General features: G+C 44.1%; 5 protein-coding genes and 1 long non-coding RNA gene across 9 annotated transcripts; 4 read left to right on the top strand and 2 right to left on the bottom strand.

Annotated features, from left to right (window-relative positions):
- The first annotated feature begins 320 nt into the window (after window positions 1-320).
- On the top strand, window positions 321-3994 carry LOC311141183. Of its 2 annotated transcripts, XR_014614203.1 has the most exons (6): window positions 321-384; window positions 1139-1213; window positions 1306-1483; window positions 2071-2281; window positions 2591-2928; window positions 3022-3994. It is a non-coding gene; the product is annotated as an uncharacterized lncRNA (long non-coding RNA). The 2 variants fall into 2 exon arrangements; XR_014614204.1 differs by lacking the exon at window positions 321-384 and having other exon boundaries at window positions 403-1213.
- Window positions 3995-4002: 8 nt separating this feature from the next.
- Window positions 4003-5112, bottom strand: LOC311141182 (polyubiquitin-like). Its single transcript, XM_084176442.1, has 2 exons — window positions 5024-5112; window positions 4003-4573 (listed from the first exon to the last, which is right to left on the bottom strand). Exon 2 carries the CDS (start codon window positions 4566-4568, stop codon window positions 4098-4100), a length of 471 nt encoding a protein of 156 aa, XP_084032568.1. The 5' UTR covers window positions 4569-4573; window positions 5024-5112; the 3' UTR covers window positions 4003-4097.
- A 2402-nt stretch (window positions 5113-7514) lies between these two features.
- LOC311141444 (serine/arginine-rich splicing factor 9-like) lies at window positions 7515-31640 on the top strand. Of its 3 annotated transcripts, none has more exons than XM_084176778.1 (5): window positions 7515-7751; window positions 10458-10634; window positions 30284-30489; window positions 30633-30805; window positions 30894-31640. In XM_084176778.1, the coding sequence occupies exons 2-5, from the start codon at window positions 10477-10479 to the stop codon at window positions 31152-31154; spliced, it is 798 nt and encodes a 265-aa protein (XP_084032904.1). In that variant the 5' UTR covers window positions 7515-7751; window positions 10458-10476; the 3' UTR covers window positions 31155-31640. The 3 variants fall into 3 exon arrangements, with proteins under 3 accessions (XP_084032904.1, XP_084032906.1, XP_084032905.1); XM_084176780.1 differs by having other exon boundaries at window positions 7575-8605; XM_084176779.1 differs by having other exon boundaries at window positions 7579-7755.
- Window positions 31641-31643: 3 nt separating this feature from the next.
- gatc (glutamyl-tRNA amidotransferase subunit C) lies at window positions 31644-34184 on the bottom strand. The gene is made up of 5 exons (XM_084176782.1): window positions 33203-34184; window positions 33042-33092; window positions 32735-32904; window positions 32350-32453; window positions 31644-32225 (listed from the first exon to the last, which is right to left on the bottom strand). Exons 1-5 carry the CDS (start codon window positions 33398-33400, stop codon window positions 32164-32166), a joined length of 585 nt encoding a protein of 194 aa, XP_084032908.1. The 5' UTR covers window positions 33401-34184; the 3' UTR covers window positions 31644-32163.
- A 904-nt stretch (window positions 34185-35088) lies between these two features.
- Window positions 35089-36084, top strand: LOC311141022 (putative RNA-binding protein 19). The gene is made up of 3 exons (XM_084176301.1): window positions 35089-35322; window positions 35407-35638; window positions 35869-36084. Exons 1-2 carry the CDS (start codon window positions 35110-35112, stop codon window positions 35425-35427), a joined length of 234 nt encoding a protein of 77 aa, XP_084032427.1. The 5' UTR covers window positions 35089-35109; the 3' UTR covers window positions 35428-35638; window positions 35869-36084.
- Window positions 36085-46669: 10585 nt separating this feature from the next.
- LOC311141891 (putative phospholipase B-like 2) lies at window positions 46670-48889 on the top strand. The gene is made up of 3 exons (XM_084177389.1): window positions 46670-46816; window positions 48460-48622; window positions 48742-48889. The coding sequence occupies exons 1-3, from the start codon at window positions 46740-46742 to the stop codon at window positions 48799-48801; spliced, it is 300 nt and encodes a 99-aa protein (XP_084033515.1). The 5' UTR covers window positions 46670-46739; the 3' UTR covers window positions 48802-48889.
- The last annotated feature ends 1897 nt before the right edge of the window (window positions 48890-50786 follow it).

Below are 50786 nucleotides of genomic sequence, written 5' to 3' on the forward strand. Positions count from 1 at the left end.
TAAAAAATACTAAGTACCTCCACCAGAGTGTCTCTTTTGGGTCACTTTTGCCGGTCCCAAGCCCGGATAAAGGAGGTGGGTTGGAATTGTGACCTAAAAACAAAAACAAGAATCGACAGAAGAAAGTTAATTTGTAGTTCTAAACATATTTAGGGTGTTTTTTTACTCACTTTTTGTCTCTCCCACGACGTTATTCCTCTCTCCTACAGCATCCATCACAATTATATGCACATGGCCAATTATGCAAATTCGTGTTGCCATCATTTGGCGACTTTTAGGACAGCCAATAGCTACTTTCCTTACTGAGGAGTTGGCAACACTGCAAAGCCAACTGGATCCTTTCATGTGGAATAGGTGGTTGGAGTACGTTGTTCCCCAGTGGTGGTGAGTATACCGGTAGCTAGACCATAGACTGCTGGTTATGTATATTTTGATAATCATTATCATCGCAAGCATAGCTGACGTTCAAACCTAGCTAGCTAACATTTGCCTACTTCAATACAACTCGGATTTGGCTTGGAAACACGCTAACATTTCAAGGGAAATAATTAGTAGGACAACCTTTTGTAATTTGATGCAGTATAACTTTAGCCAGCTAAGATTGAGGGGACCATAAAATTGTAGCTAGCTAACGTTAGCATTGCTAGCTATTTTTGACAAACTTTGCTAGTAAAACATTAATGGCAACATTGCCATCTCGCAAACGTAAATTTGACAACATCATAATATAGCAAAGTTGTTTCCTACTAATGATTTGCCTACTTTAGCAATGTCATCGTATTTCCATGCCACTAAATTTAGTGTAATTTAGACGAAACAGTCACATTAGCTTCCGAGGTGCAACCCATGTCTAGGGCACAAATACATATTGGATGCAGCTATAGTGGTACTAGCTAACTCATGTCTGACTACAACAGTGTACTAACTAGCAGGAACAAACTCAAACCAACCCAGGGCCATAGCAAAACATGTCACAGTTGGTTGCATAGTGTCACCAGCCTGAATCTAATCCAATCTGGAGCCAGTCAGTCTACATTTGTAAAGCATAGAATTAGCTTCCAAACGAGATTACGTTATTTCTTGAACAATGTTTATAATTGAGGGATGATGGCAATCGTTGACCCTGTTTTTCTGTTAGACAAAGTGCACAGTTGGGTGCCAGACTGATCCCCTGGTCATGAACGGACACCAGGACCTACCAGAAGGAGCAAAGGTGGATATCATAACATGTCCAGCAATGCGATTGCAATGGTTTAGCAACCTCCACAAATAATTTAATTCACTGTTCACTTGCTATTTTCACAGTTTGTCAGACAAGACCTCAGAATAATATTGTGTCATGCGACTCAAGTACCGTTGTGACACCTCTGTCGTTGCCAGAGTCTCCCTTGACTCCTATTAAAAAGACACGCCATCATGAGGCCTCTGATAGTGACCTGAGTTACTGCCCTGATGACACAGACTGCTTCATTAACAATGACAGGTAATGTGTGCAGGGTTGGGGAGTAACTGATTACATGTAATCGGCCACATGTAATCTGATTACAAAATAACTAACAAATCAGTTACGTTACTAGAATAAATATTGTAATCAGAATGAAGATACTTTTGAAAAACTAGATGATTACTTTTTAAATTCAGAAAGGATGTTTGTGGAAAGAATACATTGACGACTTTGTTTTCTCAATGACATTCAATTAAGCATTGAAAAAAGGCGCACCTGAGCACAAAAAAGGCGCACCTTGTTCCGTCTGACCAGACGTCAGAGACCACTATGATGACACACCAAATGCGTTTGATGGATCCTTTTTGTCTTCTTCTAATGCCTCTTAAAGGAAAAGTAATCCAGATTACGTTACTGAGTTTGGGTAATCCAAAAGTTACGTTACTCATTACAATTTGTGAAAAGTTGTATTAAAAAATACCCGGCTTGATAAACTAGTAGGCTAATTCCCAAGTAGATGCAACTAATAGTCATTTTGGTTGTGAAGTGCATTATCAAAAGGCTTTGTCCTTTCTTTGGAGCAAAATGCAATTTACCACTTGGCTGTCTATTTCACTGTGTCACAGGCCCTCCCAGTCAACACCACCTCATAAGATTGCCTGCTGCAGTTGTTTGCAGCATAGAAAAGACCAGCAAAGGGGTCCCTCATCAGCATCATAGAAACATGCCCTCGCAGTGAGCATTCCTATGAATGGAACAGTCAGCCACATGTTGGCAAGTATCCAGCCAGCAACCTTCTTCACCTGTCAGCGGCAACAGCTTTCACAGGCTTTCAAGGTAACCCACTTCATTACTTTGATACATTTGATAACCCAATTGTGAAACATAATTTATGTAAACTCACATTATTTGTTGCTTATTTTCTAATTAGATGCATATAATGTCCAAGGCATAACTAGTCTGTTGGAACCAGCCTGATCACTGTGTTCACCATTCTATTTCACTTCACATTTTATGATATCTGAAGTGAAAAAGGTGAACGCAGCGATCAGGTAGGTTCCACCAGGCTAATCATAACCACCATTGACAATGTAATCAGAGCTCTGTGTGTGTGTGTGTGTGTGACTGACCAATATCTTTGATAAGGGGCCAGGAGCTGATCTACACTGCTATGCCCATCAATGGAGCGCTGGCAAAGACCTCACCTCCAGCCTCACCTCGTGCCTTCTCACCGACGGTCGTCGATGGAGAGAACAGAATTAGTCTGACCTGTTCAAACTTCAACATAGTATATGTTTGTGTGTCAAATATCACCTATCCCTAACTGTCATTGGTAATAGAACAGTATGTGTTCACAGAAACGTGTATGGAGCCAGCCATGGACACTTGCAAGATGATATGATGAAGTCCAGACTGCCTTGAAGATTAACTGGAAAGTGTGGACCCCCTTCCAGTTCATCAACATCAACTATGTGCCTGTACAGGTGAGCAATTCTCATTGGCTTTTCTTTTAAGGATGCATACATTTAGAATGTACCGTGATGCTCTGTTGCCAATCTGTGTTTTTGTGTTTTCAGTTTCGAGTGCTGTTTGCCAAATTGGTGGCATTATTTTGGAATACTTAACTTGCGTCTGTGAGGAAGTGAAGCCTCCCAAGATCTTCTCCCAGATGACTGAATGAAGAGGGCACAGGGTGTGTGTGCCTCAGGAGCTACATCATGTTACAAGGGCTGGCCTGTGAATGCCAGTGCAGCAAGCTGGTACAACCAGGCAAATTAACTGGGGTGGTGTTTATGACTTCGGTCAAACGCTACACACACTACACAAGGTGCTACACTAATGAAATCCTAACACATTCAATGTGTTGCTCACATGCAAAATAATTTATAAGTGAAATGTTCAGTCTTAATTGTTACTACTGATATTTAAAATATTGAAATACTTGAGTATGCTTCCTTTATGCCAAGGTGTATTTTGGTTTGAGCAATGGTAAATACATGTTACCTATTCTTGATAGATATAAATCTATATTTGTATAATTTAAGATGAAGCAAAGCAAATGTGCTGTAGGAAATGAATAATAGTAACTGTTTCAACCTTGAATCCAACTCATTTAACACCATCTGAATATGCAGTGTTTAAGATTTATCAGACCATGAGACATTGTATATTGCTGACAAGGCCAGCCTGTAGTTTCCTCATGTGGACTGCCTTGTCTTAGTTTGAGTCAACTCAACTGCAAATGTTACTGCTCTGTCTCTATCAGGTCAAATAAGGGAGCAATAGCACAATGTACAGGAAACTGCCAAATTATTTTAAATTACTATTACCTGATGTATATGATTTAACCCTGTTTTATAAATGACATCTAGAACCAGTCCAGTACCTTATGTTGGTTTATCTTTTCTTTTGAGTTGATGCCATGACAATGATGGTTGACAGTTTTAGTTTTATACATGTTTATTACTTGATAACAATCTCATTAATATATGCCTATATCAGCCATGCTTAATTTAAAGTTTACAATTGAATACAAATGTAGAACAATTATCATTTTTGTACAAGATTGATTGCTTTTTCTCTATAGACATGGAATGCATAATAAGTTAAGGGCTTCATGTGACAGGTGGTTTCAGGTCGATACTGGGTTTCTTCAGCCTCCCCTTAGACGGAGCGTCAGTTGGATGTTGCTTTGATTTCTGATGCCGTAGTACTCCAGCGTCTGGCCATCATCGAGCTGCTTACCCTCATGAATCAGCCTCTGTTGGTTGGCAGGGACTCCCTCCTTGTTTTGTACCTTGGCTTTGAACTGGGTTACGGTCTCATCAGGCACCACATCATATGTGTGTGTCTGGCCCTTTTCGTTTTTCAGAAACACCTGGATATAAGCGGGCTCCGTAATCAGCACCATCACTTTGGATCCTGAATGCAGGCCATAGTCGCTCAAAGTTTTTGAATCATCGCTGAGATTGATGTTGTTCCCATTCACACCTAACAGCCTCTGCTTTGTCATGGCCACTCCAAAGTGTTGTTTAATCAAACTCTTGAGAGACCCCACGGTGGTGTGTGGCTCAACTGTCAGGGGACGTGAGTTCCCGTTCAAAAGTGTTATAGTGAGTTCCATGATATCTGAAAGAGGATTTAATGTATTATTTATTTGACCCTACATTAGCATAGCTCAATTGAATGTTTTGAATGAATTATTTTACTTAAAGCCTACAGGTGTAATGCTTTATAACTTGTTAAAAGCATGTATGATCCTTATAATAAGTCTAACAATATGTAACGTTTCGTCTCTATCCAACATTTCAGCTGACTCAAATGGCTGGTATTTACTGAGAATCATTATGAGATGATTGAAAGACATAAGGGAGTGATACACACTCATGACAAGTTATACTGTACAATGCATTATAACTTTTATATTTACCTACAGGCTTTAAGCGTTACGATTTATTCAGCCCATTGTAATAACTAACAAATTATAAAATCATTTGCTTTATATGCTGATAAGCTTTTTTTCTCCAGTACATTTCTGTAAGGTAGGCTGTTGTACCTTAATAATGAAAAATTACTTACATGTTCAGTAGATATTGTTGAGAAATTATTGTGAAGTCTTGCAAGTTTATTTTAAGAAATACTGTTGGTAAATCCGTATGCTCACAAATAAAACTTCACCGATGAAAGAAGATGATAGCTCTGTCACAGTGTACAGCTGAGCCGTCTATATAACAGCTGATCTGCCCCGCCCCTCAAATTAAGAATCGTTTTTCCCCTCTCTGCCTCGCCACTTTCAGTTTCTGTTATCGGAAAATGTCTGTTGCTGTTTGCAGAAAGTTGAGTACAATAAATTGTTTCTTTGTTATAGCCCAATGACAACTTGCCCCCATTCAAAGTATGTCCAATTTTGATTTAATTGGTGCAAGTGTTTCTACATATCACACTGAAATTCACAAAGATCACTCTTGCTCAGTGTGGCCCTCCAGACCTCGACGAAGACCGAATTCGTCGGGGTAAAATGAGTTTGACACCCCTGCTCTAGATCATCCCATATCCTTCATAATTCTAGATCAGGAGTAGGCAACTATATAGATTCAGCCATGGTCCGATTTTTGTCGGAGCTGACGTTCGGGATGCCAGACCATAATTCTAATAAAATGTACACTGCAAATTGACCACAACAAAGCCCGAAATTAGATTGTATTTGACCCAAAAAATAATTTCATACTTTGATTACATTGAAACATGATCACATCTCGTTTTTTATTCGTGGGAATACTCGGTGAACAGATTTCTGCATAATTCCTGGTGATTGTAGTATTTTTTGACCAAAAACTTTGGGGGGCCCAAAACATTTATTGTGGCCTGGTTTTGGCCCATAGTCTGCCTTTTGCCGAACCCTGTTCTAGATCATTCCCTATAATTCTAGACAATTCCCTATCTTTCACACAGATATGTCAGACACCAGAAAGGAAAGAGAAACCTAATGTCATTATTAATGAAACCTAACCTCCTTGGGAAAACCCAGACCCAGATGATACTGACAATGATGAGGAATTGCAGGTATCTTGTGATACGTCAGACATACACCGTTGTGAGCGCAGAGGGAATTTTAACAGCAATACAAATAAAGACTATACCCTGCCTCACCATCCCCAAAATGATAACAACACATGTTTATATTGTCAGTAGTTCAATCATGTCTTTCGGACTACACATCTTACTCAGACTGTACCCAAAGTTATTCACCCTTATGTTCTCTAGTACAAACAGTAACCAGTGGAAGTACAGTAACTTCTATGTTCTCCAGTATAGCCTCTTATTTCTACATCTATGGATATCTCCAGGGGTCAATGACCTCTGTGCATTTGACTGATGTAATTCTAATGAGTCAGAACTGATGTCTGCCATGTCAGCTGAGGTAAGTGGTGTTGAAAGCCGTTAAATCAGGTGTAGACTTCTGAGAAGTAGGTGTTTAGTGTTAGTTGTTGTTTCCTGTGCCAACCCATGAAGCTTTGCCTATTCTCTCACTAAGTCTGTGAGGACATCTTTCACCTCTGATGTCCTGTTAGTAAAATACAAAGTCATTTTACATTACAGATGTGCCTTGAGGCAGAATTCTTGGTCATTCTAATTTCAACTGAAGTTGAGGATCCCGATGTCTGTGATGCACGCCGTTTGGTGCGACGCAGACCCGGTGGCGAGCGCGAGACTGAGGAGACCCTGTCTGTCCTTCTGAGTTTTGATGCAGAGTGTTTGCCGGATAAAGTCATGCTAGGGTATATAAGTTATCCTGTGAGAGCTTTTGTTACGAACCCACTACGGTGTTTCAGGTGCCAAGTTTATGGTCATGTTGCAGCAGTATGTAGGAGGGAGATTCCGAGGTGTGAGAATTGTGCAGGAGAGCATGGGACAAAGGAGTGTGTAGTTTCGGTGGAAAAAGCAGAGTGTTTACATTTTTAGGGCGGCCATGTTGCTGGGGATCCTAAATGTCCTGTGCGAGTGAGACAGGTTGAAGTTTCCAGGGTGAGAGCAGTGCAGAAAGTGTCATATGCTGAGGCAGTGAGGAAAGCAAAGGGTGAGGGAGCCTGAAAGGATCCCTATGAGTAGTAGGCCAGTACAGAGTGACCCGAACAGTTTGTGCTTTGGTAAGGTTGGCTTCTTGCCGTTTATTGCTATGGTCATTAATTGTACCGCACAGATGGAAAGGAAATCCCAGAAGATTGAATAGGTAGTAGCAGCAGCAGAGAAGTTTTGGGGTGTCAGATTTTAGTGCAAAAGAACTACAGGGGGTTTTGAGAGAAGGGGTTCCAGCCACTGTAGGATCTATTAGTGCCAAAGTACTGGTAAAGGGTGGTGGGGTGTGTTGGGGATAGAGGAATATATATATAGGGTTAGATGGTGGTGCAGTTTCCTTTTTTCCCCATTTCCCTTTTTTGTGAACAAATGTGCAATGCACTTTCCGAACTGTGAAATGCACCAATAAGCAACAAAGCGTCTAGTCTGACGGAAAACGACAAGAAGAAGAAAACATGCAGCCAAAAACACAGTGCAATTTGTGTGCAGGGGCGCACAAATTGGTGGATATGGTAGGAGGTGGATATGGTAGGAGGTTTTTGACGGAACCGGAAGTCAATGGAGGGAACTGGCTAACCTAGCCTAACTAGCTTAAAGAAGCGCAGAGATCCTCCGAGAGAGGTTTGAGGCTACCATTCTCCGGAGATAAGCGATAAATAACATTAAACGAGCTTTATAAAAGAATCATAGCAACCACAAGGGTTGCAGGTCTGATCAGCGACACAGGAAGGTAGGTGAGCTATCATGTACTCTCTGCAAACCCAAAACATGGCACACGAGTCAGCAAGGCTAACTTGTGAGCGAGCTAGGTGCTAACTAGCGACTGAAGCTAACGTTACTTTAGCTACTAGCTATTTGTTGTCGACAACTTGCTGGCTAGGTACTGAATGAATGGGCTAACCTGGGCTTTGCATGTGAGTAGAGTTTGGGAATCCAGGAAGGTAGCAACCACGAGGCGATATGCAACGTGTTTTTATATTTGAAATATAAAAACTAGCTACTGTTAGCTAACCGCTGTGTCCCGCCCCTTGCCAGGTTATCCTTTTTGAAAGGAAACATTACATGAATAGCTAGTTTTAGCGTAACTAGCTACCTGAGTCGAGAAGGGTGTAATTTCGGGCCGCAATTCGGGGCGTTTCTGTATTTTTAGGAACCCATCTTTATACTTCTATTGGTCAATTTTACAACTAGGATTCCGGTACACTAGGTGGCGGTAGCCCATTCATATACACTCACATTACCTTTAGCGCCTATATTGACGATAGTATTTTCTGGCCAGGGGTTTTTAAGAGCCTCACGCTTGCTGTAAACGTTACCACACATCGCTTGCGGTACGGTTTTGGAAACATAAGGAACATATCTTTCATAACAGCGATAAATCATTTACGGTTTAATTACTATATGTTTTTATAGAGTTAGGGTTCCCACACAGCCATAATTCCATGTTACAGTGCTTGTTTATGGAAGACGGGCGTACTGGTACTCGGAACACTTGTGTGTAAACGGAAGACAGACGCCACAAACGTGTTGTCACTGAAAAATACTGTCGGCTGCAACCGTGTTAACGTATTAAAACAGTGTACAGTAAGTGTATATTTTGCATTTGTTAAATTATTTTGATGTGGTATGAAAGCAGAGGGATTGATGTTTCTAGAACCGTACCGCAATTGAAAATCGATCCACGTTTAAATGGAGTGTTTGGCTGACAGACAATTATCTTCTAAACAGAACATGTAAGTTAGTCCATTATTGGGCTAGGACACCGGTAGACAGTCCTTCACCCCCGCCTTTTGGGCAATGCTTTCCCGCAGTTTCACAGCAGGCAGGAGGCCGGGACGACACCGGTAGCTAGCTAGGTCACCAGTAGCCAGCATAGACAACCAGAAATATAAAAAGTGTCACACAGGCATGAAGATGGCGTGCTCGAAGGAGGCGGGCGTTCAAGCAGGAACCAATGGGATGCTAGAGTGGGGCGCGTTCCTGCAGATGAAGGAATGCCCACATCCAGGAACGCCCAGAATTGCGGGCCGCAATCACACACTATTGACTGAGTCTGGCTGGGATTTCGTCTCACCAGGGCCCGGTTTCCTAATAGCGATGGAATTTAGGCTTAACGTTGCATAATTTCTACAACAGCCAAAGATGTAACATGCTTTTCCCAAAACACCACGCAGAGAGAATGGTCGCTAAGTGCGTCGGAGCATTTGTTGATATTGATAGGATCGAAAGAAAGTGAGTGCTGCTCTCAGATCAGCTTTCTCCATTCAAATCTTTCTTTAAAATTATAATTAATTTACAATACTGACGACGGATCCGCTCCTAGAGAGATATTGCCTCCCTAGTGTCGCAGTGGTCTAGGGCACTGCATCGCAGTGCTACTGTGCCACTAGAGATCCTGGTTCGAATCCAGGCTCTGTCGTAGCCGGCCGCGACCGGGAGACCCATGGGGCGGCGCGCAATTGGCCCAGCGTCGTCCAGGGATGTAGCTCAGTTTGATAGAGCATGGCGTTTGCAACGCCAGGGTTGTGGGTTCGATTCCCACAGGGGGTATGAAAAAATAAAAATGTATGCACTCACTAACTGTAAGTCACTTTGGATAAGAGTGTCTGCTAAATGACTAAAATGTATAATGTAATTACCACCTACGGCTGCAAAAATTAAGGCGGCTTATTGTAATGCTTACTAAATAAAAATGACCAAAATCACTGATTTGGTGGCACATTGCACACGTTAGGCTACACATCATTAAATATATTGTGACAAATTAGACAGCAGCCTACATGTAGAAAAATATAACTCAATTGATTGAACATGAAATGCATTTCAAAATGATTGAAACACCTATAGCCTACTGTTTATATTTTAATGCAGTCATCTCTGGTTTTCATTTGAAGCATCTTTTTATACTTTGCTTGTTTGTATCAATTGCAAAGACATTGGCAACTTCGTATTTGTAGTCAGCTTTTGTTCTGAAGTTATCGGCGGTCACAGAGACGGGTCAACCATGTGATTTGATGTTTACGCGGAAGGGCAAAAAAGCATTTAACAACGCACTTAGCGTTTCTTCAAGTGGTCTGAGGCAGGCTTTAGATTACGAGCGTTTTCAAGTGCAACGTTAATAATGATGGTTTTGGGGAAACTTCGATATTTAACGATGCTCCTACGAAGGTTCTAACGGTTAACTTAGCCTTTAAGATGCTTTTGGGAAACCGGAACCTTGTGGTTGAACCATTGGGCGTGCGTTGGGGTTTGATTAATAGCTAGCTCGGTATTTGAGTTGTGTCTATGTTAGTCTTAATAAAATTGACTTGTAGGGGTTGTTTGCAATGGTAATCTATTTTTGAACATTTATGAATGGCAGAAATTAGGGGTCAAAGCATACATTCTTTGAGTTCAGGGAGTGTTCGGTATTGATAACGTTCTCTTTTCCCGTCAGGATCAGTTCTGGTAACATCATGGCAGATGGCAGGATCTACGTGGGGAACCTTCCGGCTGATGTGCAAGAGAGGGACATTGAGGATATATTCTTCAAATATGGCAAAATCAGAGACATTGAGTTGAAGAACAACAGAGGCACTATTCCCTTTGCCTTTGTGCGCTTTGAAGATCCACGGTAAGATAAACGTCCATGAATGGCATTCTTAATTGTTGACCAATAGCAGACGCTCTTATCCAGAGCGACTTGAATTAGTGCATTCACCTTAAGATAGCTAGATGAGACAACCACATACAGTGGGGGGAAAAAGTATTTAGTCAGCCACCAATTGTGCAAGTTCTCCCACTTAAAAAGATGAGAGGCCTGTAATTTTCCTCATAGGTACACGTCAACTATGACAGACAAAATGAGGGAAAAAAATCCAGAAAATCACATTGTAGGATTTTTAATGAATTTATTTGCAAATTATGGTGGAAAATAAGTATTTGGTCAATAACAAAAGTTTCTCAATACTTTGTTATATACCCTTTGTTGGCAATGACACAGGTCAAACGTTTTCTGTAAGTCTTCACAAGGTTTTCACACACTGTTGCTGGTATTTTGGCCCATTCCTCCATGCAGATCTCCTCTAGAGCAGTGATGTTTTGGGGCTGTCGCTGGGCAACACAGACTTTCAACTCCCTCCAAAGATTTTCTATGGGGTTGAGATCTGGAGACTGGCTAGGCCACTCCAGGACCTTGAAATGCTTCTTACGAAGCCACTCCTTCGTTGCCCGGGCGGTGTGTTTGGGATCATTGTCATGCTGAAAGACCCAGCCACGTTTCATCTTCAATGCCCTTGCTGATGGAAGGAGGTTTTCACTCAAAATCTCACGATACATGGCCCCATTCATTCTTTCCTTTACACGGATCAGTCGTCCTGGTCCCTTTGCAGAAAAACAGCCCCAAAGCATGATGTTTCCACCCCCATGCTTCACAGTAGGTATGGTGTTATTTGGATGCAACTCAGCATTCTTTGTCCTCCAAACACGACGAGTTGAGTTTTTACCAAAAAGTTATATTTTGGTTTCATCTGACCATATGACATTCTCCCAATCCTCTTCTGGATCATCCAAATGCACTAGCAAACTTCAGACGGGCCTGGACATGTACTGGCTTAAGCAGGGGGACACGTCTCGCACTGCAGGATTTGAGTCCCTGGCGGCGTAGTGTGTTACTGATGGTAGGCGTTGTTACTTTGGTCCCAGCTCTCTGCAGGTCATTCACTCGGTCCCCCCGTGTGGTTCTGGGATTTTTGCTCACCGTTCTTGTGATCATTTTGACCCCACGGGGTGAGCTCTTGCGTGGAGCCCCAGATCAAGGGAGATTATCAGTGGTCTTGTATGTCTTCCATTTCCTAATAATTGTTCCCACAGTTGATTTCTTCAAACCAAGTTGCGTACCTATTGCAGATTCAGTCTTCCCAGCCTGGTGCAGGTCTACAATTTTGTTTCTGGTGTCCTTTGACAGCTCTTTGGTCTTTGCCATAATGGAGTTTGGAGTGTGACTGTTTGAGGTTGTGGACAGGTGTCTTTTATACTGATAACAAGTTCAAACAGGTGCCATTAATACAGGTAACGAGTGGAGGACTTTTGAACATCTGATCGGTAGTTACTCACCCCAATTCCGGCTTCATCTACCCTGGGCTCTTTCTGCAATTCCGACCCAATTTTCGGGGTATGCTAGAGGGAATGGCAGCATTACAGAGGCAGTTTTAGGTGGACTGGATATTTGTATTGGCCGCCTGGGTCCTGTTTCAGTAATAGTGAAATCAGACCTTCTTGCTGAGTATCTGATAGTCTACCATTTTTATAGGAGCGGTTAAAACATGTTAATAATGGACCTTTTGAGTACATAAAAAAAATATTTGATTTTGGTAGCGTTCTATATTGATGATAAAAAAATTATTTAGTGAATTTTCCCCCCATATTCCATCCAGTTTGCTTTATTTTTTATAATATATTACACTTGATCTTTCTTGAATAAGTTCCTGCATTTCTTTTTGTCTTTCCTCTAACTTATTCTGTGCCTCTGTTTGTTTTTATTGCTATCTGTACTGTTAGGTCCTCTATTTCCTTTGTAAATATGAACTCTTTTGACCTAAATTGTTTTTGTTTTAAAGATGATTATTGAATTGCATGGCTTCTAAAGGCACATTTAAGTGTCCCATACAATAAAGGGGATCTGCTGTACCTATGTTATGTAGAAAAAGAGTCAGTTATAAATTCTTGGTTAAAAACAGTTGTCATCCAGTAGGCTTACATTTCCAATATCCTTGCCCTCGTGGATATTCTGTAAGAGTAATGTGTATACCAGGGGTACTCAACTACTATTTGAGAAGGTCCAGTGATATTTTCCTTTATCATTTTACATTTTACATTTTAGTCATTTAGCAGACGCTCTTATCCAGAGCGACTTACAGTTAGTGAATACATATATATATTTTTTAGTCTTTTTTTTCCAAACTGGTCCCCCGTGGGAATCGAACCCACAACCCTGCCGTTGCAAACGCCATGCTCTATCAACTGAGCTACATCCCTGCCGGCCATTCCCTCCCCTACCCTGGACAACGCTAGGCCAATTGTGCGCCGCCCATGAGTCTCCCAGTCGCGGCCAGTGCTGTGGTACAGTGCAGTAACAAACATAGTCGTCTACAACTTAGGAAACATGTTATATAAAATGTACATTAAATGAGACTAAGAATTTGAATTAATTAACTTATTCAAATCAATTTATTTGTCACATACCCGTGTTTAGCAGATGTTATAGCGGGTGTAGCGAAATGCTTGTGCTTCTAGCTCCGACAGTGCAGTAATATCTAACAATTTCGCAACATATACCCAATACACACAAAAAAGTAAGGAATGGGATTTAAGAATATATACATATATGGACAAGCAATGACAGAGCGGCATGGACTAAGATACAGAAGGATGTTATAGAATAGAATGCAGTATATACATATGAGATGAGTAGTGCAAGATATTATTAAAGTGACTAGTGTTCCATTTCTTAAAGTGGCCAGTGATTTCAATAGGCAGCAGCAGCCTCTAATGTGCTAGTGATGGCTATTTAACAGTCTGATGGCCTTGAGATAGAAGCTGTTTTTCATTCTCTCGGTCCCAGCTTTGATGCACCTGTACTGACCTCGCCTTCTGGATGATAGCGGGGTGAACAGGCAGTGGCTCGGGTGGTTGATGTCCTTGATGATCTTTTTGGCCTTCCTGTGACATCGGGTGCTGTATGTGTCTTGGAGGGCGGGTAGTTTGCCCCCAGTAATGCGTTCGGCAGACCGCACCACCCTCTGGAGAGCCCTGCGGTTGTGGGCGGTGCAGTTGCCGTACCAGGCGGTGATACAGCCCGACAGGATGCTCTCAATTGTGCATCTGTAAAAGTTTGTGAGGGTTTTAGGTCATAAGCCAAATTTCTCTCTGTTGCTCTGTTGCGCCTTCTTCACCACACTGTCTGCGTGGGTGGACCATTTCAGTTTGTCGGTGATGTGTACGCCAAGGAACTTGAAGCTTTCCACCTTCTCCACTGCGGTCCCGTCGATGTGGATTGGGTGGTGCACCCTCTGCTGTTTCCTGAAGTCCACGATCATCTCCTTTGCTTTGTTGATGTTGAGTGAGAGGTTATTTTCCTGGCACCACACTCCCAGAGCCCTCACCTTCTTCCTGTAGGCGGTCTCGTCATTGTTGGTAATCAAGCCTACTACTGTTGTGTCATCTGCAAACTTGATGATTTGAGTTGGAGGCGTGCTTGGCCACGCAGTCATGGGTGAACAGGGAGTACAGGAGGGGGCTGAGCACGCACCCTTGTGGGGCCCCAGTGTTGAGGATCAGCGAAGTGGGGATGTTGTTTCCTACCTTCACCACCTGGGGGTGGCCTGTCAGGAAGTCCAGGACCCAGTTGCACAGGGCGGGGTTCAGACCCAGGGCCTCGAGCTTAATGATGAGCTTGGAGGGTACTATGGTGTTGAATGCTGAGCTATAGTCAATGAACAGCATTCTTACATAGGTATTCCTCTTGTCCAGATGGGATAGGGCAGTATGCAGTGTGATGGCAATTGCATCGTCTGTGGATCTATTGGGGCGATAAGCAAATTGAAGTGGGTCTAGGGTGACAGGTAAGGTAGAGGTGATATGATCCTTGACTAGTCTCTCAAAGCACTTCATGATGACAGAGGTGAGTGCTACAGGGCGATAGTCATTTAGTTCAGTTACCTTTGCTTTCTTGGGTACAGGAACAATGGTGGCCATCTTGCTGTATGTGGGAACAGCAGACTGGGATAGGAAGAGATTGAATATGTCCATGAACAGCTGGTCTGCGCATGCTCTGAGGATGTGGCTAGGGATGCCGTCTGGGCCGGCAGCCTTGCGGGGGTTAACATGCTAAAATGTCTTAATCACGTCGGCCATGGAGAAGGAGAGGCCACAGTCAGTGTAGGCCTCGTCAGTGGCACTGTGTTATCCTCAAAGCGGGCGAAAAAGGTGGTTAGCTTGTCTGGAAGCGAGACGTCGGTGTCGGCGACGTGGCTGGTTGTCTGTAGACCCTGCCACATACGTCTCGTGTCTGAGCCGTTGAATTGCGACTCCACTTTGTCTCTATACTAATGTTTTGCCAGTTTAATTGCCTTGCGGAGTGAGTAGCTACACTGTTTGTATTCTGACATATTCCCAGTCACCTTGCCATGGTTGAATGCGGTGGTTCGCGCTTTCAGATTTGCGCGAATGCTACCGTCTATCCACGGTTTCTGGTTAGGGTAGGTTTTAATAGTCACAGTGGGCACAACATCACCTATACACTTCCTGATAAACTCTGTCACCGTTTCAGTGTATATGTCTAAATTATTTTCGGAAGCTACCCGGAACATATCCCAGTCCGCGTGATCAAAACAATCTTGAAGCATGGATTCCAATTGGTCAGACCAGCGTTGAATAGTCCTTAGCACGGGTACTTCCTGTTTTGAGTTTCTGCCTATAGGAAGGGAGAAGCAAAATGGAGTCTTGGTCAGATTTGCCTAAAGGAGGGCGGGGGAGGGCCTTATAACCATCTCGGAAGTTTGAATAGCAATGGTCGAGGATTTTAGCAGCGCGAGTACAACAGTCGATATGTTGATAGAACTTCGGCAGCCTAGTCCTCATTTGCTTTGTTAAAATCCCTGGCTACAATTAGGAGTGGGCGATATACCGGTTTGATAGTAAAAACCGGTATTGTGCCGCGCCATGATATGGATTTAGCAATATCATGGATACCGCGATTTATTCAGAATTCATAAATTCGAATTTTGCATCAATATCCAACCTTTCTTGGTTCTTACGAATAAAAGAATGTATGTTAATATGTTGACCTATTTTTATGAGCGCACGTCGCATGCACTTGTTGCACGCATGTAGTGCTAGCAACAAAGAAGTGTGCAGGCAGCTGCAGTTAGGAGGCAGGTTAACTATTGGGGGAAAACTTTACAATCCAGGATGAGCGAAAACACAGAAATTGATGTTGCTCAAGAGCAGGAGGATAAATTGGTTAAGAAGAAAGGGGGCACCTCTGTTGTTTGGAACTGGTTTGGCTTTAAAATCTCCGACCCCGACCAAAACACTACCCTATGCAAGTTGTGTCGTCGTGTTGTCTTAGCAAAAGGTGGAAACACGACCAACCTGTTCAATCACTTAAAAAACATACATGTCCGTGAGTATGAACAATGCACCAGAATGCGTGAGACAGTAAGCCCAGGAGCTCGCCCGAAGACAAGCCAGACTCGCACTCAACAATCAATTATATCATCATTTGCTGCCGGTACTTGCTATGAGAAGACGAGCAAAAAATGGATAGACATCACAGCTGCGATTACAAATCACATAGCGAAGGACATGGTACCGATTCAAACTGTGGAGAAAGAGGGGTTCAGAAAGTTGATTCAAACTCTGGACCCAAGATATGAGATCCCGAGCCGCAAATATTTTAGCCAAAAATGCCTGCCACAGCTTTACACAGAATGCTGGGACAGAGTTTACAGTGAGATAAATAACATTCCATTCTTCTCCACTACTGCCGATCTATGGTCAAGTCGTACCACAGAACCTTATATAAGCCTCACAATCCATTACATAGACGGTGACTGGAAACTGAAAAGTAAGTGCCTACAGACGTCTTATTTCCCAGACGACCACACCGGGGAAATAATTGCAGGTGGGCTGAGGGACATACTGTCGTCCTGGGGATTAAAAGAGTCGCGTCAAGTTTGTATGACGACCGACAGCGGATCGAACATGATCAAGGCATTGCAGCTGAACAAGTGGGCAAACCTTGGATGTTTCGGACACAGGCTGCACAATGCTATTGGTAAGTTTCAGGACTGTAGCCTAGGCCTACCCTGTATGATGCTTATTATTAAGAAAAAATACAGCTCACATCAGCCATGTACCGTAGGCTAAATCTAAGCACATCAGATTTGTAAAATGTGTAACAGTTGAATGTAAATGCCGTAAATCCTCAAACAAAGATTAAAAGTTATATTGTATTGTGATTTCTATATAAAAATGCATTATTATTAATTATTATTGTATTGTGATTCGATTATTTTTCACCCTATTATTTTGATTTCTTATTCCCAATTTCCAGAGAGGAGTGTCCAAAACGCTCCCGGGCCACAGGGGTGTGCGATTTCCCGGGCCACAGGGGTTTGCAAAAAGGTGGTTAGCACGTTCTCATACAGCTGGAAAAAGCAGAAGGCCCTGATGACAGCACAGAATGAACTAAGCCTGCCCCTGCACAAGCTCATCACAGAATCTCCGACAAGGTGGGGATCTCGTCTGAAAATGATGGAAAGAGTCCTGGAGCAGGAAAAGGCCATTACACAGGTCCTGGCAGGGGACAAAAAGACACGGCACCTTGTACCTACCTGGCAAGACATCCAGGTCTTGGAATCAGTCACAGCAGCACTGAAGCCACTCCAGGACTTTACAGATGCCCTGTCAGGAGAAGCGTATGTGAGCGTGTCCTATTTGAAGCCTGTCATCAATCTGTTAAATGCAGAGGTTCTAAATCTGAGCAAGGACGATACAGAACTGACCAAAGAGATCAAGATCAAGGTTCTTGATTACTTGAATAACAAGTACACTGACCCTGCAACAGATGAGCTGCTCTCCATGGCTACCTTTCTAGATCCAAGGTTCAAGACCAGGTACATGTCCGCTGAGAAACTGGAGGACATTAAGGTATTTATTCATTTGTTCTTGTTTTATTGCTTCAAATGTAAAGCACTTTGGGCTGCATTTTATGTATGAAAGGTGCTATACAAATAAAGTTTAATTATTTTCATTTTTTAAGGTGAGAGCTGCCTCAGAGACCGAAGCCCTCCTGGTGGAGAACACAGCCCTGGGAAAATCGTCTCTTGCAGAGGATCACACTGACAGGGAGAAAGAAGCTTCCACTGCTCATCAATCAGGCAAGAAGCCCAAGAAGAGCCTTGGGAGCTTCTTTAAGCAGACCAGCAGTGCACCTGCCTCATGTTCAGAGAGGCAGATCATTGAGCAAGAGCTGAATAGCTACATTCTGGCAACGGCAGCAGACAGCGAGTCTGATCCTTTGGAGTGGTGGCGATTTCACGGATCTAATTTTCCACGTGTGAGTTGTCTGGCAAAGAAATACTTATGCATCCCTGCCACAAGTGCCCCCTCTGAGAGGGCATTCAGCACTGGGGGCAATGTGGTGACATGTCACAGGGCAGCACTAAAGCCAGAAACAGTCAACATGCTGGTATTCCTGGCACGGAACTTGTGAAGAAAGTTCTAGTGAAGATTTGTTGATATTGTTGATAATTGATGGTTGAGGCTTGAAAGGTTTAGTTTCAAACGGTTAGTTTTTTACATATCTACGGACCGTAGCCAAAACAAACACACGTATTTGAATTTGTAATTACCTTATTTTCTTTATCTCCTGTTATTTTTTATTTAATTTTACTTAATATCTAATTTATATATATATATATATATATATATATAGGCCTACCTACCTCATGTTTACGGAATGCATGTTTGCACAATACAAATAAAAACTTTTCAGGTCCATACGGTCCAATGCCTCACTCTTTCTGGTTATATAAGGTTCAAATACATATTTTTCCTTAACTAATATAATTTAACCAAGAAGGGATATTAAAATGTGATTCATATTTTTTTACGTCATATATCGTGATATCATATCGATATCGTCTGGACAGTGGAAAATATCGTGATATGAATTTTAGCTCATATCGCCCACCCCTAGCTACAATAAATGCAGCCTCAGGATTTGTGGTTTCCAGTTTGTATAAGGTCCAGTGAAGTTCTTTGAGGGCCGTCGTGGTATCGGCTTGAGGGGGGGATATACACGGCCGTGACTATAACTGAAGAGAATTCTCTTGGGAGATAATAGGGTCGGCATTTGATTGTGAGATATTCTAGGTCGGGTGAACGGAAGGACTCGAGTTCCTCTGTTACTACAATTACACCATGAATCATTAATCATGAAACACACACCTCCGCCCTTCTGCTTCCCGGAGAGATATTTATTCCTGTCTGCGCGATGAACTGAGAACCCATCTGCCTGGACCGATTCTGACAGAATATCCCAAGAGAGCCATGTGTCCGTGAAACAGAGTATTTTACAGGCCTTGATGTCTCTCTGGAAAGAAATCCTTGCCTGTAGTTCGTCGACTTTGTTAACTAAAGATTGAGCATTAGCGAGTAGAATACTTGGAAGCGGTTGGTGGTGTGCGCGCCTCCAAATCGGACCAGCAGGCCGCTCCGAGTGCCCCTCCTCCGCCGGCGATGTTTTGGGTCAGCCGCTGGAATCAGTTCAGTTTCCCTGGGGAGAGCAAACAAAGGATCTGCTTCGAGAAAGTCGTATTCCTGGTCGTAATGCTGGTGAGTTACCGCCGCTCTGATATGGTCCTCTGTAGCTCAATTGGTAGAGCATGGCACTTGTAACGCCAGGGTAGTGGGTTTGATCCCCGGGACCACCCATACGTAAAAATGTATGCACACATGACTAAGTCGCTTTGGATAAAAGCGTCTGCTAAATGGCATATTATTATTATATTATTATATCCAATAGTTTTCCCGGCTGTATGTAATGATGCAAAACACTTTCTGAGCTAATAATGTAAAAAATAATACATAAAAAAACAATACTGCAGAGTTTCCTAAGAGCTAGTCTCGAGGCCGCCATCTTCGTCGGCGCCAGAGTCTATCCAAATATAAATGTGCAACATTTCTGAAGAACATTAGTGGTTGCATAATTGTCTATGTAAAAAGTGCACTGTGAACCATTGTACATGGGCATTGAATAAAAAATAATTTTTAAATAAAATGAAGTGCATGTTTTCTGGAGAACAAAGGAGAGTTGAACAAAAATAATCTGAATGTCACTGTGGGCCATGCCCTGCATTAATGAGAGAAATTACACTTTCTGTCTCCTGCCAATGCTTTGAACTTTGGCACAAATGATGTGAGAGCAACTCTGAGACACTGGTGCAGGTGTTCATTGGTGAGCCTGGTGCGGTAGTTGTTTTTAATAAAGTTAATTGTGGAGAAGGCTGATTCACAGCTGTATGTGGAGCCAAACATGGTCAGGATGTCTAGTGCCAGTTCTTTGAGAACAGGGACATCAGCTACAGGCACCATCTTTCCCCAGAAAGTGACAGGGTCACCATCACCAGCCTGCTCCTTCAAAGCCACATTTTCCTGCAGCTCAATCAACTCCATTTGCAGTGATGCAACATCTACCCATCTGAAGATCTGTTTTGCTTCTTCTGACAAGTTTGTCACATTTGTGACCAAGAAGGGGTTCTGGATGAGCAGCAGCAGTTCTCTTCCAACAGTGAAGTCAACAAGCGATCCTTAAGTTCTCCATCAGCTTCTGGATGAAATCAGCATGGTTGGGAACATCTGTCTCCCTGCATTTGCACCAGAAGATTGGGGAAGTGGACAAGTTCTCCCTGTAGATCATTCTTGAAAAGCTCAAATTTCTTCTGGAAAGCCTGGACTGCTGTTATCATAACACACACTGTGTTGTCCCATTCCTGCAGCTTAACAGTCAGTTGATTTAAGGTGTGATGTAATGTCTGTCAAAAATGCAACTGTTTCCATCTTCTCATCTTCCAAAAACTCAGAAAACTGAATTGCCTTGTCACTCTCTTGCTCTGATATGAAAGCTTTGATTTCCTCCAAAAGTGTTCCAAAACCCTGCCTTTGCTGAGCCATCTGACATGGTTGTGCAGTAGTAAGTCATCAAAACTGGCATTGGCCTCTGTCAGAATGCCTCGTAGCAGGCGGTGTTGTAGGAATGATGTTGCTCTCAAAAAGTTGATCAGTTTCATCATCGTTGTCATGACCTCAGAATACTCTCTTCCCAGACTGGCACACAAGACAGATTGATGGATGATGCAGTGATATGATGTCAGGTCAGGCTGGTCGTCTTTCAAACTTGCAATCAGTCCCCTCCCAGTTCCTATCATGGCTGGAGCTCCATCTGTGGTGATGGAGACCACTGACTTCAGATCTATCCCCCTTTTTGTCAGCATCCCTTTGATGGCCTCATGGATATCCTCTCCCCGTGTGTGTGCTTCTAGATTTGTTAAGCCCAACAGCTCCTCACAGAATTCCTTCTTTGTTTCGTTATAAAATCTGACCAACACCAGAAGCTGGGCATTATCAGTGTTATCTGTTGATTCATCCACTGCTAATGAAATGCATGGTGCATTCTGAATGGCCTCATCAAGTTATGAAGTTAAATCTTCAGCTAATATTTCCGTTCTCCTCATTGCTGTGGAATCTGACAGTGGGATCTGTTTGATCTTTTCCCTGAGCTCATCTTTTTGTTTACCTTCAAACAAGGTGTCTGCAACTTCACACATTCATTATTTTACCATCTCAGTGTCTGAAAATGTTTTTTTGTTTTCACAAAACCCTAGCTATCCTCAGTGAACACTCCATTGCACTTTGTTGGGCTGTCAGGGAATTGACAAGGACTTTGGTGGACATCAAATATTGGGATTTGAGTTGGGTAATCTTGTTTGTTCTCACCTCCGTGTTCAGGGGATACGTCTGATCGAATTTACTATGCCTGGTGTCATTGGCACTTTTCACGAGAGCTATGGACTAGCTGCATATCAGGCACATTGGTTTTGTGCTAGTTGCAGGGAGAATGAATAAATACTGTTCCGTCCACTCGTCTTTGAATATACGGTTTTTCCGAGTCAGCTTTTTTATATATATATATTTTTTTACAAGCCATATTAACAAAGATACTGGTAACTAAGCTCCTATCTGTGATATTTACAGTTGAACCGCGGTCAAATCATTCTGTTTCTTTCTGCATGCTTGTCCCAAGGTTCCGCGGAGGAATTTGGATTAATGTGATTGGGTAAGACATGGCTTCTTGTATTTGCATATAACCACGCGATTGGATTAGACGGGGCACTAGTAGAGGTGGGCGTTGCTTCGAGAGGAGTGAGAAAGAGAGATTGCTGAGTTAGAGGCTGCTGCGCCCGGTATAATTTTTTTAAAGCTGTCTAAAAAATAATGTATTGACTTTTCTATAACAAAATGCGATGTTGTCCGGTCCAGATTGACCCTTCTCTGGCTCCAGACCGCGGTCCGCCAGTTGAGTTTGGCTGGTGTATATCAACTATTTGATGGTCTAACCGCATTCTGTCCCCATCAACACTTTTTAAAACTTTTAGTGCCAGCGAAAATGACAAAGTAGTCAAGATGACTAACTTGATTGAGCCTCTGGCATGTATATCTCACTAGGTCAGGATATTTAAGCCTCCATATATCCATTGTTCCAATATATCCATAATATTTAATTTCATTAAGTGCATGAGGGGGATAATTTGTAGTGTGATTACCTTTATGGTCCATTGAGGTACTTAAAACCGTATTTTAATCTCCCACCATAATAACTGAGTCGTATTGCTTGTAAACTTGATAAATTATTACATATTTTCAAAGAAAACATATAGATTAATGAGATTAATGAGCCAAATATATTGGAACATATAGATTAATGAGCCAAATATGTTTATGGTCCAAAAACATATTTAAAAGGAGCCACCTTCCTTGCGGATCTGTTTGAACAGTTTGCACATTCTGATCGAAATTATTTTTAATCAATATCATCACCCCTTTTGAATTTATTTTCCCATGGGAGAAATATATATCCCCCCCCCCCAGTCCTTTTTCCATACAACTTAATCTAAAGGTGTAGAATTAGTTTCCTGTAAACAATATATTATATTCCTTCTCTTTTAACCAGATAAATAGTGATTGTATTATCTGCTAAGCCATTAATTATAACTAGCTATACTTATTTCACCACTTACCATAATGAGATACAAGTTTTGATTATACTTGCCATAATAATGTTTGTAAACTTACCATTTAAGAAGTACCATGATAATTGAGCGTCCAAATGGCTGTACCATGATATTTGCACTGTTAAGCATACTGTAGCTGCGACTAAGTATGCCTCTAATTGTCCTCCAATACTCCACCCGCTAAAACCTCCCCCATCCCAAGTTGTGTTGTCATCCCAGTGACCGGCTAACCACCCCTGTACACATGGATCCTAGGGCCTTTAAGAGCTAGGGGCCCATCCTTTAAAAAGAGCACATGGTGCCACCTACAGTACAGAACCAGATTCGCAGCTAACAGCATTTCTAACGCCTTCGCCTCGGTTGTACTGCATCTAGTTATTTAAAACATATATACTGAACAAAAATATAAATGCAACAATTTCTAAGATTTTACTTGGTTACAGTTCATAAACTCAGCAAAAAAAGAAACGTCCCTTTTTCAGGACCCTGTCTTTCAAGGATAATATGTAAAAATCCAAATAACTTCACAGATCTTTATTGTAAAGGGTTTAAACACTGTTTCCCATGCTTGTTCAATGAACCGTAAACAATTAATGAACATGCACCTGTGGAACGGTCGTTAAGACACTAACAGCTTACAGACGGTAGGCAATTAAGGTCACAGTTATGAAAACTTAGGACACTAAAGAGGCCTTTCTACTGACTCCAAAAGAAAGATGCTGAGGGTCCCTGCTCATCTGCGTGAACGTGCTTTAGGCATGCTGCAAGGAGGCATGAGGACTGCAGATGTGGCCAGGGCAATAAATTGCAATGTCCGTACTTTGAGACGCCTAAGACAGCGCTACAGGGAGACAGGACGGACAGCTGATCGTCCTCGCAGTGGCAGACCACGTATAACAACACCTGCACAGGAACGGTACATCCGAACATCCCACCTGCGGGACAGGTACAGGATGGCAACAACAACTGCCCAAGTTACACCAGGAACGAACAATCCCTCCATCAGTGCTCAGACTGTCCGCAATAGGCTGAGAGAGGCTGGACCGAGGGCTTGTAGGCCTGTTGTAAGGCAGGTCCTCACCAGACATCACCGGCAACAACGTCGCCTATGGGCACAGACCCACCGTCGCTGGACCAGACAGGACTGGCAAAAAGTACTCTTCGCTGACGAGTCGCGGTTTTGTCTCACCAGGGGTGATGGTCGGATTTGCGTTTATCGTCGAAGGAATGAGCGTTACACTGAGGCCTGTACTCTGGAGCGGGATCGATTTGGAGGTGGAGGGTCCGTCATGGTCTGGGGCGGTGTGTCACAGCATTGCAGGCAATCTCAACGCTGTGTGTTACAGGGAAGACGACCTCCTCCATCATGTGGTACCCTTCCTGCAGGCTCATCCTGACATGACCCTCCAGCATGACAATGCCACCAGCCATACTGCTCGTTCTGTGTGTGATTTCCTGCAAGACAGGAATGTCAGTGTTCTGCCATGGCCAGCGAAGAGCCCGGATCTCAATCCCATTGAGTACGTCTGGGACCTGTTGGATCGGAGGGTGAGGGCTAGGTCCATTCCCCCCCAGAAATGTCTGGGAACTTGCAGGGGAACTTGACCCCCCCCCCCTTTGTTCAGGGACACATTATTCAATTTCTGTTAGTCACATGTCTGTGGAACTTGTTCAGTTTATGTCTCAGTTGTTGAATCCTATGTTCATACAAATATTTACACATGTTAAGTTTGCTGAAAATAATTGCAGTTGACAGTGAGAGGACGTTTCTTTTTTTGCTGAGTTTATAAGGAAATCAGTCAATTTAAAATAAATGTATTAGGCCCTAATCTATGGATTTCACATGACTGGGCAGGGGCGCAGCTATGGAAGGGCATACGTTGGAGGCAGCTTATGGTAGAGAAATGAACATTATATTATCTGGCAACAGCTCTGTTGGACATTCCTGCAGTCAGCATGCCAATTGCACTCTCCCTCAACTTGAGACATCTGTGGCATTGTGTTGTATGGCACAACTGCACATTTTAGTGGCCTTTTATTGTCTCCAGCACGAGGTGCACCTGTGTAATGATCATGCTGAATCAGCGTCTTGATATGCCACACCTGTCAGGTGGATGGATTATCTTGGCAAAGGAGAAATGCTCACTAACAGGGATATAAACACATTTGTGAACATAATTTGAGAGAAATAAGCTTTTTGTACGTATGGAACATTTCTGGGATCTTATTTCAGCTCATGAAACATGGGACCAACACTTTACATGTTGCGTTTATATTTTTTGTTCAGTGTGCGTGTGGTCTAAGGCACTGCATCGCAGTGCTAACTGTGCCACTAGAGATCCTGGTTAGAATCCAGGCTCTGTCGCAGCCGGCCGCGACCGGGAGACTCATGGGCGGCGCACAATTGGCCCAGCGTCGTCCAGGGTAGGGGAGGGAATGGCCGGCAGGGATGTAGCTCAGTTGATAGAGCATGGTGTTTGCAACGCCAGGGTTGTGGGTTCGATTCCCACGGGGGGCCAGTATAAAAAAAAAATATATATATATATATATACACTGCTCAAAAAAATAAAGGGAACACTAAAATAACACACCCTAGATCTGAATGAATGAAATAATCTTATGAAATAATTTTTTCTTTACATAGTTGAATGTGCTGACAACAAAATCACGCAAAAATTATCAATGGAAATCAAATGTATCAACCCATGGAGGTCTGGATTTGGAGTCACCCTCAAAATTAAAGTGGAAAACCACACTACAGGCTGATCCAACTTTGATGTAATGTCCTTAAAACAAGTCAAAATGAGGCTCAGTAGTGTGTGTGGCCTCCACGTGCCTGTATGACCTCCCTACAACGCCTGGGCATGCTCCTGATGAGGTGGCGGATGGTCTCCTGAGGGATCTCCTCCCAGACCTGGACTAAAGCATCCGCCAACTCCTGGACAGTCTGTGGTGCAACGTGGCGTTGGTGGATGGAGCGAGACATGATGTCCCAGATGTGCTCAATTGGATTCAGGTCTGGGGAACAGGCGGGCCAGTCCATAGCATCAATGCCTTCCTCTTGCAGGAACTGCTGACACACTCCAGCCACATGAGGTCTAGCATTGTCTTGCATTAGGAGGAACCCAGGGCCAACCGCACCAGCATATGGTCTCACAAGGGGTCTGAGGATCTCATCTCGGTACCTAATGGCAGTCAGGCGACCTCTGGCGAGCACATGGAGGGCTGTGCGGCCCCCCAAAGAAATGCCACCCCACACCATGACTGACCCACCGTCAAACCGGTCATGCTGGAGGATGTTGCAGGCAGCAGAACGTTCTCCACGGCGTCTCCAGACTCTGTCACGTGCTCAGTGTGAACCTGCTTTCATCTGTGAAGAGCACAGGGCGCCAGTGGCGAATTTGTCAATCTTGGTGTTCTCTGGCAAATGCCAAACGTCCTGCACGGTGTTGGGCTGTAAGCACAACCCCCACTTGTGGACGTCGGGCCCTCCTACCACCCTCATGGAGTCTGTTTCTGACCGTTTGAGCAGACACCTGCACATTTGTGGCCTGCTGGAGGTCATTTTGCAGGGCTCTGGCAGTGCTCCTCCTGCTCCTCCTTGCACAAAGGCGGAGGTAGCAGTCCTGCTGCTGGGTTGTTGGCCTCCTCCACGTCTCCTGATGTACTGGCCTGTCTCCTGGTAGCGCCTCCATGCTCTGGACACTACGCTGACAGACACAGCAAACCTTCTTGTCACAGCTCGCATTGATGTGCCATCCTGGATGAGCTGCACTACCTGAGCCACTTGTGTGGGTTGTAGACTCCGTCTCATGCTACCACTAGAGTGAAAGCACCGCCAGCATTCAAAAGTGACCAAAACATCAGCCAGGAAGCATAGGAACTGAGAAGTGGTCTGTGGTCACCAACTGCAAAACCAGTCCTTTATTGGGGGTGTCTTGCTAATTGCCTATAATTTCCACCTGTTGTCTATTCCATTTGCACAACAGCATGTGAAATGTATTGTCAATCAGTGTTGCTTCCTAAGTGAACAGTTTGATTTCACAGAAGTGTGATTGACTTGGAGTTGCATTGTGTTGTTTAAGTGTTCCCTTTATTTTTTTGAGCCGTGTATATGTATTCACTAACTGTAAGTCGCTCTGGATAAGAGCGTCTGCTAAATGACTAAAATGTAAATGTACACTACCAGTCAAACGTTTGGACACACCTACTCATTTCAAGGGTTTTTCTTTATTTGTACTTTTTTTGACATTGTAGAATAATAGTGAAGACATCAAAACTATGAAATAACACATATGGAATCATGTAGTAACCAAAAGTGTTATACAAATCAAAATATATTTTATTTGAGATTCTTCAAATAGCCACCCTTTGCCTTGATGACAGCTTTGCACACGCTTGGCATTCTCTCAAGCAGCTTCATGAGATGGAATGCATTTCAATTAACAGGTGTGCCTTCTTAAAAGTTAATTTGTGGAATTTATGGACATTAGACAGGTGGAAATGTGTCCTTTGGTCTGGAGTCCAAATTTGAGATTTTTGGTTTCAACCGCCGTGGCTTTGTGAGATGCGGTGTAGGTGAACGGATCATCTCCGCATGTGTATTTCCCACCGTAAAGCATGGAGGAGGAGGTGGTGTTATGGTGTGGGGGTGCTTTGCTGGTGACACTGTCTGTGATTTAACCAGCATGGCTACCACAGCATTCTGCAGCGATACGCCATCCCATCTGGTTTGGGCGTAGTGGGACTATCATTTGTTTTCAACAGGACAATGACCCAACACACCTCCAGGCTGTGTAAGGGCTATTTGACCAAGAAGGAGAGTGATGGAGTGCTGCATCAGATGACCTGGCCTCCACAATCCCCTGACCTCAACCCAATTGAGATGCTTTGGGATGAGTGAAGGAAAAGCAGCCAACAAGTGCTCAGCATATGTGGGAACTCCTTCAAGACTGTTGGAAAAGCTTTCCAGGTGAAGCTGGTTGAGAGAATGCCAAGAGTGCAAAGCTATCAAGGCAAAGGGTGGCTATTTGATTTGTTTAACACTGTTTTGGTTACTACATGATTCCATATGTGTTATTTCATAGTTTTGATGTCTTCACTATAATTCTACAATGTAGAAAATAGTAAAAAATAAAGGTGTGTCCATCCTTTTGACAGGTACTGTATATAAAAAAAATCTTCAATCATTCCCACAATTTATGAATAATATAAGCACTTCTACAAAATATTTTACCTATAACAAGGACTGGCAGTAGAAAATCTACATTTTTGTCAACAGGATGCATACACTCACCCCATCCCTCCCCCACAAACACCTCTACCCCTCTCTCCCCTTCCACTCATAGATCGACCTATCCCCCCCACAACCCCACATGCCACCACAAGCTCAGATGTTCAACAGTTGTTCCATCCCTGAGCCCAACTCGAGAAGACTTGATGTGTGAATGCGTATACAGTTTGGCTGCAACAGATCCATAGATGAAGCAGTCTCAATTGCACTCCACACTGCCCTTACCCACCTAGATAAGAGGAATATCTATGTGAAAATGCTCAGCGTTCAACACCATTGTCCCCTCAAAGCTCGTCACCAAGCTTAGGACCCTGGGACTGAACACCTCCCTCTGCAACTGGATCCTGGACTTCCTGACAGACCGATCCCAGGTGGTGAAGGTAGGCAACATCACCTCTGCCATGCTGACCCTCAACACAGGGGCCCCACAGGGGTGTGTGCTTAGTCATCTCCTGTACTCCCTGTTCACCCATGACTGCGTGGCCACGCGCGACTCCAACACTATCATCAAGTCACCGGCAACAATGAGACAGCCTACAGGGAGGAGGTCAGTGACCTGGCAGTGTGGTGCCGGGACAACAACCTGTCCCTCAATGTCAGTAAGACCAAGGAGATGATCGTGAACTACAGGAAACGAGGGGGTGAGCACGCCCCCATCCACATCGACAGGGCTGCAGTGAAGTGGGTCAAGAGTGTCAAGTTCCTCTGTGTCCAAATCACTAAGGACTTAAAATGGTCCAAGAGCACAATCATGAAGAAGGCGTTACAGCGCCTCTTCCCCCTCATGAAGTTGAAAAGGTTTGGCATGGGCCCTCAAATCCTCAAAAAGTTATACAGCTGCACTATTGAGAGCATCTTGACTGGCTGCATCACTGCTTGATTGAGGGCAACAGCACCGCCCTCAATCACATGACGCTACAGAGAGTGGGTGGTGCGGACAGCCCAGTACATCACTGGGGCTGAGCTCCTTGCCATCCAGGACCTCTATCAGGCGGTGTGTTTGGAAGGCCTGGAAAATCATTAACGACTCCAGCCATATACTGTTCTCTCTGCTTCCGCACTGCAAGTGGTATCGGTGCATCAAGTCTAACACCAACAGGCTCATGAACAGCTTCTATCCCCAAAACATAAGGCTACATGGGCTGAGTTGACCCTTGTATTTTATTTTGCACTGTCTCTATGCACACTAACAGGACTCTCCACACACGTACTCACATACAATCATCATTTACGCTGCTGCTACTCTGACTAGGCATCAGGATAAACAATCTACCCCTATCAATATATTGGAACTGACCCTGTATATACACTGCATGACCAAAGGTATGTGGACACCTGCTCGTTGAACGTCTCATTCCAAAATCATGGGTATTAATATGGAGTTGGTCCCTCCTTTGATGCTATAACAGCCACCACTCTTCTGGGAAGGCTTTCCACTAGATGTTGGAACATTGCTGTGGGGACTTGCTTCCATGCAGCCACGAGCATTAGTGAGGTCGGCCACTGATGTTGGGCGAATAGGCTTAGCTCCTAGATGTTCGACGAGCAGGTGTCCACATACTTTTGGTCATGCAGTGTAATTGTGTGTGTATGTATGTATGTATGTATGTATGTATGTATGTATGTATGTATGTATGTATGTATGTATGTATGTATGTATGTATGTATGTATGTATGTATTTATGTGTGTGTGTGTGTGTGTGTGTGTGTGTAGCTTACTTTTGTGTTCTTATTTCTATTTTGCGTGTGTTTTTGTTCTACCTTGTTATTTTTAGTGCTACATTGCTATTGATTACTGCATTGTTGGGTTTGGAGCTTGCAAGAAAGGCATTTCACTGTACTTGTGCACGTGACAACTTTAAACTAATCAGGAAAGTCCGTGCTAGTAGGAAAAGTGGGGGGGAAAAGTGCAGGTTCTTTTTTAAAGATACTTTTTGAAGAGGTAGGGTTTCAAACATTTTCAGGAAGATGAGCAGGGACTCCGCTGTCCTAATGTTAAGGGGAAGCTCGTTCCACCATTGGGGTGCCAGGACAGAGAAGAGCCAAGATAAATAGACTGATTCCCATATGCAATGTGTTGTTAATCTAATCAAATTGACATGCCACATTCTCACTCATGTCCTTATGTATCAGGGATGCCGAGGATGCAGTCTATGGGAGGAATGGTTATGGATTTGGAGACTGCAAGCTTCGCGTTGAGCACCCTCGCTCTGCCTCCTCTAAATTCAACGGTTCTATGGGTGGTAGTGGTCGAGGGAATGGGGAAGGAGGTCCCGGTGGTCCTAAAGGGAGGTTTGGGCCTCCTACTCGGAGATCAGAGTTCAGAGTTATTGTGACTGGTAAGTGGATAAAGTCTGTGCTTTGTTTATTCAGAGCTCATCTCTTCCTTCCATTTACAGCAGTAGGTTAGATGTACCCTGGTATTGTTGGGCGTTGCCTATAAAGGCCAAACTGCTCAATGGTTTGGTCTCTGTTCCCACAGGCCTGCCTCCGACTGGGAGCTGGCAAGACTTGAAAGATCACATGAGGGAGGCTGGAGATGTTTGTTTCACAGATGTTCAGCGGGATGGGGAAGGGGTGGTGGAGTTCCTGCGCAGAGAGGACATGGAGTATGCCGTGCGGCGCCTGGACAGGACAGAGTTCAGATCACACCAGGTAACTTAACACTCAGATCCTCAGCTCTACAGTGTTTAAGAAATAATGCTTTTTCAGGACATTCTCTGACATGACGGACATCTTTCAGGGGGAGACTTCATCTATCCGGGTCCATGGAGAGATGGGGGCCAGCAGAGGACGCTCGCGGTCCCGTTCCAGATCCAGATCCAGGGGACGGTACTCACCCGCTTATCAAGGTCGCGGCTCTCCACCCCCTCGTTATCAGTCGCCCCCTGCTCGCAGATTGTCTCGCCATAGCCCCCCTCCACGTCGTCCCCCTGCAGCACACCGTAGCCCACCAAGCCGCAGCCCACCCAGCCGCAGCCCACCCCCCCGTCACTACCGATAGTCTACCTACAGGAGGGAGCCAAGACTGGTGATTACTTTCTTTTGTGTTGCTTTTTGTTTAAGTCTGTCATGTGCATTCCACTATGAGGACTGTCTCCAGAGGACTTTTTAAATAGTGTAGACAGAGCAGATGGGCAGATCTGCATTTGCCTCACATTCTCATTGATTCATTCTCAGACCTAGGATATGGCTGGTTAGGGATATGTGTGAAGGAGACTGCATGCTAGAGGGTACAACATAATACAGCTCTTTTATGTAGTGTTTTTTAAAATCTTGTTTCTTTAAGAGCCTGTCTAGACTGCCCTGCCTTGTGGATGGTTGCCTCGCAAAAGTGTGTATGCTGGTCTCCATTTTGTTCCTCTTATTTTACGTGAGAATGAAATTATTTGTATGTCTCCTGCCCCCATTCTCGAAATAATCTTTGTATCTCATAACAGCTTTGTAAAAAAACAAGTGTTATTTTTTTCAAATAAAGTGAGGACTCTTAGTAGAATGTTTCTTTGTTTTAGTTTCTCAATGCATGAATTGTACACCCATTAGTTGCCTCTGAATTCCTTGATAAGCATTTGCAGAGCACCCACAAAAAGTATGTACCGTTGGGAGTTATCGTTTTCTTCTTTTTCAACATAATGACACTACATAATGTTCAGAGAATACAGTGCATACACAAATAGATCAACAACACTGAATTATCTTTCTTTGGTTTAGCTTCAGTTTGTCTGGTTTGAAGGCGCCTTAATAAATGCCAAGCCCTGACAATCTTGATGGTTGGTCAAACAGTCTATCCTTTAGCCATGTATTTCTTTGCAGAGGTCTGTGTCTCAAATGAAATACAGCTTCAAGAGTATCCAGTCATTAAATTACATTTTAGTCATTTAGCAAACGCTCTTATCCAGAGCGCCTTAGTTAGTGCATTCATCTTAAAATAGCTAGGTGGGATAACCACATCAGTCATAGTAAGTACATTTTTCCTCAAAGTAGCTATCAGCAAAGTCAGAGCACATATTGAGTCAGAACTCTGAGTGCTTCAACATCGCAACTCTCTCCTCTCTCTTCGGTAGTGGAATGTTACCTGCAGAGAAAAGAGTGATTTAAGTTTCATGATATACAAAATAGGGTACGGCCTTCTTCAGACAGAACAATAATATGAACTCCAATTCCTGAGCTGATGATAAAACAGTAGCCAAGTTACTCACCTGGCGGTGCCACAAAGTACTCCTCCACTGTGTTTTTGGAGAGCTGGAGCAGTTCCTCTGCACAGTCCCCCTCTGCCACGGCATCCTCCCTCAGATACAGTGCCCTACAGAACAGACAGGAGAGGGTTTTCAATCATCTGTGAGACTAAACAAGTCACCTTTAAGGTTAGGTAGATAACTATTGGTTCACTCTCCAAAAATTACCCATAGCCCCTTCAGTATTTGTAGATCTGGAGCAATTGGCTAGGGCAGTAAGCAAAATGTGATCTCTACACCAAACCTTCCATTGTACACTTCCAATGGCTTACCACTACCCAAATCCTTCAGATCTGCAAACACTGAAGGGCTATGGGTTGCTTCAGGATCTGCCTGGCCTGAGTCTAACCTCTCCTCCAGAACTGAATCCATTGGGTCAATCCCATCTGTGTCAACAACATGGAGCTGATCTGCAAATCGGATGGCTTTCTCCAGACAAGCCAGCCCCTCCTCGTTGCGGAAATCCACCAAGGCTAGTCGCTCCAATTTGTCAACAAGGTCTACAGAGACTTGGCTAGGCTATAAGAAAATGCTTATTAGATGTTAGAAATGATCAATGAGACAGTAACATATTGCCATTTTAGGTCTATTTGATCTGGCTTCTTCATTTACAAGCTAATAAAAAACACTTGATTAACAAAGTAAAGTATACTAACTGGGGGTAGCTGGTTCTCCAATACAGGCTCCCATGTTGCTACCCTGGGCACCTAGGATAGGAAAATTAACATGGGCAATTCAACAAGAAACTGCAACCACAGTCCACATGTGTACGGTGTGCTGTACTACATTAGCTAGCCTAGCGTAGCTAATCACTTACCTTAGAGTTGGTAATTCGGGTACTGTATTGATGTACTAAAGTTATCAGATGAGTCCAACGACAGCAGCTAAAGTTTTGCTTGGATTTTCGGTCATGTGAAATTATTGAAGCTCCTGTGACACCTCGGTGGTAGCATAAAGGCCCTAGATTAAATGTTAGGGTCTGTAACCTTCGTGTAGAATTCACTACTACAGACATTTTATGCTGGCTAATGTAGCTAGCTTGCAAATGCCTATGCAATTCCTATTTCGATGAAATTGTGCGTAGCTAGCTAGCCAATTTAGTAAACTAAACAAACGTTAGCTAGATTCCTGGAACTCTAAAGTAAGTCACTTCACAGTCAACAGCTAACTGGCTAGCTAGCAGAGTCTAGTAGGGGAGAATATCAATTGTATACTACCGGCTTTTTCTCAAACACCATTGGAGGAGAACGTCAGAGGGCGGGACCTCTGGCTTTCTCGTCCAATGGGTTTTGAGAAGGAGGCGACGCGAGGAGTAGTCAATTGAGATTCACCCTAGAATGTTCTTAGTCAATCATTTTCTCTGTTGATGCTTTCTACACGGACAAAATGTTAGATGTATTTCTAGCAAATCAACACTTGACTTTTTATGCAAATCAAAGGTTATGTTTTTAGAATAATATCAATTTTGTTTGATGTTTCTATGACAATCCGGATAACTGATTTTATAAGAGATTAAGAGTGAGTTCGTAAATTCGCTCTGGCTATCTACTCCGATTTCAGAGCACTCTCGTCTGAGTGAGTTGAATATGGCCGGTGTCAGTAAACGTCGGCAAAAAAAGCGTAATTAAATTGTTGCCAGCAGCACAGTTACAGTCACCAACGCTCTGGATAACTTGAAAACAGCCTAACCAGCTCTGCTAGGGCGAGTAAAATGGTCAGAGTGAGGTTGTTCTCTCATTTGTGTCTGGAAGTAGCTAGCCAGCGTTAACCAGTTAGCTTGGGTGCTTGACTGCCGTTGTGAGGTCAGAACGCTCGGATCAACCCTACTCCTCGCTCTGAATTTACGAACGCCCAGAGCGCACTCTGAGCACACTCTGGCACTCCAGATTGAATTTACGAACACACCCTTAAATGCATTCTTTATAATTTGAAGTATTTCTGTCAAATCAACACTTTTTTTATGCAAATGAAAAGTTGTGAAAGTAGGCCTTTTTAGAGTCACTGAAGCATTTCAATAAAAGCTTTGTGGACACTTCCACAGTAAGGGTGAGACAGTTAGCCATCCAGTCTTCTTTGTACTGGTTAGATGGATAGATAGCCAATCACAGATTCTATGGCAACATTTAATTAATTGTGATTCACTCGCCCGGTTGACAGATCATGCCATGGTCCTCTCTGATGGTGTGTGTTGTGCCTTTGCCCAGGTGGAGATGTGCAAGTTGTTTGGGGACCGCACTAAGGCCAGAGCCTGGAGTAAACACACCCATCCCCCAACCCCCTAGGGAGAATAAAAAGGTACAGTATAACAACAGGGCTGCAGTCAAGTGCTCAATGTTTTCAAATGCTTCACACCATGTCATCTTCCCTTCGTATTTTAGTCATGTCTACACACAGGGTCCTGGGTAATATTGGTGTGTTATTATATTGAGTGTTGATGTACCATAATAAAAGGGTGTGCTGTGACATATTTTGTACTGAATTGTTGTGAGAGATCAAATCTATTATTTATTTATTTTTCTCTTGTCGTGTGTTTTTTTCCACCAGGAGATGAAGAAAAAGGAATCCCCCAGTATTCTAGGCATAGTTAGTCCATATCTGCCTGGCAGATACATATGGATGGAGTGTAAGATGGCTCAAATGCACAAAGTGTTGACATTTCTTGTCATCCTTGACATTGATGTTCTGTTTAATCTTGTTTCTGTTTTATCTTGTTTGGGTGTGTGAATGTGTCAGCTGGAGGATGACGAGGCTTTCCAGGAGTTTGTGTCGGTGCATCAGAACTGCAGCCAGGTGCCTACCTGGGCCAAGATGGGGAAGAGTCAGGAGAAGAGTCAGGAGAGGAGTCAGGAGAAGAAGAAGCCTGCCTCGGATGATTACCTCAACTTTGAGTCAGACGAGAAGAAGAAGGATGAGCAGGAAGAGAAGGAGGAAGACCAGGTTAGGTACACATGCCTACATAGACCCTTTGTCTGACAGATGCTGGTAGATTTGTGTGTGTAAACAGTGTGTTTTCATTGTCAGGTGCTAATAAGGAGGCTCTGAAGTCTGGCCTGTCTGATATGGAGTACCTGTGGCACAGACAAGGGTTGCTGAGGAGGATGAAGGTGATGAGGAAGACCAGCCTGCCCCTATGCAGCAGACAGATAGTGCCTATGAGAGTGGGGACAGAGACGGTATCCAGAGGGCCACAGCACCAGTCCCTTCACTGGATAAAAGCCAAGGAAAACCTAGCAAGCCTGTCAAACAGCAGGAGGTAGGGCAAACGCCTAACCTTTAACACCTAGCATTTGATCCGCACCCCTGACCAACAAACCTTGGGACTGTAGATTTTACCTCAAATCCAACCTTAATTTAGCTGATGGAGGATAGCAGTTAAAATGGCATATGGTGTAGCATTCTGATAGTGAAATTAGGGTTGAGGGTTTTCATTGCCGTGTCCCCTTTGGTAATGTGTGTGTGTCCCTATCTCTCTGTGCCACACAGACTGAACCCACCACTGAGTTCACAGTGAAACTGCGAGGATGTCCCTTCAAGAGGCGAGTGTGTGTGGTTTTATGTGGGTGGCTGGGTTGGTGTTTGGTCATGACTACTCTGAAGCCTGAAGCCATTCAAATCATCAAGAATGCCACGGCAACAAAACCGGGTATATGTATGTGGACCTGTGCTCAGAGGAGGAGGTGGAAAAGGCTCTGAAGAAGAACAAAGATTACATGGGTGAGAATCAGACTGTGTGTGCGCGTGCACGTTGGTGTCCTCACTGAGAATAAAAATATATGTACTGTATGTGTTTGTTCTAAGGGGGGCTCTATATTGAGGTGTTTCGGACAAGTGTGAGGGGTGGGTGGGAGAAAGGGAGCGAGAGGAGCTTCACCAGGAAGCTGAAGGAAAATGAAGAGGAGGAAGATGTAGCAAAGTCAAGAAGACTCTTCATAAGGAACCTGCCCCACACCTGCACAGAAGAGGAGCTCCAAGACCTCTTCACAAAGCACGGTATGTACATACACGCACATATACTGTATACCTGTACTGAACATGAGTCCACATATTATTGTTCACACACACACTTAGTGTTTCCTCTATATTCATTTAGCAGTGGCGGGCCGCCTCTTCTAAATGGTTGCCGCCACTGTCACGACTCCCTCCGAAGCTGCCACCTCTCCTTGTTTGGGCAGGCTTCGGCGTTCGTTGTCACCGGCCTTCTAGCCACTGCCGCTCCTCATTTCATCATTCCATTGGTTTTGTCTTGTTCATTACACACACCTGGTTCATATCCCCTCATCAGTACCTGTATAAGTGTTCCCTCTGCCCCCTTGTCTTTGATTGTTTATTGTGAGGATAGTGAAGCTCGGTGGAGCTCCTTGTTATTTCCCTGTGTGCCTTGTTGGTTCCAGTGCGCCTGTTTTGCGCACTGGACTGTTTTGACGCATGACTGCGTAACTCTGTTTTCCGGAATAAATCCTGTTATTCTGTGATTTACCCTCCTGCGCCTGACTCCTTCAACTCACCCATCACAGCCACTCCATTTAAAAAAAATTGATTGATTTATTTAGAAAATAATTTTTGAGATGGTAAAACGTTTTCAGTACAAACTTAAACGACTAAAACCAGATTTAAATTATGTAGAAAATTTAATGGAGCTATATATTTTTAAAAATAAGATCATCTTTGAGAACTAACAATCACGGTCCTCAATGCGGTCCTCTGTAGCTCAATTGGTAGAGCATGGCGCTTGTAACGCCAGGGTAGTGGGTTTGATCCCCGGGACCACCCATACGTAAAAATGTATGCACACATGACTGTAAGTCGCTTTGGATAAAAGCGTCTGCTAAATGGCATATTATTATTATATTATTATATTAATCACCAAAATAAAAACTAGATAGTTGGAAGAAAATACATTCCCAAAATGTCATGGCATGGGGCCCCCATTGATTTTGTTATAACGTTTGAGTCACTCAGATAGCATTAGAACACTGCATAACCCATGGCAAAATGTGTAGAATTGCAGAACATTAGCTTTATAACTGCACATTTTTCTCTCCGCCTCATGGCAAAATATGTGGAATTGCAGGAAATTTGCTTTAAAGGAAATGTTCACCGATTTTGAATGTTATATTGTTTTTGTGCATCTCTGAGGGATGTTCTATCGATTCCCTGGGTAATTTCACATTTTCATGTGTATCTGAGTTATTGGCGTTCAAGAAGGCAGAAATCCGTCTGGTATGACGTAGGACTGTGATAAAGTCGCTCTCATTACACCAGAAGTGAATAGGAATACGACTTTTAGATCGTGAAACGTCTATCATACACGTCAGATTTCAATACGGGCAGATGTCATAACTCAGGAGGATGTCTTCTCTCGAATGAGCCATTGATCATATTTTTACGATATTCCAACCTCGAGAAATGTGTAATTTAATGAAGGGTCTAGAATTTTTTTCCTATTTGTCTGCCTCTTTAGTCCAGGGTGCATTGCATGGTGCAGTTGCCAGAGATATTAGAGAAAGGAGATAGGAATCCAATGAATGAAGGAACGTATAACGCCACATCCAGCAGATTGTTGACCAATCGCGTTCACTCAATGTCAGTGTATATGTTGAGAAACGTGCCTATTTTCCTCGAAAGTACATCATGTCACAATAGTAAATTAATTATCTCACATCTCTGAAAATATTTGTAATGTTGTACTTCTTGTTGATGAAATACGTGCTAATGTTGGGTTTTGGAGCTAGCGCCCAATAGACTCCCATTCACTCCTTAAAGGAGAGCGCTCCTTGTCCCAGAATCGCCCAGAATGCACTGCGCGGCCCATTGACATAGCATGGGCAACGTTTCCCATCTCCTCAAAAGTATATTTGCCGTTGCGAATGTCAGACTCCACTCTGGAAGTCTGGTTGAGAGCTGTGAAAAATGCCGGCAAGTAGTTCGGACTAAATTGAGAAAAAGTTGGTGAAGCAACAGCTGTGCTGGAATGTGAACAATATTGGTGTCAGTTCCTATGGTATGGAGCGGGAGGATGAGGGTCAAGGACTGGAATGGTCGGTAGTGGAAAGACATAGGAAGAAGAGAGATCATGATACAGAGTGGAGCATCTAGTAAAGAAAGCATAACGAGGGCCAAGGTAGGAAGCAAGAGTAATGATGTGTTGGAGTGGAAAGTGGGGTTAGTGTTTGATGAGACCACAGGGCCTCACTTACACCCTATCCGACGAACTAATGCCGTAGAGAACGAGGTAGGTGAAGTGAAATTAGCTTAGTTAATTGGAAATGGTAGATTGTTCATATTTTGTGGTAGCCAGGCTCAGCAAGAGAAGATTCTGACAATGGAAAAGCTTAATGGGAAGAAGATTAAAAGCCATGTCCCTGGTGCTTATGCTAGATTGAGGGGAGTCATCACTGGGGTCCCAATATCTATGTCCATAGATTATATTAAAGACAATGTAAAGGGAGGAAGAGTGATTGAGGCCAAAAGGTTGATCAGTAGGAAAGAAAGTCAAGGAAGTGAAAGCCTATCAGTGCTGCTGAGGTTTGAGAAGGTTATGCCTGGGAAAGTATAAATAGGATTCCTTAGTTTCAATGTCAGAGAATTTGTCCCATCCCCATTGCAGTGTTTTTGGGGAAGGGGGAGGGTGTGGTAGAAGTTGGTAGGGATTTTTAATTTTATTTTCATGGTAGTACAGAATTGGTTAGAGCATGATTGATTGTACATTCCAGCACAGTAGGTGGCGGCATGCACTTAAACGATTGTTTGTGGACCGCCATGATATCATAGAAGAAGAAGAAGAAGAAGAAGAAGACTGCACTCTGAGGCACATCGTTCTGCAGGTTGGACATGGTGAGATTGTACATTTTACATTTACATTTTAGTCATTTAGTAGACGCTCTTATCCAGAGCGACTTACAGTTAGTGAGTGCATACATTTTCATACTGGCCCCCCGTGGGAATCAAACCCACAACCCTGGCGTTGCAAGCGCCATGCTCTACCAACTGAGCTACACATTGTAGACTCATAAATTGATAGTACAGATTTTACAGCTAACTAGCTACTTTACATGCTGATATTGTCTTTGGTATAGTCCCCTGTAGCTCAGTTGGTAGAGCATGGTGCTTGCAACGCCAGGGTTGTGGGTTCGTTTCCCACGGGGGGCCAGTATGAAAAATGTATGCACTCACTAACTGTAAGTCGCTCTGGATAAGAGCGTCTGCTAAATGACTAAAATGTCAATGTAAAATGGTATTATTGTGTGTAGCTACGTTTGCTAGCTAGCTAGCTAACCATCCCGACCATAGAGAGAGCACTGCATTGTGGATTTTGTAGTCGACTTGAGCTACAACAGATTTCCACAACGATTTTCCAAGAGCTACCAACCTTATTATAACGCCAAAATGAAACATTTGTTCACAAAAAACATTGTTCTCACATAGTAGTGTTAACACTGTAAATTAAAGGAATGAGTGGTTTTGGGTGGAACAGCAAAATGTGTCTCTGCAGCCAAAAGGAAGGCCTCTAAAAGCTCACCATTGGCCACGCCACGCCCACTACCAACCCCCCCCCCCCCCCCCCACACACACACAAATCCCATTTGGTCACTTGTAACTTGTTGTTTGGACAGTAAGTATTCCAAAATGGATTTGAAAATCTAACCTGATTTGAGCATTATGGCCTGCTGTGTGAACAAGGCTTCAGTCACTCTCACACTGATGATGATGATATGTGTATCCCCTCCAGCATGTTTGGGGAGCTGAAGACTGTTCGTCTGCCAAAGAAGGCGTCCGTCACCGGGGTTCACTGCGGGTTTGCCTTTGTAGACTTCCTCACCAAACAGGATGCAGACGACATACAATTAATTTTCTCCTTTCCCCCTTCTGATAACCAGGTGGCGAATCGCATCTCTGCATGTCTGGCAGACATATCACTGTGGATGTCGGATCACCACCTCAAGCTGAACCTCGGCAAGACGGAGCTGCTCTTCCTCCCGGGGAAGGACTGCCCGCTCCATGATCTCGCCATCACGGTTGACAACTCCATTGTGTCCTCCTCCCAGAGTGCAAAGAACCTTGGCGTGACCCTGGACAATACCCTGTCGTTCTCCGCTAACATCAAAGCGATGACCCGATCCTGCAGGTTCATGCTCTACAACATTTGCAGAGTACGACCCTACCTTACACAGAAAGCGGCACAGGTTCTAATCCAGGCACTTGTCATCTCCCGTCTGGATTACTGCAACTCGCTGTTGGCTGGGCTCTGGTGTTCAACCTTCCCAAGTTCTCTCATGTCACCCCGCTCCTCCGCACACTCCACTGGCTTCCAGTTGAGGCTCGCATCTACTACAAGACCATGGTGCTTGCCTACGGAGCTGTGAGGGGAACGGCACCTCCTTACCTTCAGGCTCTGATCAGACCCTACACCCAAACGAGGGCACTACGTTCATCCACCTCTGGCCTGCTAGCTCCCCTACCTCTACGGAAGCACAGTTCCCGCTCAGCCCAGTCAAAGCTATTCGCTGCTCTGGCACCCCAATGGTGGAACAAGCTCCCCCACGACGCCAGGACAGCGGAGTCACTGACCACCTTCCGGAGACACTTGAAACCCTACCTCTTTAAGGAATACCTGGAATAGTATAAAAGTAATCCTTCTTCCCCCACCCCCCATTAAAAAATAAATAAATAAAAGTGGTTGTCCCACTTGCTATCATAAGTTGAATGCACCAATTTGTAAGTCGCTCTGGATAAGAGCGTCTGCTAAATGATGTAAATGTAAGGTGAGTGAGGGTGAATGACCACGGTGTGTGTTATTTCTTGTTTCCCCTCTTTAAAAAACATTATTGTTGCTGTACAGTACTGTTGAGGGGTGTTATTTATTGTATCCACTGTAGAAAGCATTCTCAGCGCTGTGCCACAGCACCCATCTGTACGGGCGGCGGCTGGTTCTAGAGTGGGCCGATGCCGAAGACACTGGAGACGCTACGCAGGAAACAGCTGAGCATTTCCACGGTAACACCCAGTAGTACCAGCAAACAGATACAGTAATACATTTCAGATTGATGTTTGGAGAAACCTATTCTCTGATCTCTCACTCTCTCAGATGTCCCTAAGAAGAAGCGGAAGGCAGAAGTGATGGAGGGGATTATGGAGGCAGAGGGGGCAAAGGATGACTGACCCCTAAATCACACCCCCTAAGCACAACCCAGCCCTGATTGGTGCCTGTGTGTGGGTAGGACTGACTGCATAATCTGGGCCTTAGTGACAGGAGAAGGAGAAATCAGAAAGAGCAGAATTCAGCAGAAGCTAATTATTTTGTCAGTGATTCTGCGCAGAGCCTTGCCAAGCCAATCCTCTCGAGCGCACTGAGGGACTTTGACAGAGTGTTGTTGCGACAAGGAACTCCTGTGTGTGTGTATGTGAGAGAGAGAGACTGAGATATTAGAGAGAGAGACATCTCAGTCAGAGAGCTCTGACGATGACATGGGACTCTGATGATGATGTGATTATTTGTACTCAACAATTAAATGTTATCCATTTCATAGTGGTTTTGAGTGTTTGTTTTTAATTAATTGCATTATTTTTTATTAAATCAGAGAGAACTTAACATAACACCTATCTACATTAGAGGGTTGGGACTTTTATTTTGAAATTACTTCCTCAGCTTTGGTCACATTGCCCACATTAGTAAAAATGTCTGACAAGCGCACACACAAGTCAACAACAACAGTGAAGATTTATATGTGTTTTGTATTTATCATGGACGTCTGTTCAGGCCGAGATTCATTCTGCAGTTCTCGATAAACAAACTGGCCAGCTGTCTCTGCAAGAGGGTTTCCGAGACGACTATGTTGCCTGGGCGAACTTTAGTAACGACATCAATAACTCAGGGTAAATTGCTCTACTAACGCGCACTAACGCCCTGGACCAGCGCTAATCTAGCCACATAGACGACGCAGGACTAAAAATAAGATGCATTTGGGTAAAGAGCAAGTTAACGAGCATTTTAGCAAAATATGGGCTCTGATTGAGTTAGTCTAGACAACGTTGCATTGACAATGGGGGTAGGGCAGGCTGTGTCCTAGAAAATATTTTAGTCAAGTGGTAGTTCCTGTTCTATTACATCTGTTGTGATAAAAGAGTATTCCCAATTTTATTCAGGGTTGTAGTTTACCTGTGTGTAATCCAAATCGACCCCATAGAGTAGACCAGGAGTTCCCAAATTTTCTTCGTCCTCGACCCCATTTTGATATCTGAAAATTCTCGCGACCCCAACCATGTGAAAAGAAAGTATGTAATTAACAGCCAATGTTTACTTTCTTTATTTGGGGCTATAGCAGTCAATTGCAAAACATTCTAGCAGTATTTCTGATTGTCTTAACTCACGATCACATACTTTTAATGTGGGGCTATGACAGTCAATTGCAAATTAGTCTGACATAATATCTCTAATGCCGCATTAAAAACAACTGGGAACTCGGAAATCTCCGACTTCACTGCGTTAAAGACAATTGGGAACTCGGAAAAACTCGGCCTCTTTCTAAAGCTCCGACCTGAAGATCACTGACATCATGATTTGACCTCATTTTGAAAGCACCATTATCTCACCACCAGTAATGAGATGGGTGTGCTTGATGCATGTCACTTCGGAGCTTCTCAAAGGCAGGGGGAGTAGTCAACAGTGCACACTTCATCTCTGCTGTCACATCCAACCTGGATCGATATTTGGTTTTAATGCAGACGAGAGCACTGCTGACTGCAACTTCACACAGATATGAGGTGGCGAAGGGTATGTTGAATTTGAATGCTCTGAGGGAGACGGCAGGGTATTCCCTTTGAGTCAGGAACTAAAACTCCTCCGTAGTGACCCGTGAATGTGTTGTCTGCAGCGTTTGGTCACATCATTCCGATTCAAGCGCAACGTTCAAGTGCTGCCTTTTCCCACAATAATATGCCATTTAGCAGACGCTTTTATCCAAAGCGACTTACAGTCATGCGTGCATACATTATTTATTTTTTTGTGTATGGGTGGTCCCGGGGATCGAACCCACTACCTTGGCGTTACAAGCGCCGTGCTCTACCAGCTGAGCTACAGAGGACCACACAATCTAAGGGCAATCTCTGGTTGAATTTGATATTTTAGATTTCAATAATTTTCATTTAGATTTTTAAGGTTAACCACATTACAATGATTTTGAGATACAAAAATTTGGGGGGTAACCACTTGAGTATCCAGAATTTGGGAACCGCTGGAGTAGACACTTGTAGATCATGGACCAAAGACATTCCTATCAAGTCAGGTCGTGATCAGGGTAAAACTCTTCACCCAAATACATTTGATGTACACTGCTCAAAAAAATTAAGGGAACACTAAAATAACACATCCTAGATCTGAATGAATGAAATAATCTTATTAAATACTTTTTTCTTTACATAGTTGAATGAGCTGACAACAAAATCACACAAAAATTATCAATGGAAATCAAATTTATCAACCCATGGAGGTCTGGATTTGGAGTCACCCTCAAAATTATAGTGGAAAACCACACTACAGGCTGATCCAACTTTGATGTGCTAACTGTGCCACTAGAGATCCTGGTTCGAATCCAGGCTCTGTCGTAGCCGGCTGCGACCGGGAGACCCATGGGGCGGCGCACAATTGGCCCAGCATTGTCCAGGGTAGGGGAGGGAATGGCCGTCAGGGATGTAGCTCAGTTGGTAGAGCATGGCGTTTGCAACGCCAGGGTTGTGGGTTTGATTCCCACGGGGGGCCAGTATGAAAAAAAGTATAATAATGTATGCACTCACTAAACTGTAAGTTGCTCTGGATAAGAGCGTCTGCTAAATGACAAAAAAAAATATATAATAATAATAAAAATTTGTAAACTCTGCAAAAAAAGAAATGTCCTCTCACTGTCAACTGCGTTTATTTTCAGCAAACTTAACATGTGTAAATATTTGTATGAACATAACAAGATTCAACAACAGAGACAGATGAACGTACTTTGGTGCGGAAAGTGCAAATCAATCCCAGAACAACAGCAAAGGACCTTGTAAAGATGCTGGAGGAAACAGGTACAAAAGTATCAATATCCACATTAAAACAAGTCCTATATCGACATAACCTGAAAGGCCGCTTTGCAAGGAAGAAGCCACTGCTCCAAAACCGCCATAAAAAAGCCAGACTACGGTTTGCAACTGCACATGGGGACAAAGATCATACTTTTTGGAGAAATGTCCTCTGGTCTGATGAAACAAAAATATAGCTGTTTGGCCATAATGACCATTGTTATGTTTGGAGGAAAAAGGGGGTGCTTGCAAGCTGAAGAACACCATCCCAACCGTGAAGCACAGGGTGGCAGCATCATGCTGTGGGGGTGCTTTGCTGCAGGAGGGACTGGTGCACTTCACAAAATAGATGGCATCATGAGGAAGGAAAATTATATGGATATATTGAAGCAACATCTCAAGACATCAGTCAGGAAGTTAAAGCTTGGTCGCAAATGGTTCTTCCAAATGGACAATGACCCCAAGCATACTTCCAAAGTTGTGGCAAAATGGCTTAAGGACAACAAAGTCAAGGTATTGGAGTGGCCATCACAAAGCCCTGACCTCAATCCTATAGAACATTTGTGGGCAGAACTGAAAAAGCGTGTGTGAGCAAGGAGGCCTATAAACCTGACTCAGTTACACCAGCTCTGTCAGGAGGAACGAGCCAAAATTCACCGAACTTATTGTGGGAAGCTTGTGGAAGGCTACCTGAAACATTTGATCCAAGTTAAACAATTTAAAGGCAATGCTACCAAATACAAATTGAGTGTATGTAAACTTCTGACCCACTGGGAATGTGATGAAATAAATAAAAGCTGAAATAAATCTCTCTCTACTATTATTCTGACATTTCACATTCTTAAAATAAAGTGGTGATCCTAACTGACCTAAGACAGGGAATTTTTACTAGGATTAAATGTCAGGAATTGTGAAAAACTGAGTTTAAATGTATTTGGCTAAGGTGTATGTAAACTTCCGACTTCAACTGTATGTGTGTGTAGTATTTGTTTTTTTAAAGATGTCTCTCCATAGGTTACCTTGGAGACCAGCATCGACAACAGTAACCCCGCCCTCTGGAAATTTGTTCAACCAACCGGAGCAGTTATGGAGTGGCTGAGGAACATCGTAGCCAATAGGCTGGCTGCAACCGGCAAGGAGTGGGCAGAGATTTTTAGCAAACACAACAGCGGAACGTGAGTCTCTGTAGACCATCTGGGCATCTTCCCCTTCTTCCTGTAGACTCTCATTGACCTGTGGATGTCTACCATGATGGTTATCTCTCCAGTCCTGTCAGACCAGAAAACAAACCCTCATACAAGCTATTTAACTGTCCATTTTAAAGGACACTAGGAGATGAAGAGTGAAGGGAACTATCCCTTTAAGGAATTAAGTAAAGTAAAAAAAAAAGAGGTTATAACATATCAGAGTGGTCAGGTGACTTGAGTGAGAATTTTTTTCTCGGGGGGGGGGGGTGATAGTGGACTACAGGCATTTCACTCCGGGGATGACAGAGACCAAGGAGCAGCTGTTTACTGTACTGAGCAGCTCCCGTAAGAGTCAACACACACGGGTTGTCACGATACCAGTGTCGAGATACTAGGAAGGAAAGGAAACCTTAATTCATTTATTGAGGAAAACAGTCCTCATGTTGTTACACAGAGTCACATTTGTTTATTTTGCAAGCTATAGCACACCAATATTTTACATAAAGTAGGTTTTTAAAGGACCATAAAGTTTGTTTTTTTTGCCAAGGAAAATCCGGTATCGTAGTATCTCGATACTGGTATCGTGACAACCCAAACACACACATACTCACACTCACACACACACACTCACATTGCATAAATGTTATGTGTGTTCTTGCTGCTGTGGTGAGCTGGCTATTTATCAATAACAGCAATAAGTGTGTGTGTGGTTCTCTTCTGTTCTGTAGTGGGCTGGTTGTTCACTCTGATAAAACCCAGGACTTGCTTTAGAAAGGTTACTGGTCCAGTTATAACATCCCGTAAGTACCAATAACAACAAATGTAGAACTACCACACACTAGTAATGGCTATATTATTAATAGGTGGTGACTGTGTCTGTCTCTCAGGTTTGTTCTGATCAACAAAAAAATGACCTGTGTATATGTGTGACGCATACTCTCTCACTGTGTGTGTGTGTGTGTGTGTGTGTGTGTGTGTGTGTGTGTGTGTGTGTGTGTGTGTGTGTGTGTGTGTGTGTGTGTGTGTGTGTGTGTGTGTAGGTACTATGAAGAGGTGTTTAATGCCAGTGGCTGTCGAGAACTGGTTAAACAGTTTGGTCCATGGTTCTCTCTGGACATGAACCCTCGAGCCCAGATCTTCAGAAGGAACCAATCACACGTCACAGACATGGACTCCATGGTCCGCCTCATGAGGTATGCTCTTCCAGTCAGAGGCTTCTACGCCAGATGCCACAGGGGGAGAGGGACAGATCTGCATTTACATTTACATTACATTTTCGTCATTTAGTAGACGCTCTTATCCAGAGCGACTTACAAATTGGTGTATTCACCTTATGATAGCCAGTGGGACAACCACTTTACAATAGTTTTTTTTTTTTTTGGGGGGGGTGGGGTAAGGGGGGATAGAAGGATTACTTTATCCTATCCCAGGTATTCCTTAAAGAGGTGGGGTTTCAAGTGTCTCCGGAAGGTGGTGAGTGACTCCGCTGTCCTGGCGTCGTGAGGGAGCTTGTTCCACCATTGGGGTGCCAGAGCAGCGAACAGTTTTGACCGGGCTGAGCGGGAACTGTGCTTCCGCAGAGGTAGGGGAGCCAGCAGGCCAGAGGTGGATGAACGTAGTGCCCTCGTTTGCGTGTAGGGACTGATCAGAGCCTGAAGGTACGGAGGTGCCGTTCCCCTCACAGCTCCGTAGGCAAGCACCATGGTCTTGTAGCAGATGCGAGCTTCAACTGGAAGCCAGTGGAGTGTGCGGAGGAGCGGGGTGACGTGAGAGAACTTGGGAAGGTCGAACACCAGACGGGCTGCGGCGTTCTGGATGAGTTGTAGGGGTTTAATGGCACAGGCAGGGAGCCCATCCAACGGCAAGTTGCAGTAATCCAGACGGGAGATGACAAGTGCCTGGATTAGGACCTGTGCCGCTTCCTGTGTAAGGCAGGGTTGTACTCTGCGAATGTTGTAGAGCATGAACCTACAGGATCGGGTCACCGCCTTGATGTTAGCGGAGAACGACAGGGTGTTGTCCAGGTTCACGCCAAGGCTCTTTGCACTCTGGGAGGAGGACACAATGGAGTTGTCAACCGTGATGGCGAGATCATGGAACGGGCAGTCCTTTCCCGGGAGGAAGAGCAGCTCCGTCTTGCAGAGATTCAGCTTGAGGTGGTGATCCGTCATCCACACTGATATGTCTGCCAGACATGCAGAGATGCGATTCGCCACCTGGTTATGGTCTATGTACGAGTATCCTTACCTACAGTATCCTTACCTACAGCTGTATACGAGTATCCTTACCTATAGTGCATTCGGAAAGTATCCAGACCCCTTGACTTGTTCCACATTTTGTTACGTTACAGCCTTATTCTAAAATTGATTAAATTGTTTTTTTCCCTCATCAATCTACACACAATACCCCATAATGACAAAGCAAAAACAGGTTTTTGCTCTGACATGCACTGTCAACTGTGGGACCTTATATAGACAGGTGTGTGCCTTTCCAAATCATGTCCAATAAATTCAATTTACCACAGATGGACTCCAATAAAGTTGTAGAAACATCTCAAGGATGATCAATGGAAACAGGATGCACCTGAGCTCAATTTCGATTCTCATAGCAAAGGGTCTGAATACTAATGTACATTTCTAAAAACCTATTTTTGCTTTGTCATTATGGTGTATTGTGTGTAGGTTGATGAGGATTTGTATTTATTTAATCCATTTTAGAATAAGGCTGTAATGTAACAAAATGTGGAAAAAGTCAAGGGTTCTGAATACTTTCCGAATGCACTGGACATGTATAGCCTATGAATGAATATCCCTTCCCTACCCCTCTCTCTCTGTAGGTATAATAACTTTAAGGAGGACCCGTTGTCTCGGTGTGAGGGCTGTGACCCGCCTGCTAATGGAGAGAACACCATCTCAGCCCGGTCCGACCTGAACCCGGCTAACGGAACGTATCCCTTCGGAGCGCTGAAGCAGAGACCACATGGAGGACCGGATATGAAGGTAAGGTCGTCCTCCACTTCTACCTTCTATCACTCTAGGTATGAGTTAGGTGAGCTGTTATGTCATGCTTCTTATAGGTGTCACTAATTGGCTGTGTGTGTACCTTTGGGTGTGTGTAGGTGACGTCTTACGGGCTGTGGCGTGAGTTTGGCTTCCTGGCAGCGAGTGGACCGACGTGAGACCAGGTACCTGTCTTCCAGTGGAGTTCCTTCCCCTACTCAGACCTGATGCACATGGGACAACCTGACACCTGGGCTTTCGCACCTGTAAACGTCTCCTGGTCTACCTAACCCTTCTGCTAAATCCTTCTCCCTCCTGTCTCCTGATTCTGCCTTTTCGACCCTACTCTCCTCCCTTTCCACATCCTATGACTCGCAATGTCCCCTTTTCTTCCGGCCGGCTAGGCCCTCCCCTCCTGATCCGTGGCTGAGTGACTCATTGCGAACTTACAGAACAGGGCTATGGGCAGCTGAGCGAAAATTGAGGAAAACTGAAATTCAGGAGGACCTATCATTCTTTCACTCCCTCCTCTCTACCTTCCCTTCCTCTGTATCTGCTGCTAAAGCCACTTTCTACCACTCTCGAAATTTCAAGCTGATGCCACTAACCCTAGGAAACTCTTTTCCATCTTCAACTCCCTCCTTAATCCTTTGAAAAGAAGGTTGACGACATCCGCTACTCATTCACTCAGCCTATTGAGTCCACTGGTCTCACTCACACAGAACTACTCTACGCCTTGACCTCTTTCTCCCCTCTCTCTCCTGGTGGAATTCTGCGTCTAGTGAGGTCTGGCCGCAGAACAACCTGCACGCTCGACCCCATCCCCTCCTCCCTTCTCCAGACCATCTCTGGAGACCTTCTCTCATTCCTCACTTCCCTCATCAACTCATCCCTGACCACTGGCTGCGTCCCCTCTGACTTCAAAATGGCCAGAGTCGCTCCCCACCTCAAGAAACCAACACTCGACTCATCTGACGTCAAAAACTATAGACCTGTATCCCTTCTTTCTTTTCTTTCCAAAACACTTGAGCGTGCTGTCTCGATCAACTTTTTCGTTATCTATCTCAGAACGATCTTCTTGACCATAACCATGCTTTAAGGTGTGTCACTCAACCGAGACTGCTCTACTCTGTGTCACGGAGACTCTCCGCACTGCCAAATCTGACTCTCTCTCCTCTGTTCTCATCCTCCTAGATCTATCCGCTGCCTTCGACACTGTGAACCATCAGATTCTCCTCTCCACCCTCTCAGGGATGGGCATCTCAAGCTCTGCACACTCTTGGATTGCATCCTACCTGGCAGGCTGCTCCTACCAGGTGACGTGGAGAGGATCTGTGCACCACGAACTCTCACTACTGGTGTTCACCAGGGCTCTGTTCTAGGCCCTCTCCTCTTCTCTCTATACACCAAGTCACTTGTGTCTGTCATATCCTCACATGGCCTCTCCTATCATTGCTATGCAGATGACACTCAACTACTTTTCTCCTTCCCCCCCTTCTGACACCCAGGTGGCGACACGTATCTCTGCGTGCCTGTCAGATATCTCAACTTGGATGTCGGCCCACCACCTCGACAAGACAGAGCTGCTCTTCCTCCCGGAGAAGGCCTGTCCGCTCAAAAACCTCTCCATCACGGTTGACAACTCCACATTGTCGCCCTCCCAGAGTGCAAAGAACCTTGGCGTGACCATGGACAACACCCTGTCGTTCTCTGCAAACATCAAAGCAGTGACTCGCTCCTGCAGGTTCATGCTCTATAACATCCGTAGAGTACGACCCTACCTCACACAGGAAGCACTGCAGGTCCTAATCCAGGCACTTGTCTTCTCCCGTCTGCACTGCTGCAACTCGCTGTTGGGTGGGCTCCCCGCATGTGCCATTGAACCCTTGCAACTTATCCAGAACACTGCAGCCCGCCTGGTTTTCAACCTTCCCAAGTTTTCTATTGTCACCCCGCTCCTCCGTACACTCCACTGGCTTCTGGTCGAAGCTTGCATCCACTGCAAGACCATGGTGCTTACCTACGGAACAGCAAGAGGAACTGCCCCTCCCTACCTTCAGGCTATGCTCAAACCCTACACCCCAACCCAAGAACTCTATTCTCTCCTCTATTTATTCATTGAGAAAAAATTTACTTTCTATGCCTGTGATATGTGGTTGTCCCA

Source organism: Coregonus lavaretus, assembly GCF_964263955.1.
Source record: "Coregonus lavaretus genome assembly, chromosome: 14".
In the NCBI taxonomy this organism is placed as follows: domain Eukaryota; kingdom Metazoa; phylum Chordata; class Actinopteri; order Salmoniformes; family Salmonidae; genus Coregonus; species Coregonus lavaretus.

What these genes read in the sequence shown, in the direction of transcription:
- LOC311141891 (XM_084177389.1), top strand. Translation starts at nt 46,740, where the DNA reads ATGAACCCTCGAGCCCAGATCTTCAGAAGGAACCAATCACACGTCACA. An exon ending in TCCATGGTCCGCCTCATGAG is followed by an intron (nt 46,817 to 48,459) that starts GTATGCTCTTCC and finishes CTCTCTCTGTAG; the next exon opens with GTATAATAACTTTAAGGAGG. An exon ending in ATGGAGGACCGGATATGAAG is followed by an intron (nt 48,623 to 48,741) that starts GTAAGGTCGTCC and finishes GGGTGTGTGTAG; the next exon opens with GTGACGTCTTACGGGCTGTG.
- LOC311141022 (XM_084176301.1), top strand. Translation starts at nt 35,110, where the DNA reads ATGTGTCAGCTGGAGGATGACGAGGCTTTCCAGGAGTTTGTGTCGGTG. An exon ending in AAGAGAAGGAGGAAGACCAG is followed by an intron (nt 35,323 to 35,406) that starts GTTAGGTACACA and finishes TTTCATTGTCAG; the next exon opens with GTGCTAATAAGGAGGCTCTG.
- LOC311141182 (XM_084176442.1), bottom strand. Translation starts at nt 4,568, where the DNA reads ATGGAACTCACTATAACACTTTTGAACGGGAACTCACGTCCCCTGACA.
- gatc (XM_084176782.1), bottom strand. Translation starts at nt 33,400, where the DNA reads ATGTCTGTAGTAGTGAATTCTACACGAAGGTTACAGACCCTAACATTT. An exon ending in CCCGAATTACCAACTCTAAG is followed by an intron (nt 33,093 to 33,202) that starts GTAAGTGATTAG and finishes TTCCTATCCTAG; the next exon opens with GTGCCCAGGGTAGCAACATG. An exon ending in TGGAGAACCAGCTACCCCCA is followed by an intron (nt 32,905 to 33,041) that starts GTTAGTATACTT and finishes ATTTTCTTATAG; the next exon opens with CCTAGCCAAGTCTCTGTAGA.
- LOC311141444 (XM_084176778.1), top strand. Translation starts at nt 10,477, where the DNA reads ATGGCAGATGGCAGGATCTACGTGGGGAACCTTCCGGCTGATGTGCAA. An exon ending in GTGCGCTTTGAAGATCCACG is followed by an intron (nt 10,635 to 30,283) that starts GTAAGATAAACG and finishes CTTATGTATCAG; the next exon opens with GGATGCCGAGGATGCAGTCT. An exon ending in GTTCAGAGTTATTGTGACTG is followed by an intron (nt 30,490 to 30,632) that starts GTAAGTGGATAA and finishes CTGTTCCCACAG; the next exon opens with GCCTGCCTCCGACTGGGAGC.